Source organism: Peromyscus eremicus, chromosome 15, assembly GCF_949786415.1.
Source record: "Peromyscus eremicus chromosome 15, PerEre_H2_v1, whole genome shotgun sequence".
Classification (NCBI taxonomy): domain Eukaryota; kingdom Metazoa; phylum Chordata; class Mammalia; order Rodentia; family Cricetidae; genus Peromyscus; species Peromyscus eremicus.
Genome location: NC_081431.1, coordinates 33,324,671 through 33,396,759, shown reverse-complemented (window position 1 = coordinate 33,396,759; position 72,089 = coordinate 33,324,671). Strand labels below are relative to the sequence as shown.

General features: G+C 42.7%; 2 protein-coding genes and 1 long non-coding RNA gene across 3 annotated transcripts in view; 2 read left to right on the top strand and 1 right to left on the bottom strand.

Annotated features, from left to right (window-relative positions):
* The window catches only part of Slc9c2 (solute carrier family 9 member C2 (putative)), a 57,272-nt gene extending 42,467 nt beyond the window's left edge, over positions 1-14,805 (top strand). The window contains exons 22-28 of the mRNA XM_059280370.1: positions 624-722; positions 3,260-3,427; positions 4,683-4,814; positions 7,510-7,695; positions 8,565-8,649; positions 9,875-9,930; positions 14,251-14,805. Of these exons, the coding sequence (XP_059136353.1) occupies positions 624-722; positions 3,260-3,427; positions 4,683-4,814; positions 7,510-7,695; positions 8,565-8,649; positions 9,875-9,930; positions 14,251-14,286 (762 nt within the window). The 3' untranslated portion in view covers positions 14,287-14,805. The remainder of the gene's footprint in view (positions 1-623; positions 723-3,259; positions 3,428-4,682; positions 4,815-7,509; positions 7,696-8,564; positions 8,650-9,874; positions 9,931-14,250) is intronic.
* A 4,729-nt stretch (positions 14,806-19,534) lies between these two features.
* Prdx6 (peroxiredoxin 6) lies at positions 19,535-30,784 on the bottom strand. Its single transcript, XM_059280558.1, is given in 6 exon segments — positions 19,535-19,820; positions 21,947-21,961; positions 21,963-22,094; positions 23,627-23,773; positions 26,529-26,685; positions 30,574-30,784. Coding segments are annotated over 6 exon segments (675 nt in total). The 5' UTR covers positions 30,669-30,784; the 3' UTR covers positions 19,535-19,691.
* Positions 30,785-45,176: 14,392 nt separating this feature from the next.
* Positions 45,177-68,637, top strand: LOC131925570 (uncharacterized). Its single transcript, XR_009383291.1, has 3 exons — positions 45,177-46,081; positions 46,573-46,676; positions 68,342-68,637. It is a non-coding gene; the product is annotated as an uncharacterized LOC131925570 (long non-coding RNA).
* The last annotated feature ends 3,452 nt before the right edge of the window (positions 68,638-72,089 follow it).

Sequence of the window (72,089 nt, the reverse complement as noted above, 5' to 3'; positions counted from 1 at the left end):
CTGTCCCTACCTTAGATGAGCGGAATCTCTTGCAGCTATCTCAACTGTATACACTGTGTTTGCATCTAGGTCTTTTCATATCTATCTGCTATCTGCTGCTCTTCTTTCGGGACTCAGCTTAGCTATCCCTATCTTGCTAGTGAGGGTATCACAAACAACTGGGAAAAGACCCCGTGACCTTTCTTCACTGTCCCCAAGTGCCATGTTCCTGTCTGCTTTGCCACAACCATCATACTTTATTGACAACACCTTCCCCACCTAACTAAAAACCTTCTGTGGCCAAGAAGTTGATTTCCAGGCTTGACATTTATAGCCTAAGCCCCAGTGAGGGCTAAGCACTTCCTTAATTGTTTTTTTGCTCAATCATCCCCTAAACATTTACTGGGTGCTAGCATTCTTTGCTGTGTTAAGAACTGATCACAAAGTCTTTGCTTGTTTGCCTGTATTTTTATTTCTTAAAATTGATGTGGTATGTGTATATATTATAACAACCCCAGGGTATGTTTTCCATTTTTATGCTACTTGATAACTATTTTTAATTTTAAAACCTTATTTCTGTTTAGACAAGTGGTCTACAAAATTGTAGGATTGACTTCTCCAACCTATTTTATTTTTTCATTCAGGGAAGAACTAGACTCACCTATTTCGACTACGGTGATATCATCTGTAGAGAAGGTGAAATGTCACAAGGAATCTTCTTAATTATTTCAGGAATGGCTAGTGTAAGAACGACTAATTTTCTTTATTTAAAATGCATTTTGAATACACAGTTGCAACTTAGGGGTAAGTTCTGGAGCTGAAAAGTTTGAAATTGTTAGTCTCTTCCACATGAAACCGTTTCCGAGGGGAGTGAGTGTGACAATCGAGACAGAATCTTCACACTCAATACTCGAATGTGCTTCCCATTTTACCAAGTGCACTCAGAGCTGTCAATTTACTCTTCACAACAAAGCTGGAGGAATTAGTGGTTCGAGGATGTTCAGACATGGAAACTAGTAAGTACTCGGACTCATTCACCTAACTGAGAATTCGGGCATAAGCTTGGCTGCAGTCCAAAGTCTCACAGAGGTCAAGTTGGATGAAGATCAAAATAAAACTTTTCAGTTGATCAATGAGGAGACTTTTGTTTGAGGAGAGAGAGAGAGAGAGAGAGAGAGAGAGAGAGAGAGAGAGAGAGAATATGAGAACCCTGCCTCTCCCTTCATACTGACACCTTAGTAGCTGGCTACAGTGGTCAGCGTGGCTTATACACTGATCAATTCCTAGTTCCCAGTTGATGCTCTTATGTGACAAACCTTTGTCCTAGGGAAAAGAATATAGTTAGCTTCCTCATTTTAAAATGAATATTTCAGACCTTTCACTCTGATGAAAATAAACTGCTGTGACAAAAAAATAATATGAAGAAAATGTAATCCCAAGAATCTGATTCTAGGCAGTTTCATCCATTGATTAAACAGATATTTACTTTGTTACTATCATGAGCAAACTCTGGTCATTCTAGGTATAGGATTGAAAAAACTGACAAAAATCTCTGCTCTTTTGGAACTCATTTTCCAGTGGAAGGATAAAAGGAGAGGACAGAATGTATGAAATAAGTTAAATGTATACACATTCAGTATTGTAAAAGAGGGGTCCTAGAAATTAGGATTTCTCTAGGAAAATTTCACGCTGGGAATGAAGACATCCTACCTATAGGACCTCTGATGCAAAGAGTGAACAAATTCATCATTGCTTGCTGATGTTCAACCATCTTTTTTCACTCTTGTGTGGTTCAGGGTTCTGCCTAGGGAATGGTGTTACCCACAGTGGCTGGGTCAATAAACAATCAAAATAATCCCTCACAGACATGTTCACAGATGAGCCTGGTTTAGATAACTCCTCAACTGAGACTTGTATCAGGTGATTCTAGGTTATGAGAAGTTGACAGGCTGTGTTTGTGTGTGTGTGTGTGTGTGTGTGTGTGTGTGTGTGTGTGTGTGTTTCTGGTAACAAAACTAGCGGCCATTAAGGGACAGTATCTTGAGTCTTTTGGATATGGCACTCCCAGAATCTTACCAGTGGCTATCTGGTCTTGAGAAATTTGTTTGTTTTGTTTTTTTGAGATAGGGTTTCTATGTATAGAGCTGGTTGTCCTGGAACTCACTCTGTAGACCAGACTTGACTTGAACCCAGAGAGCCACTTGTTTTTGCCTCCCAAGTGCTGGGATTATAGGAATGTGCCGCCATTCTCTCTCCCTCATCTCCCTCTCTTGCCCTTCACAGTGTTAGTGTCTCTCACTGCCTATGAAGAAAACAACATAGCATAAAGAATGGGAACATTAATTTGTTTACAGCTTTGTCCATAACTGGGGAGGGGAAAATTCTTAATCTGTCTGGGCATTTCTCATAAAAAATTTACAGAATGTAAAGAAAAACCAGGAAATATACATGATGGTAGTTTTTTTTCCTGGGAAATGAGTCTTTCTTCTGACACCAGGGATTCTGTGGGTGGCACATCCTTATTCTCAGCATGAAAATCCCAATTTCTAGCTCCCTGTTACAGTCATCAGAGTGTCCTTCTGATGTTTGGAATCAGATTTTGGCATATTTATAATGAGATCTCTTTGGAGTAATATTCAAGTCCAAACATTAAATTCATTTTTGTTTCTTGTATGCCTTCTATATACCTTAAAGGCACTTTTATACAGTATTTTTATTGTGCCTACATTTTGACTGTGATCCATTATATAAGATCAAGTGTAGAATTTTCTATCAGTGGTGTTATTTCAGCCCTCAGAAATTTTCATATTTTGAAGCATTTTGCATTTCAGCTAACTTAGACTAGTGCTCTCCAACCAGTAGTATGTTAAAAAGTTATGCCTATAGGAAGAGGTTTATTTTAATTTTCATAAAAGTAGTCAAGAAAGGCAATATGTTTTTGTTATTTAATCCCTATAAGAATCTTTTTTTCTTTTTGTTTGTTTTTGTTTTGCTTTTCAGTGCTAAGGACTGAACTTGAGGTCTCAAGCATGGTAGGCAAGTGCTACATCCCTAGCCCAAAAACTTTCATCTTTGTTTGAGGAAAACCTTTGCCTTGAGATGTTGAAATACAAAATAAACCATGACTTTTGTGGAAGTCAATTCTTCCCTTTGTTCTTGGCACATCTCATTAAAGAATCTTTGACTTGCTCTAGAACAATTGTAAGAAAGAGTGGAAACCATTGGTACACTCCATGAACTTAACGTTTTTATTTCCCTTTTCATAACCTCGCCCCAACAGTTGCATAGCTCATCTCCCACCTTTGGGATAGAAGCAAGCCAGAGGACTGGCAGACAGTTCAAGACTATGTACACAGAGTACTGTACCAGTGGGGATGTACTTGGTGAACTAAGCTGTTTGCTTAAGCGCGAAGTTGATTATACTGCCATCTGTGAAACTACTTTGCAGGTACAAAATAGTTCGGTTGTAGGTTATTAATTAATCCTTGATAAGGAATCTTTTCTTTGGCTGGGGTCTGATATTTTATTTGATCACTTGATCAGTTAATGCCAGCAGTATAGAATAGCTCAGAGTAGACGGGCTAAATCTCTCACATATGAGGCTCTGCTGAGCTCTGCTGCATCTTGCCTGTGGATGAGTTATTTAACCTCATTGAGTCTTGATTTCTGTATTAGTCAAGTAGAGAGGATGCCTGTCCTCTGATGTTATGGAGATTAGAAACTTGTCTGTAGTGTTATGCTATGCAAATTGTCACTATTCTGAAAGCAGCATTCTGAAGGAATAGTCATTTGTTTTCAAACTCCCGTTCTTTTGTTTACACTTGCCAAGTAATAGGTAATTTGTTCAACCAATAAGTGACCTAAAATCCCATTTGATGTGGACAATCCCATTAAAAGAATCTAAAATCCCTGTTACAATTGTTATCAATTTTTGAGGCTGATAGAAGGAACAGAGTCTTAGAGGATGTAGAGCAGCAGAAAGAAATGGTGCTTCATCAGACTATACCGTGTTGTTTCCGGAAGAAGAGAGAAGGGATGTATTTAGTCATAGTCTGAATGAACTCATGGCAATTCATTTATCTCGAATCTGACAGAGTACAAGGAGTTTGCCTCTGGAAAGGGGCACTGTAAGTAGGGAGCACTGTGGATTAACTGCTGTGAGGGCTCAGGTCCTGAATCTCAGGCTCATGAACCAAAATTTCAACATAACTATTGAGTGATGAATATATATATATACATATATATATATGTATATATACATTTTAAAAAGATTTGTTTTTTATTTTTAGTTATGTGTAGGTGTGTACATGTGTGCATGTAGGTATGTATATGTGAGTACAGGCGCCAGTAGAGGCCAGAGGCATGGGATCCCCAGGAGCTGGAGTGCTGGAGTTACAGATGATTGTGAGCCACCTAACATGGGTACTGCGACCCAAACCTTCAGAAAAGCCAGTGCTCTTAACTGCTGAGCCATCTCTACAGCCCCTCTGGGCTACTTTTAAAGAGTATATCTTTCCCTGGACCACACATTTGATCATCTTATATACTTTTTCCACAATGCTAATTCTTTTAAATATTAGAGTATCATATTGGTGCTAGAGTCTCATAGAGTTGGTTGTTGGGTGTCTGAGAAGATGGTGACCATCTTGTTTAATGATCGATTATAATTTAGATGTCTGTGTCCTGGTACCTTGTTATTTTAGGCCTTCTTCATCCCCCTGGAGGATATATATGAAGGTTTTGATGTCTTCTGGCCATCTCTGGAATATAAAATATGGCTCAAGCTTGCTCTTAATATTGTGAATCAGTATTTTGAACAAAATGTTGCTGGTGAGGTAAGTTATATGAAAAAATAGAAATAAATTTGTAGGTACTAAATTTTTTTTAATAAAGTACATCCCATATTTTTCAGACAAAGATAGATAGGAAGGTGATATCTGATTCTTTAAAATGAGTTTTAGCTACTATCTCATCCTAAATCCCTGTGAGCCATTAATCCTCTTGTCATGGCAAATTTTCCAGGCTACCCGAAAGATCCTTTTAAAGAACAGAATTAGAAACTATTAAATAGGTGGATCCTCCCAAAGCTTAGCATATCATTAATCAGAAGAAGTTCATGAACAACCCTGGACACACATCTTTTAGGTTTTCAAAACCTTTGGTGAGATGACTAAGTCCTGTCTGTGAACGTTTCCTCCAAAGAGTAGTTGGTTCAAGTCTGTCCTGGACCAGCATAATTTGCAGTCTTATATTTGTGAGTTACTTAGTATTTATTCTCACCCCTACTGTGAATCAGAAGTTGAGGAGGTGACAGACCCAAAGCTCAACAATTTTCGCTGATTAACTGTAAACCTCGGGTTAAAAACAGTACATCCTGCAAGCCAGTCAGGTTTCATTTCCAATATGACAATAATAACTTTCAGAAAAATCTTGGTGGAAGAGTAAGGCAACTAAGATTCCTTTCCTTTTATATTGCCTCTCCATGAGGAATAAGAATAAGACAATTGCTCATCTAGAAAGAACCTCCAGAGAGGAATGTTAAGACCAGGGTGTTGGACTTTCTCAATAGCAGAGCAACTGTCCTTTATAATTATGTTTTGAATCACAAACCATACAAATTCATAATGAAAACGAGAATGTTCAAAGATAAAATGTCAAGGACAATAATGTTTATCCACAACCCACTTAATTATGTGATTGCTGTGCTAAAATACTCTTGACAAAACCAACCCATGGGTTTATTTGAGGTCACCGTTCAAGGGCACAGTCCATCAAGGCAGCGAAGTCAAGGTCGCAGGTGCTTGAAGCAGCTGTCACATCATAGTCACAGTCAGGAAGGAGAGAAGGATGAATGCAAATTAGTGTTCAGCCTTCCTTCCCTATCAGCACCAGTTCAGAATCCTCTGCCCAGAGAATGGTCCTGCCCACAATGAAGATGGATCTTTCTACATTAATTAACAAATCAAAATAATCCTCCATGGGCACGTCCAGAGGGCCACCTCCTGGGTGATTGCAGATTCTTTCAAATTGACAGTACTAACCATTATCTTTCCAGTGTTATTCCTCAGGGAATATCTATTAGATTCCCCCTATCCCACTAGATAAGTTCAGAATCTAATTTATTCTGCCTAGCAAAAACTCATTTCATTTTTTTCAATAACCCAATGACTTGAAGAAGGGGAAGAGAGACTGTTCTGGATCAAATAATGTAAATATGGAAAAACAAATTTAGTACTTTGGGTATTAAATCATATTTTACACAACTTGAGAAACTTGATTGTGTCCTGACTATTAGATGATACTAAGGAGTTCATAATTATTTATTATTAACTCTTTAATGACATCATGGCTATATAAGAAATGCTTTAAGAGTCTTATTTTTAGCTGAGGGTAGGGAGATAGAGGCCTGAGGACCAAGAGCAACAGGCCAACCTCAACTACAGACTGAGACTCTGTCTTAAAACAAAGCCCGAAATAAAACAAACAAATAGTTTTAGGTGTGAAAAACTAAAATGAGAGGAAAGCTAGGGTTTGTTTTAAAGCACCAACAGCAACAACAACAAAAAGAGAGAGCAATTATGGGAAGATTGTAGGAATTATTGCCTTCTGATAATTCCACAAAAGAGTTAATCAGTTAAGACTTTTTAGCACCCCAGACATTCGTTAGATAATGCTCTCTTCAGTTCTCGATGTCAAAATATACATGCATTTTCAAACCCTAATACCACACTTCTAGGTTTTTTCCCCCCTTGTTGCAAAATTTTAGATAAAATGTTTGCTAATTTTCTTGTGTTTTTCGTGCACTGGCTGTGCTGATGCCCCTAGAAAATAGGCACTTCACTTGCCTGTCGGTGACTGACAACCAAAGGCTACCCTGAAAGCAATGCCGTTTCTGCCAGCAGGGAACATCTGGTTCAGGCTTCCCTCCTTGGATTGTGCTTGGGCACCGTTATCTCCACACAGAATTTTCCCTGTGTTCAAATGTGTCTACAAAGTTCCCTGACTCCTACATAGACTCATCTTACCTAACTATAGAGGTCCTACTTCCAAATAAAGTTATATTCTGAGACACTGAGGGTTAGCACTTCATCTAAACCTTAGGGGAGTGGACTCACTTCCACCCACAACAGCTGCCATTCAGTTCCAAAGTCTACGGTTCTGAGCCTTCGGGTATGGCCCAGATGTGGTGCCTTGCTTGCCTCGATTTGGGGTTTTTGTTATTATTGCCTATTCAATTGTCAAGTGGGACATTTGCTTACTGCTAGAAGAAACCTGTAAGTCTTAAGCCTGATGAAGCCTAGAAATCCAGTAGCACATGGCTGATCATATGATGCAGCTGATGGCTCATTCATCAGACAGGGTAACCAAATTCAGGGTCATTTGTAGAAGCCATGCTAAACTCTAAATAGTCGATTCCAGCATGTACGTACATTCTGACCCCCTCAAGAAACTCAGACCAGCGTATCTGTTTTCTTCTTGATATCATGTATCTGTTTGTTTGATTTATAGAAAAATGTAATTTCCTTGTAGGATTTAAACTTTCAGAAGTGTGTGACGTCCAATCACGCATATGTGGAGACTCTGTCAAGCTATAATGAAATGACTCTTAATCATGTGACCACGAAACTCGTTATTCTTGTGTATGGCCATGTAATTGATAACAAAACGAAAGAATCACATGTTGCACCCAGCATTATTCCTAAGTCCTGTGAGCAGGTAAGGTGTACAATTTCTAAAGAGCCATTGCTGTTTGCTTGTTGTGGTGTTCCATAAGCAGCTTCAAAACTGAGATGACAACAGTTAATTGTGTGCTTAAAATAGCTAGTCACTAAGAGAGAAAAGTTTGGAGTTAGAATTTAACAGTGGATGCTGCCTACTGGACGCAGGAACCAAGCAGCTGCTCAACTGTTTTGACCATTGGTTTGCTACTTAATGTAATGAGGATGCTGGCAGCAGCCATGTTGTTAGGCTGGTGTGAGGACTAGTTGACATAACTCAGAATTTAGAGACCTTGGTTTAATCTCTGTTCTGCTCTGAGCATTCTGGGAAGCCAATGGGAAGGCTGGCCTTGAATCATTGATCTTCAGTGTAGATGTAAAAGCAATCCACAGCTTGCTGGCCATTCCCTTCTTTCTAAATGAAGTACTCTAGTCCAGTTACAAGTAAGGAGTAGACATTTTTGTTTTGGCTTCCATAAATATTCAAAAGACAATTTTTTTTTCTGGCTTAAGATTTCTTTGAAACAACACAAAAGGGAATTTCAAAGTAAAAGGATAAGTCTTGCCTGGGTTTGTGTGGTGAATGTCGGAGTCCCAGCAGTTTGGTGGGGAGAGACGCTAGTGAGTTGGAGGCCAGTCTGGGCTACATAATCAGACAGACAGACAGACAAGGAGGCAGGTAAAAGTAATACACACACACACACACACACACACACACACACACACACACACACACAGAGCTTAGGCTGGAGACCTAGTGCTAAGTTTCAGCTTGTGTCTTACATTCTTCACAAAGAAAATTGGGAAGCAGCCACTTGAGGACTGATGTGTGTTCTTTTGACTAATTTTTATTTCTTTTGCCTTTAGGTCCAGGGAATTTCAGATGTAAGCAAGCTTCTGCTCATCCCAACATCTGAGCCTGTCACAAGTGATGAGACCTCTCACGCCATGGGTAAGGGATGGATAGCCTTTTAGTGGTGAGAAAATTACTGTGAAGCATTTTGACAAATGTAAAATTCTTTTAATTCTGAAAAGTGATTGGATGTGGTCTTCACTCTAGGGCCCACACTGGCTTCCACTTTGCTTTTGGGAGGTTATCTAACACAGGCACTGAAATCCATGTGGTTCTTGCCTCTCCTATGTCCCTCCCTCCATATACCTTGTCAACAAACAACAAGCCCTGGTAGGGTGGACCAGCAAAGTGCTATTGGGGTGCTACTGAAATGGGGAGAGGAGAGACTCCCACAGTGGGGTCAAGGGAGGGGAATGGTCTGTTCCCTGAAACTGAAGGGAATATGAAACCCGACCCACCTTCTTTGAGTATTAAAAACTGTAGTCACAGCCACAAGTCCAATGGATTGCTCTAGTTACACTTAAGTAATTGAAGTCAATAGATGCAATTCTCAATCATGTTGCTGAGCACTGATTACACAGAGAAGAGTAGGTAGGAAGGCTTTGTTCTGGAGAAAATATACCCAAGGACTTCATTCTATGCTCATTGTCCTTGCCTTGCTGGGCTCCGTGTCAACACCATCCCACCTGGCCCAGCTTGAATACAGAGTCAGCCTTGAAATGTAACTGTGAGATCATGCAATTCTTAATGAATTGCTGTTTTGAGAGTAGACCTCTCCTACCTCAGGCCCTTTGGAAAGATACTAGACAGAGGAGAGCATAGCCATTAGTATTCTCCAGTGGGCTTGGGACACAGCTCACAAATGGTTAAGACCAGGTCTCGATCCAGTTCCTTGAGTTTGGACTGTGACACATATTTTGCTTTGAAAATTTTCAGTGAGTTGCCATGGAAAAACAAATAGAAGTTTCACATTTACAAATGTAGATTTTTGAGATTTTCATTTAAAAAAAAAGAGGTCTACCAGTATGTAGCCCTCATTCCCATATGTGGCAAGAGTCAGTGAGATAGTGATTGATTTGTACAATGGGAGCAGATGCCTGCCTATGCAGTCCACACTGTACCATTTTGCCTATATACAGTCTGCTTTGTTTGTGGGACCTGCTTGTCAGCCTGTATGTTAGACTTTTAGGAGCTCATTCCAAAGCTCCAAGGGACGAAAGTAAAGAGCCTGTTTGGAAATGGGAAGTGGAAGGGAAGACTTATGTGGAGAGAGCAGTCTGATACTCAAATATTCGTAATTCTTTTTTTTTTCTCTTCACCTCAGTCAACACTGGTCTTCGAACGACCAAGAAAGATTATAACTGGAAGAGGAAAGAAGAGGTAATAAATCGGGCCCTTGGAATAGATTTTTCTTATTGTGAATATTAATCTACATAGCTATGCACAAACCAGGCATGGTGGCACACACCGATTGAAAGGACAAGTATTGGCTCAGGACCCCTAAGACCAAGTTTTCTTCACAAAGGAGATTTATTTGCCCCAGAGCGACAGAGGGCAGGAATAAGGGACAAAGACAGGAGATAGAGGAGAGGGAGAAGGGGAAGGGAACAAGGGAGAGATGGGGGAGGGTATTTGTCCTGGAGGGACAAAGGATTGCCCCTGGATAGAGAGGAGACAGACATGGTCCATAGGCAAATGGCAGTTTATAAAGGTAAAAGAGAAACCCTATGTTAGGATGAGGTGTTTGATTTTAATTAAGCATGTTAATTAGGTGAGCCAAAGGGGGTTTTTGATTGCTAGACTTCAACACTTTGATAGGTGGACCTTGGTAATCAGCCTCAGGAGGAGGGAGTCACCAAATAAGGGAATGGACCTTGGTGGCTAGTGTTAGGGATGCAACCTGACAGTTGTTAGCAAGGCAAAGGGAACAGGGAGAAGATTAAGGCTGCCAGAGAAAGCTGTGTCAGCCATACTCCAGCTGGCCAGAGTCCCTTCATCTATAATCTCAGCGCTTGGGAGGGGGAAGCTGGAGGACCTGGAACTTAAGGTCATTCTTAGCTATCTAGTAAGATTGAGAGCAGCCCAAGCTGTATGATACCCTGTCTTTAAATAAATATCTAAATACATAGTGAGATGAAGGAGCGAAATGCAGGTAGTGAGAAAAGACACCTTGTTGCAGCTCACTAAGTTGGACTAGTTGAGACAAAGCTAATCTGTGTTACTTAAGAACTAAAATCACAAGCATCTATCATGAGATATGGTGCCCTCTTATGGCATGCAAGCATACATGCAGGCAGAACACTGTATACATAATAAATAAATAAATCTAAAAAAACAACAACAAAAAGCTAAAATCAGGGAACATTGTTTTGAATCGTATAATTTTAAAGACTGGAAAAATGGCTCAATGGCCAGTGTGCTTCGTCTACAAGGCTGAGGACCTAAGTTTGGATCCCCAGTCTTCACATACATGGCAGGTATGGCAGCACACCTGAGCTGTGGCTTGTGGGTAGGGAGGGTAGGTGGATTGTGGGGCTCATTGGCCAGCCAGCCTAAGAACTGTCCCAGGCTCTGCAACCTGCCGAGTCCATTAGTGTTGCTTATATGTGTATTTTTTTGAGGGGGATGACCACTTGGGATGACATAACCATTTAGGGTATTCATCTCCAGGGAAGACTAATTCTCCCTCAATTAGCAGTTTGTAATTGCCTATAGTCCTTCATCCCAGGGTGTTTTCTCCAACCCACACTGGTGTGTCAACGATGGTTCAGGTCTTGTTTAGACGGCCAGATTGTTGAGATTTCATGGATGGAGGACACAGTCTTGCAGCACACTTCCTATTCTTCTGGTTCTAACAATCTTTGTACACCATCTTCTTCGATGTTCCCTGAGCCTTAGCTATAAGGATTGCATTGTAGATGTATCCAATGGGGTTGCCTGCACCCCCCCGCCCCACATCAGTTGTTCTCTGCATTTTTGACTGGTGGCTTTCTGTAATGGTCTGCTGTAGAAGAAGCTTCTCTGGTGAAGGGAAGAAAGAGCTACTCTTATCTGTGGGGAGAAGGATAAGTCCTTAGAATGCAGTTAGCCATTATACTGGTTTAGGAAACTGGCAGAAGTAGCTTCTCCTCTGAGATCTCTGACCTCATTAGCCACATGGAGTTGACCAGTTTTGTTCCTAGTCATGCATCAGGCATGTGTTCCCTCCTGTCAAGTGGACCTTAAACACAATTGGATAGCTGCTAGTTGCAACCAACACATAAACGCCATTGTTACACTTTTAGGGATACCCTTCAGTGCTGATCACTGCTGCGGTTCACAGACATCACAGTAAAAACCCAGATATTTTGAAACATGATTTTAAAGCCTGGTGTAGTTTTGTTTTCACTTTTCTTGATCTCTTCAGCTGCAAGAGCTGATGTGGAGAAATCTGAGCAGTGCTAGAAGCCATGCCTAGATTTGTGGAGGCAAGGGACTTGTTACTCTGGATCAGAACAGAGTTAAGCCCAGGTGGTGGAGCTCTCTGCTTGCTCATGATGATAGGGTCTCTCTGTTCAGTCCTCCAATAGCTCTTTTGAAGCAAGGCCCACATCTGGGTGGGGTGCATGAGCAGATAGGTCTCACAGGGTGACTGGGTATAGGAGTGATAGGTGCAAAGGACAGGCCTCAGGGGTCTTCAGTAACCTCCCTTATTTTGATTTCTAATGGCTAGATACCAAGTCACCCTAAAAAAAGCCTGTCCTCTAAGCAAAAGTGATACACACACACACACACACACACACACACACACACTCCATCCTCAAGGAAATGTCCATGCTGAGGCTCTTCTAAGAGAAGATTTAGTCCTGCCACCTACATTTACTATCAAGGTGAGATGCAGTGCGCTTGTCAGAAGACATGGCAGCTGCCCCAATCAAGGTCATGGGTGATAGTTCTTTTAAAAAAGACCAACTCTGCTCTTTCTGGGTAGCTCTTCTAGGGTCATCCTTTCCTTACCTTTAAAGGAAGCTTATTTCATAGGTGGTGATCCTGAGAATCAAACAGCTGGGCTCCTCACTTATTACTCATTCTTCCCGGTATCATCATTATCACTATTATTTGTAGAGCCTCAAAGCATGCTAGTACCAGTGTACCAGCTAGGAGCAGAGTACCAGTGAGTCATATTCCCGGTCCATAGACCCCATTATTTTCTAAAAAGTTTTCACTTCCACAATTTATAGGAAAAGTTTCCAGTTACTCTGTAATCAGTCATAAAGTTAACTAGAAATTTCATGACACTTCTCTCTTTTCTTAAGCACATCTTTGGCAGTTGAATTAATGTAGTATCAATTGCTAACTAAATTAATGCAGCATCTCTTTACAGTATAGAAATATACATGTGGAGCCGGAGAGATGGCTCAGTGGTTACGAGCACTTGATGCTCTTGCAGAGGACCCAAGTTTGGTTCTCAGCACCCACATGGTGGCTCACAATCATCTGTAACTCCAATTCCAGGGGATCCAGGTTCTATAGGCACTAGGCATGCACATGGTGCACATATATACATTGTAGCTGAAATTTTCCTGTGTCCTGCGGGCCACAGAAGGTCAGGACAAATCTCTCTCACCCACCAGTCCCGCAGCTGCTCAGACCCAAGTAAACACACAGAGGCTTATATTAATTAAAACTACTCAGCCATTGGCTCAGGTTTACTACTGACTAGCTCTTACACTTAAACTCAGCCCATTTCTGTTAATCTATATGTCGCCACATTTTCCGTGGCTTTACCTGTGCATCATTACATGCTGCTCCCTGGATGGTGGGCTGGTGAATCCTGACTCTGCTCTTCCTCTTCCCAGCATTCCTTTAGTCTGCTCACCCCACCTATACTTCATGCTTGGCTACTGGCCAATCAGCATTTTATTAAACCAGTGTACAAAAGCACTATCCCACAGCAATACATGTTGTGGGGTATTCGATCACATTGTGAACCCTGAGTTTTCATTTGCATTAATTAAATAAAATCAACCTTGGGTCAGGAGGTTGAGTTAGCAACTAGTTGACAGAGAGTAATCATATATTGTCAGAGGGTATCTGGAAGATGAGAGAGAGACACACAGGAAGTAGTGGGGAGGGACCTTTTGTGGCATGGGTTTTTTTTTGGTTTGGCAGAGGGAAGGACACTCCCTTTAGGAGACACCTGCAAACAGAGGTCAGCTAGTTGCTATTCAACCTCTCTGAGCTAGCAGGTTTTCACCCCAGCCTCTGACTCCCAAGTCTTATTGATAAATAGGATGATAGAGATTTAATTAAAAGCTATATTTGGGGGCAGCAACAGAACTGGTGCCTGTGGGAACAGAATTCCTGTTAGGCCATGGCCTAAGTGGCTGAGCCGCTGCTAAAGAAGCAGGCCAGTAACAGCAGAGCTGCAATTACTGGCTGAAAAGCGGCAGATTAAAGCCAGGCTCTCTGCTGAAGGAAAAACAACACATACATAAAGGCAAGACACTCAGGCACGTTAAAGAAAAGTAAATGAATAAATAAAGATTATAAACACACATGTTAATTGCATATTGTAACTCAGAGCCTTTAGTATGTAAGTTCTTTTAAGGAAAAATAAACAATAAAATAGAAAGCTTCCAGTAATTTTTGACTTCATTTAATTGGCAAGAATCTTTCCTGAAGCATTCATAGTCTAATATTTTTGACTTTCTTTTGCAGGTGGAAGGTGGACATCTCTTTAGAAAGACATATTAGCAAGACAGCTATGATGTGTGGAGTCAGATAAAGGTGGAGCTGACACCTGGGCACAAATGTTGACTTAGAAACTGCTCAAACTGTTTGCTGCTGCATTTATTTTAGAAGCAATTAATGGATTGCCACCAACACTTCAGACTTTTAGTAGTTGCATTATACTTGAGATACTCAAAAGTCTCCAGGATACTATAAAATTCTTTAAAACTGAGGCAAGGAACGCTTCCCCTGGCTTAGCACAGGTGGTAACAGAGTAAGTTGGGAAATGAGATGTGCAATTAATGTGGAAGTCCGAAGCAGAATACTTGTGAAATTGCTGTAATTAATGCATCTCTGACACTTTGTATCTTCCTTCTCTAATTTAGTATGTGCTGAAAAATGGGAAAATGTTCCACAATCTTGGTTACTGAAAGCAAAGTCTAGGAGAAATCAACATTCTTACATTTCATAGTTCTATTTGACATAACTTTCTATTTTATTTTTAAAAGCCAAATAAAGTTGAATGTTATGGTCAATGAATAACTTTTTAGAATCCATTATTCTTTATCATTTCAACCAGACTGAGAATAGGATAGTTTTGGGAAAATCTTAATAGAGGTAACAACAACAACAAAAAATGTATGGTAGAAAAAGTTGACCTTTCAAACCTCAGGGCAGGTCCTGGGTGGCCTTCACTATGTCAGGAAATGCCAGGTATGACTACGGAAACCTGAGTGCACTTGACCACAGAGGTTCGTTTTTCTGATGTAACATGTCTGCAAATAGGTGAAGCAGGCTGGTGTTGCCACTCGAGAGTGTCATGGGTCAAGTCCCTTCCAGTGTCCCACTCCTTCACCCTTGGCTTTGTCCTCTCTTGTCAGGAACACCTGTGAAGACCTTCCGTTCTAGATGGAAGGCTGCTTAGTTTTAATCGTCAGTTTGCCTCAACATATCTGAGGAGCTTCAGTTGAGGAATTACCTAGATCAGGTGGGCCTATGGGCATGCTTGTGGTGGGGATTGTCTTGACTATTAATTGATGTCAGAAGATCACTGGCCTGTTGGGGGTGGTACCATTTCATGGGGTGGGCCCTGAACTGTTTATGAGTGAAAAAATATAAGCATCAACCAAAGATGAATTTATTCTTTTTGCTCTTGATTGTGGATGCAACGTGACCAGTTCTTGCCTGGACTTCCCCCACATGATGGACTATGTCCTAGAACTGTAAGTGAAATATACCCTTCTCTCTCTGTTACTTTTGGCCAGGATGTTTTATCACTACAGTATCAAAATGAGAACAGATGGCTTTGCCTTTCTTTAGTGAAGGGACCTCTTCCTGGGCCAGAACTGTCTTGTGGCCATACACTTGTCACCCTGAGATGAGCTGGCACGCCCCCCCCCCCCCCCCATGCGACCAGTCAGGATGTCCATCGGTCCATCGGGCCCGAGAGGGAAACACTGATGAGCAACAACAGTATTGCTTTGCCTGTCACTGGTACCTGGACTGTAAACGGCTCTATGTTCTCAATCTCTGGGCTCTTCATTTTAACATACTGCTAGTATATTTAGTGCATATTTAAGCTCACAGTCAAGTGTAGGTGGTACAGGTGCACTAGAAAAGGTGTAAGCTTTACAGTCTTGCTTAGGAGGTATATTAGCCTGTATTTGAAACCTGTATATTGAAGTACCAACTAGAAGATGGTACTTCATTCTGTGTATACAGAATACTTTGTGCTTCAGGTGATTAGAAACAACTCAAATGTGTAAACACTAAAGAAATTTATTATCATCACATAAACCAAGAGTAGGACAGGTTTTTCAGAAAGTAGAAATGATCAGACTAGTTTATTTTTTTCTTTCTACTGTTACCTGTTCAGCCTTATTCTGTGGCTGCATGTTTTCTTGATCATATCTAGTAGGAGACAAAAACAAAAACCCAAACCCCTTCAAATTACTCTTTAGCCAAAGAATTATTTTAGAAGCCTGGCATGGTGGTGCACACTGAGAATCCTAGCCCTTGGGAGGTGAAAGCAGAAAGACCAAGAATTCAAGGCCAGCCTTACCTATACAATACTGTCTGAGAGAGAGAGAGAGAGAGAGAGAGAGAGAGAGAGAGAGAGAGAGAGAGAGAGAGAGAGAGAGAGAGAGATTGATTCTACAAGCCCCTAGGAACCATCTATTTGTGTCTCACGGAACTGGGGCTTGCATATTAGCTTAGGTTGGTTGGACAAGGAGCCTAAGATACACCTGTCTCTGCCTCCTCAGTGCTGGGATTACAAGCATGCCCTACCATACCTGGCACAGCATTTTACCAATTAAATATCTCCCCAGGTCCCTGGTAATAATTTTTTTTTAAACCAGTTAACATGCCCTCAAAGTAGTCAAAATTCTATTTCCTCAGCTTGCATGTAGGAACAATGAGGGAGACCGTGCCAGGATGCTGCATGTAGGAACTAACAGCTTGACTTGGCCATTTAGACATAGTCATTTGCTGTGGGATGGTCTTTCTGTATGCTGGGAATACATGTTGCTACCATTGGCTAATAAAGAAGCTGCTCTGGCCTATGGCAAGACAGGTTATAGCCAGGCAGGAAATCCAAGAGAGATAGAGGGAGAAGAATAGTGGAGTTGGGGAGACACCATCCAGCCACCCAAGGAACAAGATGCCAGCAGACCAGTAACGCCACGGCCATGTGGCAAAATACAGATGAATAGAAATGGGTTAATTTAAAATATAAGAGCTAGTGGCACTGAGAAACTTCAGTCTACATTCATTCTCTCCCTTCACTTGACCTCTTTATGAGGGGGGAGGATGAAACCAGCTTTGGTAAGACGAGAGTTCAGTTTATCACTGTGCTCATCTTTCTGCTCTAACTAAAACATTGCTTAGTTCTGGAAGTCATATGAACTGCCTCTTCATTCCTTGTTTCCTGGGCTGGGGGCGGTAGCATATACCTTTAATCCTGGCAGTTGGGAGTCTGGGCTACACAGCGAGTTCCTGTTATAAGTCAAACAGAAAAGAAATTTCCTACAGCCATTATTCAGTTTCAAGAAACAAATCTTCCCATGGATAATGAAATTCATTCTAAAAGAAATTCAGGCCAAAATTGACCCTCCTCATCCAACAACAAATTTAAAATCGTGTTCAGGATCACTCCTGCCCTGGAAATGTCCATCCAATATAGAGTATTTTGTATTCAGTATAAGATATTTGAACCAAGGCTCAGTCTCAAAATTGTCCAGTGAAAAGTACCAGGATTCAGTTTTTTAAAAGCATTTTTATACTGACATTAACGTGGGCAGAAGAGTCAAAACACCAAGATTTAGAAGCCTAAGTGAGGAGGGGTAACAAGTTGATGAGGATGAGGTAAAGACGATGAACTTGCTAAGTCAGTGGTAAACATGCCATTGGTCAGTAAACACAAGACTCAGAGTCTGAGGCATCCACAATGGCAATTGAGTTTCTGAACTCTGTCATCAAAGCCGATACTACAGGGCACGGTGGCATTCCCTTGCAAATCCTGGCACCTGGAAAGCTATGGCAGTAGGATTTTAAGTCCAGCCTGGGCTCCAAAGCAAGATCGTATCACAAACAAAAAGCGACAACCTCAACAGGAAATTGCAGCCAGACTTCCCGTGGAAAGAAAGGACTAAAACAAATGTTTAAGGGGGAAGAGAGCCAGCAGTGAGGTACCTGATAGGTAGGCCAATGACAGGAGACAGAGGCAAGGAAGTCAGGAGATGATCTCTCTCTCAGTCACATCTACAGCACAGGAAGTGGCCCCTTACCAGACCCAGGATCCACCACTGCCTCAATCTTAAGACTCCCCAGCTTGACACCTAGAAATAAAACCCTACTGCTCAAGCCACCCACTCCATGGCATTTTTGTTACAATAACCCAGACTGAGACCCACAAATGCCTTTCTGCCCTGACCTAGCAGCATTGTGTAAGCCTGCGAGGAACCATTCAGCTTGGAGTAGAAAAAATAAAATATACCACCATCTCAAAGCTTTTTTTTTTAATTAAATTTTTTTTCTTAAGATTTACTTATTTTAGCTGGGCGGTGGTGGCGGTCGCCTTTAATCCCAGCACTTGGGAGGCAGAGCCAGGCGGATCTTTTTGAGTTCGAGGCCAGCCTGGTCTACAGAGCGAGATCCAGGAAAGGCACAAAGCTACACAGAGAAACCCTGTCTCGAAAAAGAAAACAAAAAACAAACAAACAAACAAAAAAATTACTTATTTTATGTATGAGTGCCCTATCTGCATGATGCATGCCTTTATGCCAGAAGGGGGCATCGGATCCCATAAGAGGTAGTTGTGAGACACCATGTGGGTGCTGGGAATTGAATTCAGACTCTCTGGAAGAACAGCCAGTGTGCTTAACAGCTGAGCCATCTCTCCAGCTCCTCAAAGCTCTTTCTTTAGTCTTTCTATACTGCTAAGACATTAGGTTAAGGTTATAATCTACATACCCACTCCCAAGACTCTAGGAAAACAGGAAACAGCAAAATGGGCCCAATACATGTGTGGGAATCCTATCCTTCACTGGCTCCTGCTTATCTGTCCTTGGAGAAAAATATTCATGTAAGTCCTAGCAAGAAAGAAGCCTGCTTCTGCCCCATAGGGTGTGAGTTGTCTAAATTAGTACTTCAAAATGTGACAACACAATTTTCTGATCCAGTTTCAACAAAGGATTTTATTTGTTGAGCCCCAAAAAGCAGAACTCAGAAAACGGCAACCTACTGTTAGGACAGTTTAGTGGCAAAGCATTCTGTTACCGTCTGTCTTTACAAGGTGTGTTCACATGCACGTATCAGGGCGGACTGACAGGAAACGCCAGGAGGGACATGCGCTGTCTTGCTCACACCCTTGGGTGCACCTCCTTCCTTTGCCTCTGAGCCCTCTTTTGATAGAAACTCACCAGATTGCTTATCTCAAAACAGAACTTGCCCTGTGCTGTCCCAAGTTTGTTATTTCCCAAAAGTACAGAATTGAAAGTTTTCCCTTATTTTACTATTCTCCAAAACGGGTAACAGAAAATTCAACTAGGAAAGCTACAGGAGGTGAATTTAATCATTCTGTGAGGAGGCCGAGTGAGCTTCCTCTAACCACTCTACACGCTAGCTTGCTGATCACAAACCCTGCAGAGACCTGACCAGATCTGAGTCTCCAACACAGAATGTATTTCAGAGAAAGCCAGTCAGCGGAGCCCTGAGATGGACAGAGGGACAGAATGCTGGTGAAGGCACAGAGTAAAGAATCCCAAGAAAGTTTTGGTGCCATTTTCATTTAATGAGCCAGTAGTATAGTGACTTTGGCTGTGATCACGCCAGGATGTTTACTGAACGGTGCATGGACACGCGACTGTCAGCGGGTATCCTCGGGTCCACCAGGCCGGAGCAGCTGCAGCCCCAATTCCCACAAGGACTTAAGGCTGAGGGGTATAACGGAGGTATTTCTTGCCAGACGGGAGCTCTTTGGTGAAGACTCCTTTGGGGAAAAGCTGCTTGGCTTCCTCTTCGGGGATAGTGGGAAGGACCATGACGCTGTCGCCTTCCTGTTGGGAGATGGTGCAATTCAATCTTAGGAATTAACTACGGGAGAGCAGTCTGTGAAGGTGGCAAGGAGGTAAGCTAGAACTCTTTACTCTCTCCTCTTTTGAGGAACTTACTGTTTTGCAAATTGATTTCTGACATGTTTATCAGGAGTACTTCTCCATCTTAAGTAGAAACAGTCCAGTTTTAAATGCCATCCTAGCTGGCCATTGAAGGGACTCTAGCTAGTCTGGGCCTGGCAAACAGGGCTGTGGCAGGCCCTGACCTTCTCCTGCATTCCCTCTGCCTTGCTAGCAACTGTTAGGTCACATTCCTAAAGCTAATCATCAAGGTCTAGTCCCTTATTTGGCCACGTCCTCCTCCTGAGGCCGACTACCCAGGTTCAGCTACCAAAGTATTCAAGCCCAGCAATCAGAAGCCCCCTTTGGCTGACCTAATCAACATGGCCGATTAAAATGAAACACCTCACCTGACATGGGGTTTTCCCCTTTCCCTTTATAAACTGCCGTTTTCCTATGGGCCATGCCTGTGTCCTCTCTATCCAGACGCAGTCTTCTGTCTCCAACTATCCCTTCCTCTTCCCCTTGTTCCCTTCCCCTTCTCCCTCACCCTCCTGTTTTTGCCTCTTATTCCCTGCCCTTTGCCCCTCTGGGGGAAATCTCCTTTGTGCTGAGAACTTGGTTTTGGGGGTCCTGAGCCAATACTGTTCCTAGCAGCCATCACACCTTAAAATTCTTTAATTCTAAACCTACCCCTTGGTTTACAGGATTTCATTGGGCTAGACTCCCTCTCACCTCCCATGCCCCACTCTACATCCTGAAAATGTAGATGATTGGCCTGTCAGAAAAATCAAAACCCCGTACTCAGGTTAGCACACAAATCATGAAGCAACACTAAGATACTCTTGGTGTATTCTCTTGTCCTATTTACCTGCAGAGATCTTCTTAGGTATTAAAAGTTTATGAACAATTTGGGTGTGGTGGTGCACGCCTGAAACCTCAGCACATGGAAGCCTGAGGCAGGAGATTAAGAGTCCAAGGCCAGCCGGGGCGGTGCTGGCGCACGCCTTTAATCCCAACACTCAGAGGCAGAGCCAGGCGGATCTCTGTGAGTTCAAGGCCAGCCTGGGCTACAGAGTAAGTTCCAGGAAAAAAAAAAAGAGTCCAAGGCCAGCCTATGATAAACACCGAGATCCAATGTTATACGGGGCGGGGGCAGGGACTCATTCACTTGCAGAGTGCTTGCCTGGCATGCATGATGCCTTGGGCATGGGGGCACAGGCTTAAAATCCTAGCACTTGAGAGGCAGAAGCAAGAAACTCAAGGTCATTCTTGGCAACATGATGAGCTTTAAAGCCCTTGGGCTACAGGAGACCATGAGACTTTATCTTAAATGCTCACACACACACTTTCTGAGCACACGCTCTCTCAGACTATGTATGTTTAAAAGGTTGGAGCTTAAGAGAAAAGAAACGCTATAACATCGGTACACCAACAGTTATGGAGCAACCATGACAGATGTGAACTAGTCCTTCCTGATGAGACAGGACCTTGCTATGTAGACTAGGGTGAACTTGAACTTGTTGTGGTCCTCCAGTCCCTGCCTCTGGATCACAACAAGTTTCACCGGGTCTAGCTCCAACAAGGTTCTGCTTATCAGCTAATGGTTAAATGACTGGATTTTTTTTTTCTTTTAAAGTTTTATACATGTTGAGTATCCTGTATTTAAAGAGGAAGTGTTTCATATTGGGACATTTTTGGATATGGAATATGTGCACGTTCCAGTTGAACATCCCTAACCTCCAAAAGTTGAAATGTGATGAAATGCATCCAGAAATTTTGGATTTCGGAGCATTGTGGGTCTGGGATTTTTGGATCGGTCATGTTTAACTTCTAGACAAAAAAAAAAAGAGGCCACTGTGACCAATGACGTGGACTTATACAACAGAAAAACCCATAAAGTTTTGTGTTTTATGCACACAGTGCACACAATCTTTTAAACAAATCCTCCTGGTATACCAGAGCGGGACCACAGACACACCCCAGGAAACCCAGATCCTGAAGGTGGCCACTAGACCGCCCTTCCGACCATTCAGGCAAGCTGGGCATCGCTTCTTGAACAGCTTTACCTTCCAGTCAACCGGGGGTAGCGACGCGTTTGGTTGCTGTCAGCTGGAGAGACTTAATTACTCTGAGAATCTCATCAAAATTCCTGCCGGTGGTGGCCGGGTAGAGGATAGACAGCTTCAGTTTCTTGTCAGGCCCGAAAACAAACACCTGCAAGGCACAGATGCACGGGAAGTGCTTCAGTATATCTGACGGTAAAGCCATTGCTGGGCACTCAGGGTCATGAGCTCCCTGCCTCAGTGGCCCCGGTTCCAAAGGAGTTAGCAAACAGAATTAGCAAAGGAAAATAGATTTCATTACAGGGCAGCCAAATCAGGGAGATAAAGACTCCTAGTCTGTCCACCCTTCCTCTGACACAGTGGTTCTCAACCTTCCCAAGGCTGTGTGTGACCTTTTAATACAGTTCCTCATGTTATGGTGAACCCCCAACCATAACTTTCTTTAGTTGCTATTATTTATTATAGTGACAATTATTTAGTTACTTAATCACATAGCTATAATTTTGCTACTGTTGTGAACTATAATGTAAATACCTGATATTCGGGATATCTGATATTCGACCCCCGTGAGAGGGTCACTTGACTCCCCAGTGGGGTTGAGACCCATAGGTTGAGAACTGCTTCTCTAGCAGTTCTATAATTTAAAAAGAATTTTATTTATGTTGTGCGTGGGAGGGTGTGGGTGTACACACATGCCAGTGTGACAGTGGAGGCCAGAGGTCAGCTTGCAGGAGTTGGTTCTCTCTGGTGCCGCATGGGTTCCAGGAATCCAATCAGATCCTCAGGTTTAGCACCCTTACCTGCCTAAGCTCCCCTGCTTGACCCAGGGTAACACTGCTATAGAAAAGATAATGCAGAAGCCAGAAACACATACATGTCCATTTACTCAGTCGTCAGAGCGGTGGGAATGTCTTCCTGTGAGGAAGAAAGTTCCTATTTTGCTGTGAATGCCTTCGCCTTTCCCTTCCAGCATGGGATTCCTGGAGAAATTTTAATTCTTTGGGGTTCACTGTTTTAAGGTCCCTGCTCCAAAGCCCCCAGAAAGCTCTGCAGTCATTAAGTGTTCAAAGATGCAAAAACATAAACAGAGATAGAACAAAGGCGTGGAAGAGTAGACAGAGCTCTGTACGGGACACAGGTCACTCTCTTTCCTCTGTTACTCTTCAAAGTTTGCTGTCCCAGAAAGAAAAAAACTGTAATATAAATCTTCAGGGAAGAGCCTCGGGTAGATGTGCTAGGTCACCTAGGGATGGCTATCACGAATGTATTGCTAAATGTGAACTGATATGGGCCTCAATCAGCTGTGCATAAGCTGTGAACAAGAGAGTTCAGGACTGTCCTGTCAGAACTGTTTAAAAGATGGCTAGTAGGAGGTAATACAGGTAGGATTTCTTAACTCTAGAGAACAGTTTTGATGAACTACTTATTTATGTGTAGATATATCCAACAGCTACAGATTAAACAGAAATTTTAGCTGAATAGTCTATCCACTTTGCACCAGCATACAGATACTAAAGGACAGTCACTAGCACACAGATGTTTCATGATGGTGGATATTCCTCCTCTATTTCCTTGAGTTGGCTCAAACATTTACATGGGGTTGTTAGGACTCATGATGGTGGATATTCCTCCTCTATTTCCTTGAGTTGGCTCAAACATTTACATGGGGTTGTTAGGACTCACCACACGGGCCGTCACAGGCATGCCCTTTTCATCCTTCTCTGCTGGATCCAACATGCCCAAAAGGATGGCAAGGTCCCTCTCCTTGTCATCGATGATGGGAAACGGTAACTTATCTGTGGGTTCATCACCATTGTAAGCATTGATGTCCTGAAACGGAGGAGAAAGGGGAAAGAGAATTTTAAACCTGACACAGTTTTCACTGCATTTCATCAGCTAAGAATCATCACTCTGCAAGCCGAGGAACCAACATAATAATGCTCCCTAAGGAATTTTAGTAAGATGCATGAATAGACACTTCTTATCACCATTATTCACGAACAGAAATATATTAGCAGAGTATGGCATACATAGGCCAAAGCCCTTTCCACACTGAACTCTTTAAATTTATAGGACCCAGGGGGTGAGGGAAGGCTGCAAGATCTGGGCTTTGAAAGACAGGTAAGGCACTGGGAAAAGCAAGGCATTTTGGGGAAAGCAATATTAAGGAGACATGTAGGCAAGTAGTCCAAGCATTAACCGCCGTAGGAAAGTGAGGAAGTTAACTAGGAGATTTTAGGAAGTGACAAAAAAGTGGATTTAAAAGTAGAAAAGGGTGTTTATTATTCATGTGAAGCCCATGGGCAGATCTGAAACCTTTTTGCACTTCTTCAGAGATGAGAGGAGATAAAAGTGACATTAAAACTCTGGAACAGGTAGCAACAGACTTGAACATAGCCATTCATTTCATTGCCTGAAGTTGCCTTTGGCCGTTGGTCACGTGCTGCCCACTGTTTAGGCGCCAGCTAAACAATAACAATATGTTTTCCCGCCTGCACACCTAGAGCTTCCCTGTGTAATCTGTTACGTGCCAAGGCTGGCACTGCTTTTGGAGTTTGGATTTATTTTCTATTCCAGACAATCACAATTTTGGAAACGTCTAAGGCAGATTAAATGAACCAGGATCTGTTCCTGTACATCAGAGGTGTTGTGTAATGATGATGAGCTCTGAACTCTCCTTTTGGCAATCTGTGATTTAATATTCATATTCACTAATTCTTGGCCCTGTCACTTGCTTAACCGATGGCACATTACACTCACAGACACCAAAGACTCACGTTATTTTGTCAGGACAATTTCACTCTTTACCGTCTGGCACTGAAGGAACGTTGGTTGAGGTTCAGATCACACTGGTGTCCCCCTTTTCAACTGGGTGAGCTTGAGCAAGTCACTCTAATACGCATTTACAAAAATGGCTTATGGCAAAGGGTTTTGCTGTGGAAATGCCAGTTACCATTCATTGCCAAGGTGTGTGCAATGAAAAAAAATCTACCTCAGAGAAGATGACAACCCTCTTTATCCTTCCTACCCATCACCCTTTTGATCCTAGACATTTGGGATAATTGGTGTGAAATGGTCATGGGATGTAGCCTAACTCACACACCAAAATACCGTCTTTTATTCAGTTGCATATGATTGGCAGTGCCCAGTACACACACACACACACACACACACACACACACACACACACACACACACACACAAATGGTAGGTATTACATGGTATACCGTAGCAAAGTCAGTTAAAACATCCTGTCCAAATACAACTTCAATTCATCCATTCAGCAAATACTGACTGTCCCCTATACCGGACACTTTTGTAGCAGTGAACTAGAGTCTACCCCAGCCGGGCCCTACACTCACAAGTAGGAAAAACAGAGTGACTCTAGATAAGCAACATACAGAGAGTTAGACAATGACATGGGCTTAGTAGGTGATACAGAGTGTCATCGGCCATCATAATTTTCGATAAGGACAAAAAGAGGGTTTTAATGAGGTGCATTCGAGGTGAAACACCAAAGCAGTACAGGCAAGGCAGACGGGTGTACTTAGTACCTGTGAGTGCCTGTGAGTTGTGGATAAACCAGGCATGGGGTGTGAAAACACAAGGGGTTAAGAATGGCTCTGGATTTCTACTTAGCAACACCAAAAATGCAGCTGCTGTTAGTGGAGGTGAAAATGATCTCGGAATGAATAATGAGGTCCAATTTCAGTTATGCTAAGTTCAGAGTGTCTAGACATCCAAGGGAGATGCCGAAAAGTCTGGTTTTCCTGACCTGGAGGCCAGGAGAGTCCTGACTGAGATGGGACTCTGAGAACAGTTCATGGATGTTATCTGAAGGTGTGAGTGTTAAGAGGTCACTAAGGGCGAAAGCACAGAGAGAAGAGAAGCGGTCCATGAGATAAGCTGGGCCAGCTTCAACACAAAGTAGGAACTGGGAGACAATGGAGACTAACTCTAAGCATGGACAGCTAGAGGCAGCATCCTGAACGCCAGGAAAGCAGGGGTAGGGTTTAGAGAGATCAGTTGAGCTGAATGCTACTAGTAAATCAGGGAAGAAGGTGACTGAGAATCCACCATTGGACATAACAACACAGAGATCACTATGAAGTTGAAGTCTGACTTTCAGTTAACCAGTGAACTCTGAACCCCAGAGGTTTATGTACACTTTTATCTCAGAAACCAAGTTACACTCTATGTAACTAAGATATAATAACCTCAGAATCAAAGCGCATGCCAATCGATACTTCCGATGGAGACGGGGAGAAAGCAAAGTGTCTACCCTCTTACTAAGGAACACAAACACTTCAGTGACATGGCTAGTCACCAAAAGTGTACAGGTATTTCTTCCCAGAGATTGGGTGGGGATTAAAGCCTCAGTCCCTAATCCTGCCTGGTTCTGTTCAGAGCTGTGGAGGGGGCTGTGGCCATCAGTCAACTCATTAGCACATAAAAAGACACTGCCTTTTGGAAGATATTAAGGCTATTAGGAACTGTGTGGGAGGCAGCAGGACAGGAGGAATATATATCTTTCTATATATCTATATTCATATATATATACCTTAAATTACAGATAGAACTATACCTTGCTCCAGGCAAGATGGTCCTCAACACTGTCTATCGAAAGAGCAATCAACTTAACATTCCTCTTGGCAAACTCTGGCGCCAGTTTCACAGCTCTGCCAAGCTCTGTGGTGCACACTGGGGTAAAGTCCCGTGGGTGGGAAAAGAGAATGCCCCATCTGGAATGAAGAAGAAGGTCACAACTCAATTGAGGTTACCATCGTCAGGCAGAATGAAAACACTCAGTGTCTGCAGTTAAAACAGGCTTGCTTTCTTCAAACGTCTGCTTAAAGAAGACATTTAAACTTGTTAGTTCCGACCTGCCTCCAGAGAAGCCCAAGCTGACAGCCAGTATCTATCAATATATACAATTTTATATATCAAATATATAAAAATCAAGATAAATGGCTCAGAACAATCATTTTACGGTGTTACTTTTCCTTTTTTGAGACAGTGCTTCTGTGTAGCCCTGGCTGTCCTGGAACTTGATCTATGGACCAGGTTGGCCTTGAACTCAGAGAGTGGGCCTGCCTCTGAGTGGGATTAAAGGCATATGCTACCACATCCAGCCATCACTCCTTTCCTAACTGTGGAGTTACCATGACTCCTTTTCAGTCAATAAAATGTGTGCTCTTCAAGCCAAGTACCCCATTGAAATATTTCTTAGGCCTTTTGTTTGTTTTCTAGCACAAACTTTGATATTCAGCATCTACCATGCCCCAAATCCAAACAGATGCCTGGCTACAATAATAAACAGATTATATAATCCAGAACAGATAGGGCTCTATCCTCTATTTGTAGGTAAAATTTAGGTTGGCATTTGGCTTTCTGGAAGCATCTAGATGTAAAATCTTTCCTAAAGCCACTTGACTGATCTAACCTGTTAAACAAGGTGCCCATATTTGTACCACACCAAAAGAATACTTTAACAGGTGCAGTTTTTTACTTTAGACCAAGCAGGCAGAAAATACACAGATACCCTACAGTGTAGATTTCCACACCTACAATTCTTAGGTAAAGATTATAATCAAATCAATGTCTCAGGTTAAAGTTGTACAGATCCCGAGGATGACTCAAGCTCCCGAGGAACTTGCGAGTAAGTACTATTTCCTTCTCCTTGGCAACAAAACCCATTCTTTCAAGCGAAAAGGAAAACACAGCGCTCGGTTCTGTACACTCCCACTGCTTGAGCCATCCAGGGGCAAGGTCTCAAAGCAGCAGATTACTCAATCTGGCCTAGATGCTGAGGGTTTGGCAAGTTTCCCTGAGCACGAAGAACAAGGCGGACAGAGCTACTGCCTTCCCCGGACACCTGTCACTCAGCTCCCAGGGGAAGGCAAGGCCTTCTTCTTAAAAGGATGGAAGGCCCTAAGGATGAGTGAGGTGATACCTGGAAGACTGTGGAGGTCTTCGGTGTTCAGTTCTTAATATGAGGCAGTAAGATTTCAAGACTGCAGCTAGCTGCTGACATTTAGGCCTTAGATTCTATGGAAAAGGACAGATGTAAGGTTCAGATGTGACTTAGTGAAAGGCTCTAGAAGATGCAGGAAAAAAAGGAACAGAGCAATTTCTTTATGTATTGTTTAGGTGTGATGAATTAGAAGTCTTTTTGTGTGTGTGTGTGTGTGTGTGTGTGTGTGTGTGTGTGTGTGTGACACAAATGTGTTTTGCTGAGCCATGCTGGGGTACTGGTTTTATGACACTTGACAGGCTCCAGTATATCTCAGGGTATTCCAAGAATGTCTCGCCTGGCCTGCCTGCCCTACTCTTTGGAGAAATTCAACTACGCTATCCCATTTTTTTCTCATTTTCAAAAGACAAAAGGTTTCCTCCTTCTAAGAGAAGGGTCTCTACTTCTACCAGAAAACCTCTGGTACAGGTGTTTTGATTAGTGAGGAACCCTGAGACATACTAGAGATGCCAGACAAAGCTAAGCAAACCCACACAGCAGCCAAATCCTTGTTTCTAACCGTCAGAGGTAAAGTACACACCTGTAATGTTTAAAGTCTTTTTCCCCCCTCTTTTCTCCAAAGGATATCTGAGTCCATAATTGGCAGTCTGATTTGGGATTATCTACAGAATGGAATTTGGAAAAAATAGGCAAATTCCATGTATTGTATTGATACATAGAGTGGAAAAGTCTTTCTTGGGTATGACAGGAATGTCATGCTTCGCTCTAAGCCCACTTTATGCTTACTTATAAGTTTACCTCATCTTTTTATCTTTAGAAGATGGCATTTCATTTACTTATTTAGTTTGTTTGTTTGTTTGGAGACAGGGTTTCTTGTGTAACAGTCCTGGCTGTCCTGGAACTTGCTTTTTAGACCAGGCTGCCCTGGAACTCACAGAAATCTGCCTGCCTCTGCCTCCTAAGTGCTGGGATTAAAGGCATGCCAGACCACCACCGGCCCAGCTACTTACCGAGTTTTTATTTAGAAACAGAGCCTCAGTGAGTAGCCCAGGTTGGTCTTGAATTTAGGACCTTCCTGCCAAGCAGCTGGAATAACAGGCCTACACATCTGGATGTAGCTGGGAAACCTAACATTATTAATCAAATCTAGATAAGATTTAGGTCAATAAACAATCACAAAGACTCCCTCCCACCGCGTGGTTATTTGTGCTTTAGAATCATATTTATCTGTAATCCATACAGATGAAGAGTTCCAGCGCGATCTAGCAGTTCATGGGGGTGTGGGTTGCAGGCAGGAACGGGAAGGAACACTGTGTAAATCCTCTGCAGCCTTGGATAAATATTAACACCTAGGTTCTTAGAATAAGACTGGCAGTCTTGCTTATCTCTGGTCTTCTCCTGCAGGGTCTGAGAGTTCCATTTGCTACTTTTTCTTTGAAAAGCTCTGCTTTCCCACACAGTCAGCAGGTGGACAACGGAGGCCAGCCAAGAATCCTCACCTGGTTCTCTAATGCTTCCCCGCCTGATCACCGATTAGTTTCATAAACTGCTCTGTCTTCCCACATCATACACCTGAATAGTGGATATAAGAAGGACACAAACCCAGGAGTCTGTTCATACAACGTAGTAGGGGCACTAAAACCCCAGAACTACAATGTAATCTGACACGTATGCAAAATGCCGACTGAAACTAAGCATCTTGCAATCTGTGCATTTAGGAGCCGTAAAACTAAGGCAACACTGGTGTACTCTTCACCATTAATGGCCACCACTGTGGCTATCAGCAGCAAGGCCAGGCGCTGGATGCAAGGCAGAGGGGGAGGGGACCCCTGGGAAACAAAAGAGTCTCAAAGTGGTGAGGTACACGTGTCCTAGCCTTGGAATGGCCCATGGTGGCAAAATGGTCGCAGGCGCTGAACAACCCCTCCATCAAACTGTTGCTTATTCTGGAATGACGGCCACACCCACACAAAAAGTGTTCCTGGTTCCTCCCAAAGCTGTTACACAAAATCTTATTTTGAACACTGACGTAGGCTCTGGACAAAAAGTCTTCTGGTTAATTACTTGGCACACGGTAGTTTTAAAATTTTTCAGAAGTTCGAAACTACCTACCACTCCCCAAAGTTAAGCTGGACTTCAGATAACGCCGGGCCACCCCACCTAATTTGTGGCTGTGTACTCTGACTGTGGCCTAGAATTTGCACCCACCTTCCGCCGGGTGCAAATTCTAGAGCGGCCGGAGGGCGGGCAGTGAGTGCGACCCTGGGCAAGTGTCCCGGGAAGTGACCTCCAACACGGCACATCCCTGCCCCACCTCCCGTGGGCTTTCGGTCCGACCGCGTTACAACTGAGCACTGTTTACAAAGCCGGGTTAAATGGACAACAAACCGTCCAAGGCAAGGACGCCCTCCCCCATGCCAGCCCAGACACGTAGGGTCAGGGAAGGATCCGGTGATCAGCGCAGGGCGGGCCAGAGGTCGTAGGTCCCCAGCAACGCCCGGTGATGCTCGGCGGGACCCCGGCAGCGGGCACGTGCGGGAACCGGTGAGGGGCTCAGCCAGCGGCGCGCCGGGGCCGAGCGCAGCGCGGAAAAGAGAAGCGGGGAGGGCAGTTCTGGGGACCCGCCATCTGCCAGGGAGACGCAGTTGCCACTTACGAGTCTCCCAGGAAATCGTGGAAGCGGATGCGGCCGATGGTGGTATTGGCCTCAAAGTTGGGGGCTTCGTCCCCGAGAAGCAGCCCTCCGGGCATGGCGGCAGCGGTGACGCGGGGAAGCAGGAGGCGCAGCCGCAGCAGCGAGCAGCCGGCGGGTTCCCGGGAAGCTAGATCAGCGCTGGCCGAGTGGGCGGGCCCGGGGGCGGGGCGGGGCGGGGTGGGGCGGGGCGATCGCGAGTCTGGCGGCTGCGATCCTTCACGTGGAGCCTGCAGGGCGAGTGGGATTCCGGGGCGAAAGCAGGCCACGTGCAATAGGAAGGAAGCATAAGGCTGAGAATTGCGGGGGGACTATAGGGTCTGGCGGCTCTGCAAAGATGCTCTGGGCGATCAGCGCAGACCCTCCCGTACCCCACACCCATCAGACTTCCAACTGAGGGGTCTGGTGGTACACCCCATTTCCACTGTGTCAACCTAGGCTTCAGAGGTTTCTCAGGATGTGGCAAGACCCAGATGTGTGTGGGGATGAAAGTCAGAGGAAGTGGCTTTCTTATTGCAACAAAAATTCTGTACCAACGTCAGTAAGAGGACACTGGAAACAACCTTTTTATTTTGCCTCCCCACCCCTGGAGTTCCTCGTGAACTATACAAATATTCAACACATTGATCCTAAAGTTTAAATACAAGTTTCACGATGTACTTCCTGAGACTTCACCTGGGGAAGTGGGAGGTTTTGATCCACTTACTTCCTGTTTCTCAAGCCCAAAGTAGAAAAGATGTCTGTTTTGTTAGAGACAGATGGCAGATATTGTGCGTAGAAACCAGAATCTGTTAGAATCTCGTCCTGGTTATGTAAGCCTGAAACCTGGGTTTTCTGGAGAAAGGAGGATAGTTAAGTTCCTAGGTACAAAGGAAGTTCAAGGCCAACCTGGGAAACTTAAGAATCTGTCTCAAAAAAAAAAAAAAAAAAAAAAAAAAAAAAAAGTGAAGAAGGGGTTGGGGAAGCAACTCTGTGGTAGAATGCTTTCCTAGAATATGGGAGGGCCCAGGCCAGTGGTTCTCAATCTGTGGGTTGTGACCCCCCTGGATCGTGTATCAGATAATTTACATTATGATTCATAACAGTAGCAAAATTGCAGTTGTGAAATAGCAATGGAATACTTTTATGGCTCGGGACCACCACAACATGAGGAACTGTTGAGGGGTTGAAGGAACCTAGGAAGGTTGAGAACCTTGCCCGAGATTCACTTTGCACTAGGTGGGTTGGGGAGGAATATATTAGAAAGTCCCAAGCCCTAGTTGGAGAAACAAAGTAAGGTTGCATAAGTTAAGTAAGGATGACTGGAGGTTGGCTTCAGACAGTGTGCTCCTGTCTGGGAAAGCCTGTAGGATGATATATAATGGGTAATCTGCTCAGCACATGGCAAGGGCTCTGGAAGTGGTAGCTATAATTTAGATGATGATAATGATTCATGCAATAACTCTTTCCTTATTGCTAGCTAGATACTTCGCTAGGCCTGATGTGAGAAATTGTCTCAGCTCTTACAGGAAAAGTGAATTACATGCAATTATGATATAAAGTAAAGTAACATTGATAGGGAAGCTGCAAATGGTTGGGATTCAGTTTGAGGAATCCTCCGGAACAGACTTAGCAGATCTGAAGGCACTCTGTAGCCGTGCTGGGTGTAGTGACTCACTGTGACCTGCCCTCTCATCATAGTGAAGTGCTGTCTTTGTGTCTACACTTGTGCTGAACAGACTTACCTACTTCGTTGTACCCAGACTCACATCGAGGTTACCGGCAAAAACTTTAAAGCTAAGATAATTTAATCTCTGCCTTGACTCTACCCTTCTGTTTTGAAAGCAACATATCTTAACATTTTTTTAATTTTCGTAGTAGGGGAAGCAAAGTAGCTTGACTTTAGGGCACTATGAGCAAAGTGTTGTGAAGGTGACCTGAGAACCAGATACACCATAATACAGAGAGTGGATTCAATTTAAGGCACTATGAGCAACATGTCGCAAAGATGTGCTAAAAATCAGATACACCAATATAGTGAACGGGTGCAGAAACAAATGACTGATCGTTATCAAAGGCACATTTACACAGCCAGCAGTTGTAAATTAAGCAAATACAATAAGATAAACATCTACTCCAATTTACAGTACCAGAAGTAGCATGCTGGTGATGATCCAGCAAACTGCTTTAGTCTTAGCAAAAATTGAAATTCTTTAAAGGTAGAGATTAACATTTTTAACAACACACTTTTCCCACCCACAAAACACTGGAATTTCCATCTTCTAAAAAGTCAGAAGATCTAGCAATAATGGGCTATGGTCTACTTGGAGACTGGCTAGAGAGTAGCTTTCTTTTCTTTTCATGCTTGACTTTTTCTTTTCTTCTTTATTATTTTTCTCCTTTCTGTTTGTCATATTGTGAACATGAAAGATGAAGGCTATTTTACCCAAGGCAAAAACTTGATATTGTAGATGTTTTTGTAAAACAAAGAATGTTCCCATGTATTTAGTATGTGAATAAAGTTGGAAGAACATGGTGTTATTTGCCCCTTGTAGGTAAGTGAGTTTCACCTTGACTTATAGCTATGGAACAAGGGAATCCCAGGAGGACATTTAAGACCGTTTTCTCAAGGGCTAATGAGAAGTTCAGTGGGAAAGGAAGTGCTGTGGGAGGGGCGTTCCAGGGAGAGGCCAGAATGTGGAAAAGGAAGAACCAGGTTGGGGGAAGCATTTGAAGGACAGAAGGCTCCGGTATAGGGGGGAGGGATGTTTTCAAGCAACCTAATGGTTGGTGGGAACGTTGAAGTCCTTAGAATTATCTCAAGAAGGGTAACAAGGAAGTGTAGGGCTTTCCAGTGGGCTACTGTCTGATCCACATGGTCTATCCTATTTCACTGCTTCTAAAAGATTCAAGAAAGGGTAAAGGGGTTGATAATGGTTGTATTCTCTCCCTCGCTCCTTCCTTCCCTTCCTCCCTCCCTCCCTCTATCTCTCTCCCCCATTCCTCTCTCCCGTCTATACACATGAAAGCAGAAGGGGCCTATTTGGAAGAGGAAAGGGGCCATCTGGATAGGAGATGGGGAATGGGAAAGGTGGGTAGGGGAGAAGAGGAACAAAAGCAAAGTATATAATGAAACCCAACACTTGGTATGTTAAGAAAAAAAAACTCAAAAAATGTTGGTTTAATGTGTATGTTCGTTTATCGAAAGATTATACTAGAATATTCCTAAGAGCAATGTCATAGGAACAAAATAACCATTCACATCACCCATTCACGTTACAAAGAAAATAAGTTGTGGTTAGCCATGCTTACTGAACAGCAAGTAGAATGGAGCCCCCGCAACTCCACACAGCGATGTGGTTGAATCTCACAGACTTGAAAAAGAGGACACATGTTTGTCCTCTGTTACCTGAGGTAAAAAGGGAGCCAGAAAGAGAGTGGTCAGAAGTCAGTGTGTGAATGTGTGGGCTGGCGCTGGGTACAAAGAGAAGGGCAGAAGGGAGCGAATGCGGGAAAGGAGTGTTTTGCATTCTGAGGGTTCAACAGTCACTTGTAAACAACTAATTTTTTTTATCTTTTATAAAGTTCTTCTTGCCAGGCAGTGGTGGCATGTGCCTTTAATCCCAGCACTCGGGAGGCAGAGCCAGGAGGATCTCTGTGAGTTCGAGGCCAGCCTGGTCTACAGAGTGAGATCCAGGACAGGCACCAAAACTACACAGAGAAACCCTATCTCAAAAAAACAAAAACAAAACAAAACAAAAAGTTCTTCCTGATTTTAACATTTCTTCTTGCTCCCACCTTTCTGTTCTTCTCTCTTTCTCTTTCCTGTCTTGAAATATATCTTGTTAAATCCAATGGGTGCTTTTTCTTCACTTTCTATATATTGGATGGAGTTAATAACTACTTTATTATTGGTATTATATTTGGAACTGCTTCTTGCTAGCTTCCACAACACCAAAACCTCCGGCTTTCCCATCTTCCTTAAGGGCAGTTCTTTCTCCTTTCTCTTCCTCCCAAGTATTGATTCTTCCCAGAGCACATTCTTTTTAAAAAAAGTTTGTATAGTTTTCTGTAGGTGATCTATCTAGTCCTGTGGCTTGAAAACATCTATAGCTGAAAATGCCCATTTTTATCTTGAGAAAAGCTCAGAATTGGTATATACATCTGCTCATTTGACATATGCCCAATATGTAACTCTTAATCTTCGCTGGCCCCTGCCACAAACTTATTTGACACATTCTGTGTCAGCGGTGACTCCTTTTTATGAGTGACTTTTGCTGTAAAGCATATCTCAGAACACTTGACCTTTGTCTTGTCCTTAGCCTCTTTACTGAAGTATACTCTTTAGTCACCCCCTCTTAGCTGCACACATGCCTTTCATTGTCCTAGTTGTGGGATTGGAACCATGCAAATCACATCCCCTCTCTGATAGACAGCCGTTTGTTAGGGTCTGTCCATTGGAGCACAGGGTGTGCTCAAAGGGATTATCAAGACTGGAGAGAGAAGGGCCTTATCTTTTTCCTGTTATGTTTTCCCCCTTCACATGACAGAGAGCAAGCAGATCAGCGCACAGCCGGCCTTGGAGAGACAGATCACGAGGACTCAGCTTTCCCCAGGGGTTATTTGGGAGTTAAACACTGTTAAATATTGTTCAGAGCGTTAATGTCATGGTAGGTCTTCATTGCCAGTAGTTTTTGAATATGCTGTCAAGAGTGAGTCCTTTGACTTTTTGGTTGGCAGTTGTCAAATCTTTTCCTTGTGCCCAGTCGCCTTAAGTGGTAGTCTGTCAATCAAGAAGACCTTTTTATTTGACAACCATCCATATGGTCCTCATGGTTGTTTAGAACCCCTCATGGATGCTCTGAGAAAAATCCACACCAGCGATGAAAAACAGTGCCATAAGAAGCCACCACATCTGCTTGAGGGGGCTTGCTCCAGTCATAGCTGCTCTAGACAACACCTAACAACCCCTAGAGATTCTCTTTGACCATGTTCTTATTGTGCTTGCTCTGAATAGTCCCACCCATCTTTCAGCTATTCTTATTCAGGCCGGTGGAAGAGGACACTTCCCTGAGGACTCAACACAAAGGCTGCAATTGGCAGACTGGAAACTGTATATGAAAAACTTGGAGTTGGTAGAACTGGAAGCTGGATACAAGCATATTGTGCCCCTTTTCTGGCCAAATAAGCTCCCTGCTTCTCTCCTCAGATCAGTCTTGGAGGCTTCCCGTTTGTATGCTAACTTGTAACAGAAGGTCCCAACAAATGCCTTCGGAATAGCTCTTTATTGCTGGCTTGTCTTTATGACAGGTGGAGCAGCTGAGCCGGTTGCACTTAGAGCAGACAGAACCCCGGGACTTCCAGACACTTAGTAGGCACTTAGTAATGTCACAAGGTGGTGGGAGAGTGATTTCCGAGTCTACAGGCCCTGGAAAACTCCTGAGGCTGTATGTTCTCGGCTTCCTCAGTTGTTCCAGCAAACACTTGGGGACTGAGACTGTGAATGACTGTAGAAGTGTGCTGGGGATGTCTTTCTGTATGCTGTGAATGTGTGTGTTGCTTTGATTGATTGACAAATAAAATGCTGATTGGCCAGTAGCTAGGCAGGAAGTATAGTATAGGTGAGATAAGCAGAGAGGAGGATGCTGGGAAGTGGAAGGCTGAGTCAGGAGACACTGCTAGCTGCTGCCGCCGCATGAGAAGCAAGATGTAAAATACCGGTAAGCCACAAGCCATGTGGCAACTTATAGATTAATAGAAATGGGTTAATTTAAGATATAAGAACTAGATAGCAAGAAGCCTGCTATGGCCATACAGTTTATAAGTAATATAAGTCTCTGTGTGTTTACTTGGGTCTGAGCGGCTGCGGGCCCAAGCAGGACTGGAGAAAACTCCAACTGCAGAAGTGCTGAAAGGGAAAAGTTCGAGAAGAGCTGAGAAGGCAGAAGACAAAAGACTGCAAAGAGCCAAGTGGAGGGATAGCAGACCCCGTCCCCTCCCCCAGGAAAGTTCTAGAGAGCCATAGAAGTTTGAGTGCTAAGGGCCCTGACAGAGAAAGCTTGGAGTCAGAACACTAACTTTTGGGTACAAGGCCACTTCGCTTAAAGCCCAGAGAATTAAGCCTCTGACTTGAAAGCCCAGGGCCCTAAGCTTCTGGTTCTCAAGACTTACTGCCAAAGCTTCAGTCTTGGAAAACTCAGAGCAATCAACCTCAGGCCTTCAAAGCCTAGGGCCACAAGTCTCTGATTCTCAAGGCCCAGAGCTACACGCCTCTGAGTTGAAAAGCCCTGGAACATTGCACTCCCAACATTAAAGGAGTTACTTCTTGCCTATTTGTAATTTCCACCAGAACAGAGAAAAAGAACACTCGGGTGGGTGCGACCCTGTTAATGTTCTCTAGGCAGTAGATTGCTTCCATGGCTCCAGCAAGGGAGGTGGAGGTGATGACTTCACCCCAGTGGTCAGTAACATTTTAAAGTGATTGAGCCACCTCCTGAGAGGCCTGAATCTTATTTGTTGTAGTCCTTTTCTACATTCCTAAGTATACCTCTGTTTACTGCTTCTTTAGTCTAAGAAGTGATGTCCATAGTTTGTGATGACCGCTACCTTTCTATCATACTTAAAAAAAAATCCTTTCTTAGCAGTGAACTAAGGTTAACAGTTCCTTATAGTTGCAGTTTTGTTATTTTAATGACTGTGTGGTTTCTGTCTCTTGCCTGGATCCTGACTGACAAAGTTCGTACTAGGAATAGTCCTGGGAGAGACACTCTAATACATACACATTTATTGGTTAAGCCTGAGCCCATTGTTAATGGAAAACATACGACTAGTAATCCATGGCACTCAGCGGCAGGCATCAAAATCAAATGATCACAGTGGGTTGCTTGTGATGAAATGCCAACAGAGGCATGTGCTTGGGAGCCCAAGAAGCTGCTGCACTTGACTCTGAAGGCAGCAATGGTCATGGTAAGGACCGTGGTGGGAGATGGGACATTTCTGATTGGAATGGAATGTTTACAGACAAAATGAAAAGCTAAGATCCTTAACCTCTTGGCTCAGTTCTAGACCTAATGATGAGAGAGCTTCCACAGTAGCCTTAACATAGTCCTCACGTGCTTTACTTTTTTTTTTTTTTACTCCCACAGATTTGATACTATTAAAAGTCAAAGTTTAATTGTCTAGCTGCCAGATTACAACATCCTTGGAAATCACAGCTTGGCCAGCTTTCTCATATGAAAGTTAAGCCTTTGATCCTGAAAAGAGGAACCTCAAACTTAAAATAGGGACATATAGTTGGACTGAAATTGAACTGACAACCTTGAATCCCCGAGTCTTCCCTGATAGTGGAAGAAGCTTGTCTTTCTCTGAGGAGCCTGGAGCAGGTACCTCACAAAAAAATGAGATTGCATGCTTTTCTCCAAAGCAATCCCCAAGCCTTCCTGTTTTCACTGAACACACCATGAGGCTCAAGTCCCACCAAGTGTTGCTCTGATGCTGAGTTCAGATGCCCAGTTTGTCTTCTCCAAGGAGTTACGTGCCAGCCCTGCAGGGGAGTGTGGGCCAAGAAAACCTGACCAGACAGCAGGTCCCAGATTCTTAAACACAGTGGTTTTTGTTTAAGAATGTACTTAAGTTTGTCCTGTACTTAATTTTGACAGGAGATGTTAAGCCTCTTAAATGGAAGAATTCATTTTCAATGACACATATCCATGGTGACTGTTGTCCAACACAATGCCAGCATCGTGTCCTTGTATTGCCAATAGCAAGTTAAACACTTGTAGCTTTCTGGCTGCATCACTGGTACTTCAGCGTCCTGAAAGTCCTGGGCAGAAGAAACAGGGCATTTGGCACAGGCAGTCTCTTTATCTCTGAGATTTGCTCTCAGTGTTCTGAGTGCTGAGGCATCCTTCGCAAATGCCTGGGATCAAGCTACTGTTCTGAGTCAGAGTGTGGGTTTGTCCTAGGTCTTGACTACTGAACTTAAGCACTGCGAGCACAAATTTTCTTGTTTTTAAAGAGGGATAAACAATTAGAATTGTGTAAACAGAGTATTTACATTTGCTATCCATCAGCCGCACTCCATCCCAAGAGTCCCCTGAACAGGTAGAATTATTTCACAATTAACAATACAAATCCTTTGCAAAAATTTGACTGGTGGATGGAAAGCTCAGAATTTAATCTTTTTCTTGTTAGGTTCTACTTTTGTGTACCTAAGTGTGCAGTCAGTTCTCATCAGCAAGCACCCAGTCTTCATCTGCATCTCATCTTAGTTGAGAGAAAAAAAAAAACCCTGGGTTCTGAAAACCAAACCAAAGGTGCAGGCCTCATGCACACTTGTGAATTTTGCCCTGTTGGATGACAGGCTCATCTCTGTGATCAGCATCCTTGCAGAAAGGTAACTGGGTAGGGTAGGTGTCTGGTTCATTGACAAGCATTTCTAGTGGAGGATAGACAACGGGAAGTACATGCTTCTATTTAAGGGTCTAAGAGGGAATGTCAGTAGTATTGACTTCTTATATACAGCTAGATTTACTTACTATTTCATCAGAGTTGCTGAATTATTTGATATTAAAACTATATACAAAGCTAAATTATTCATATACTTTATTTACCAATTCATCTATCCATCCATCCAATAACCAGCTTGCCCAAGTATATGAAATACTGGTATGAGGTTTCACCAAACTTTTAGCTAAATGCTCATTTCTTTTTCACTCTTTTCTATCTTTCCATTCTTTTGCCTTTCCTTCCCTTCTAAACCTTCCTTCCTTCCTCCCTCCCTCCCTCCCTTCCTTCCTTCCTTCCTTCCTTCCTTCCTTCCTTCCTTCCTTCCTTCCTTCCATTCTTCCTTTCCTTCCCATATCCAAGTATTTGTCTATTAAGTTTAGATGACGCAAATCAGGAAGGTTCGGATTTTGAGTGGTCTTTGTGGCAAAGATAGGGTATGTGTCTGCACTTTACTTTCACCGCTAACAAAACCTGCTAGGCTGGGTGTGTCAGCGGTAAGGTGGACAGTTGGAGGGGTGGGGATAACACGAGCGATGCTAGGCTTCCTACTTAGACTCATTCCATAGTGTTGGACTCAAAGTCCTCACAGTCTGCTCTTCCAAAGTCTGCTTTTATTCCCCTGAAACAACCTTAGTTTTAGGGATTATCTCTGTCCAGTTACCATTCCCACGGAGTGCCTGAGAAGTCTAGTTACATGGAATTGTGTCATCAACAGAAAATAGCTTGGATCTTCTCCAGTAAGGCCAATCTGTGAAAATGCAAAGCTGTGTGCTCATTGTTAAGTTAGAACAGACTGTTGAGCGCTAGAGGACCCAGGCTTTGTAGTTCTCATAGCTTCTTATCACGTGATCTCTTTTCTTTGTTCCACATGATCTGTTGTGCTCTCCTAATATTTACTGATACTAATGAGGGAAACTCAAGAAACTAGGCTGGGTATTTAAGTGGTCAGGTGGGCATACTCTGCAGGAACAAATAATATTGACTTTTCTAGTTTTCTTTCCAAGCTAGAGCTTTTGTATTTCAGCCTTTGGTACTGAGTCAGAGCCAGGAACTGTGGATCCAAGGAGAAAGCAACCATGGAGAAGGACACAGGTGAGACATTAGGTACACCTCAGACTGCTTCATAGGAGGAACTTGGGAAAGATGAAAAGTGTTGGCATAAAGCAGTGGAGGGAATGAGGCAGAAATGAAGAATGGGAAGGATGAGAGAGGGGAGAGGAAAAAGGATGAGAAAGAGGAAAAGGATTAGAAATAAGGGAAATACCCAAGGAAAAAAAGATCTGCAGTGTGGAATGAGCAGTAAGGAGCCTGTTGGGTACAGGGGTGATACGGCAGCTGGAATTCCTCTAGGTTTTCTTGGACAAAGGGCAGGAGAGGGGGGTCACCTCTGCTCCAGTCAGCACTCCAGGTAATTGGCAGTTCTGAATAGTTCCTTTCAGTTTTTTATTTTTCATTTTTGCTGTTTGTTTTTGGTAAGCAGTGAATTTTCTCATGGGATTGTGAACATCTTCACCTTTGACACAATTACTTATACTTGAAGATTTAGTAATTTGTATTAGATTATAGAAATAGAGCCCGTATCTTGATATGCAGCCAAGGGTGACTTTGGATGTGTGATCCTCCTGTCTCTACCTTCTGACTGCTGGGATTACTGTCATGTGAAACAAGTCATTTTTTTGCAGCATTGGGGATCGAACCCAGGGCATTGTTCATGTAAGGCAAACACTCTACCAACTAAGCTATCTTCCTAGCCTGTGTTAGCTGTTTCAGAAACCCATTTGAGATTGCTACATTTCACAATGTTTGTAGGCTTCACTTGAAGACAATGTATTAAAAAAGATAAGTTTGTTTTCAGTCTTCTTGGGACTTGATATGAGAAGCACAAGCTGTAAACAGATTAAGAGAGAAGTTTCATTTCAGCAGGAAATATGTGTGTATTGTTTATTAAAGAGCTCTGAACAAAATGCTTGGCTCTTACTTACAGGAGGAAGGGAACAGGGCCCGGTGGTCTATGAGGAAGACAATTGTATTCTGTTGGAAGATTTTGCTGTTGGACAGTGTTGTCTCATGTGGTTCTGAAGGACAACATCATCTTCAAGCAAGATGGAATCAAGGACAGACATACTGTGTTCCTTACCAGGGGGAGGGCTAAGTTCATGGTTTACAAGTTACACCTTTGATGGGCTGGGGCAGGATCAAGTTGTTTTGTGGGTATACTTGTCTGTGTTAGGTCAAGGAGTATGTTTTATATTTCCTTTGAAACCCGTATTTGTTTGCACAAAAACACATGCTAAGTGGGTTGTTTGTGATGGGCTTTATGTTCTTACAGCACTGAGAACAGACCCAGACGGAGGCCTGGCACATGTTTACATACTAAATGGAATCGCACAGTGCAAAGAACTGTGAACTTGGAGGTGGGTGATGGAGACTTTAATTCAGTTATACACTTGTGAAGCCCATGAACTTGAACAAAGGTCTGACCTTTCAGCTTCCTCATATCCACCTAGACAAAAGGGAGCAATCTCTTCTCTTTATTGGGTCAGTTTAAGAGTTCACAGAGAATGTAAACCATCTTCTGTGAGCTGTAACTGCTATAGAAATGTAATAATACACCCCCAAGGTGTTTATGCCCTTGTCACTTGTACAATGAACTTCCCCATTCTTTGGCTGGGTCAGACTTGGGGTCAGGAGAGAGCCCAGTGTGACTAGGGACCAAGCCTGGACTGGCCTCTGCTTGTGTCGCCATTCTGTTCTGTATAGGAGCTACTTGCAGAGTCTTGCCTGTTTTCCTCAGATTTTTATGACAGGTCTTTAGAGATCAGTACTGCTGAGGCCATGGGGTTCTAATCCCTGCTAGCTACTTTTTTGCATATTTATTTTTTCCAGAGAACTATGTTAGATGAGAGGGAATCAGAGATTATTGTTATTTTTTAAAAAGTTTCGACTGGTTAAAGAGATAGACCACAAAGGAAGGAGACTGATTGTGAGTTGTGATAAGGGATAGGATGGACGCAGATCAGATGTAGGAGAAGATGAAGTAGGTGGGAGACTTGCTTTGGGCGGTTTGAGGCTTCCAGTAGCACGCACCTGAGGGAGAAAAGCCAGCCATGCAGAGATCTGAGATAAGAGCTTTTTAGGCAGAGGGAACGTTGTGTGGGAAGGCCCTGGGGCTCAAGGAGTCTTCTAGTAGAGAACTGAAAGGTGCCTACCCTGGAGAGAACAGTGGTTCCGGTGAGCTGGGAGGGGTGGACCGAGCCAAGACTGAAAGCTGTGGAGTGTGGAATTTCATGATCACCTCATTGTCTCAGTCTCAAAGTCAAAATATTACCTCCAAACATTTGATTTTCTCACCAAAACTCGGGAGATAGCCTTATCTCTCCCATCTACCTAAATACTGGACTTCATACCCAGTCAACAGAACCTACCAGTACCATTTTCAAATATCTTTGTAAATCCATTCACTCATCTTAACCTCATAGTTGTCAGCCTCGATCAAGCCATTGTCCCCCTTGCCCCAGACACTGGAGAAACTATGCAACAATGTGCTGGCACAAACCTCATGGTAATGGTGTTGGGGAAGGCCTAACTTGTAGCACTTGCAAGTTTCCTTGGTATCAATATGCACACCTTGGCCAACTCAATGTTCCTAAACATGGCATCAGGAAGATTTACAAGTTGACCTTCTGATACTCTGGCAAGCTGGTGACAATATGCCACTGTCTAAGTGTATCTGCTTCTTCTTCCAGCACACTTCCAGCAACCAGAATAATCTTTTTAAGAGCTGCATTCTGACCATTTATCCTCACTGCCATCTATACACTGTGTTTTGACTTTTGACTTTATCATGAACTGGGTAGAGACACCAGGAAATGTCAGGTTAGCTTTGGTCTTAGGTACTTATTGAGAATTTTGGACTAAAGCCTGAATCAACAACCACATCTTAGCCTCAAGTCTTTGAGAACGTCTTAGGAGGGTAAATTAGTCCCTTTGCAACACTGGGAGTGTATACTAGCTTTCTGCTACAGTAACACATACCTGACGCAATCAACTTGTAGAGAAAAATGGTATATATTTTGGCTCACAGTTTTGGAGGTTTAACTTCGTGATCAGGCAGGTCTACTAGTAAGTATCAGGCCTCTTGGAAATGACAGATGGCAATGCCAAAAAGCTCCTGGCACAACAAAACGACTCACTTCATGGTTGGGAAGCAAGAGCCAAAGAGACAAGAGAAACTGGTTCCCATAATTCTCTTTGACAACATACTCCCAATAACCCAAAAAGCTTCCCCAGCTCCACTCTGAAAGGAACCATCAGCTTCAAGGAGCACCTAAATGGGGCTCAAGCCTTTAACAAGTGGGCATTTGGAGGATACTTAAGATCCAAACTATAGCAACCAGTGTAAGGATGATGAAGCATCCTTAGCTGTTGCTATTTACATTTTTGTACTAAATTAGGAAAAAGTGTGTTTTGTTAATTATTGGTGAAGTTTAAAAATTTTGATTTTAATCATATTGAGTTGTGATTTTTTAACTTAAAATGCTTCCAAGTATTTTATTTTACACACAGTTTTAATTTGAAATATATACAAATGTTTACTTTATAGATGATGATTAAGTTTAAGGTTATCTGGGGGGCATATTCATCTTCTACTTTTGTTTTTTATTTATTTTATGTTTAAGATTCTTTTTTTAGGTAGGCATACAAAGTATTGGGTTTTTCATGGTATCTCTATGCATGTGTTTACTGGGTTTTGTTCTCTATTTCCACTCCCATAATCCATTGCTCTATTTCCTATCTTCCTGAGACCTCTTTTTGCCTTCCCATGATATGTTCTATTTTTATGTTTTTTCTTATGCTTACTTATTTGTGTGTGTGTGCATGCGTGTATGTCATAGTATGCATATAGAGGTCAGAGAATAACTTGGAAGAGTCAGTGATCTTCCACCATGTGGGTCCTGGGGGTTGAACTAAGGTCATCAGTTTGGTCAGCAAGTATCTTTACCTGCAAAGTTATGTTGTGGCCCTAATTTCTAGATTTTTCAGCAGTTGCTCATGTTCATTGATAGTTCCCTGTTTCTTAGGATGCCCTATCTGGAATTAGAAGGGGCTGAAAGTTCTCAACACAAATACTAAATGTTTAAAAATATTGAAATGCTAATGACCCCAATTATTATCACACTATACCCTGAAAATATGTACAATTATTACACATCAGTAATAATTATCACACTATACCCTGAAAATATGTACAATTATTACACATCAGTTTAAAAAATGATCTGTGGAGATGTCTGGATTTAAAGGTTAGAAGGATAAAACCTGACAAAAATGAAGGAGAGATGAAAAGGCATCCCAGGAGAACAAAAAGAGACGAATGCATTTTTTGTTGTTGTTGTCTAAGGAGTGGGAACATCTGATAGATTGCACAAACAGGTCTTTGAGTCAGTGAAACCTTTGAATCATTGTGCAAGGCTCCCATTGACTCCACTCAATTACATGCAATATCCTCCCCCACCCCCTGGCTCAACTCTGCCCAAGGGTAGAAATGTAGTTAACACTTGTACACTTTGCTGGTCTCTGCTGAAAGCTGGTTTATTACAGACTTCATGATGATAGTATAAGCGGAAGATTATGATAAAAAAGTGACAGGGCCCATCCTTACTCACCTCTCTTAAGTATCGTAACTCTTCAGCATATGACACATGGTGGCTCAAATAGTGCCTTTCCTTTTCCCTCCTCGAGTCAATGCTCAATTCTTCCTTTTTAAAAATGGATTTAATTGAGAGAGAGAGAGAGAGAGAGAGAGAGAGAGAGAGAGAGAGAGAGAGAGAGAGAGAGAGAGAGAGAGAGAGAGTCCTGATAGTGTTTTTCTAGGCAAGGACAGCTGGTACCAAGTCTCCTTCTGAGCAAGGGAAGTAGAATATTATGTTACACACACACACACACACACACACACACACACACACACGCATGCACACACACACACACACGCACAGAAAGAGAGAAAGAGAGAGAGAAAGAGTGTGTGTGTGTGTATGTGTGTGTGAGTAGAATATTATGTTAGAGAAAGAGAGAGAGAGAGAGAGAGAGAGAGAGACTGTGTGTATGAGAGTAGATTATGTTACACACACACACAAATACCTAATTGCTACCAATATTTGAATAGTGCTTCATAGCTTCCATAGTATATTTATACAGATTTCCTCTCTTACTTCTTACAACAGTCTTATTAAATTACTCACTGTGTAAGAAAGGTAACTAAAACTCATAAAATGATTTAGTCAAAGTCAGACCATTGGTGACGGAACAAGGATATCAGTGTGCTTTATACCACAGGCAATTCTGGAAGCCGTTTCTCCTGCTCCTTAGACATGGCCAGCATGGGGCTAGAAATCTTGCATCAGTATGCCAAACACTTTGGAATTATCAGAGTTTCATATTTCTCTCAGCTTGAGCAACTTTCTGGTAAGAATATGAAACCTGTGACTTTGTACTTTTGGGGAACTGATCCATCTACGTGGATAGTAACAACACACTTTTACAATGGCGCTGGGTAAAAGAACATGTTTAATTCTCCTTAGGCTTTTGCAGACTCACAAACATCATTAGCAGATTGAGGTATTTATTATTTTTTAAACTAAGATGTGTTTTGTCCAATATACTAGTGTGCTAACTTATAAAAAGAACAGTTTTAGTCTTGGAGATTTCAGCCCATAACCAACTGACTGACCATGTAGCTTTGGGTGTGTGGTGAGGCAGCATATCATGGCAGGTATGTGTGGAATAAACAAATCATTCACCTATCTGGGCACAAAAGAGAGGGGAAGAGCGCAGCATCCTTTGAGAGCACATTTTCATGGGCCTAAAATTTCTTGTTAGATCTTACCTGTTAAAGATTTTACTTCTCCCGATAGTGCCAAGCTGGTGAACAAGCCTTATCACATGAGCCTTTAAAGGACATTCCAGATCTGAACTATAGCAACTGGTAAGAGATCTTCAACTGTAATTACTTAAAGTTCTTTCAGAATGAGAACATTCTGTGACTCTACTGAACAGTTTGTGCCAAGAAGTTGCTTAGTAAACCAAATGGTCTTGGCATAGAAACAACTCCAAATGGGTGGCCAGGGTTCAACAGAGAGACAAATCAGACAACCTTTAACATCAGAAACAAACCCAACTCTTTAGACAATAAACCAATACAAATCCCACAGGGACTAGGGAATTAAGATTAAATGTGAGATATAAAACAAATAGAAGAACACAAATCAGTAGAAGGAAGTACATTCAAATATTATATGATATTTGAATTGGTAGCCTGCCTAAGTATAAAGTTCATTAAAGAAACCACAATGATCAATTTGAAAGTACGGAAAAAATTAAAATCTGCATATCAGAAAACAAATAAAATTAAGATACAAATAATATATGAAGCAAACTATGTCTATAGTAAAATATTACTCTTTTTGTTTTGGACAGAATCTCACTGTGAAGCCCTAGGTGACCTGGAAATTCCACCAGACTGGCCTCAGACTCACAGAGATCCATCCACCTGTCTCTGCTCCCAAGTGCCAGGATTAAAGGTGTGTGCTACCATACCAAAACTGTATGATTATTTTCCAATATTTATTGTATTTATTTATGTGTGCATGTCTACGTGAGTATATGTGCACCCGTGGGTATTCATGCATGCGTGCACACATGTGAGTGTGCACACAGAAGCCAGAAAAGGGTGTCTGAATCCTTGGAGCTGAGTTATATGTTTGTGGAATAGCTGGGTTGCTATGTGGGTGCTGGAATCCAAACTCTGGTCCTTAAGATTGTGCAGCAAGCACTCTTAATCACTCATCCTCAGCTGTGATGGGATACTCTTAACAAAGAAAATATGCAAAAGGTACATTCACAAGGAAAGGAACGCAAGTGTCTGGGTAAACACGCTTGGCAGTATTCATTACCCAATGTCAAAGAAGAGCATCTAAAAGTCACAGAGATATTTTGTACCTGCTCAGATTAGTTGGGGGGTATACTCAGTGTTACAGGATGCTGGCAGAAATCAAAGTTTTCTGGAGGTAAAAAATTGTTTATTTCCTTGAGCTTAGCTGGACCTATATGAAGACTATGAACTTTCAAAATGTTTGTTTTTCTTTAGGCTGGGGGATATACCATGCTCCTATGTTGGAAATTTGGTTTTAAACAAATCTAATTTAAGCAAAATTTCCCCAAATCAATTTTTGTTTAATGTATTTCCAAGTACACTGACAAAGTGATTTAAACTTTCCTTTTTATATTCTGAGTTAAGTGTTTTCTTGGGTTGCATGAAATTTCATGATGGGAGAGATAGGAACTAAAGTCAAGAAGATTGAAATAGAAGCAACAGGTAGGAAAGCTGTATACAGTGGGATGTTAATTTGTATTATAAAGCCACACATGAGCAAGGAGTATGCAGATGGGAGAGACAGAGTGAAACTTAGTATATGTGAGAATCTAGCATGTGATTGAATTGAAGAAAACATGATTCAAAAGATGATATTGAATTGATTGGCAACCTGGGAAATAGTGAGAAGAGATTACAAAAAACAAAAACAAAAACAAAAACAAACAAACCTAAGTAGCATTCAACAAAACAAATCTCAAATGGAATAAATTATATGTGGAGAAATGACACATTAAAAGAACCAGTTATATATTTACTTAATATTGCTACAAAATGTATCTATCTATCTATCTATCTATCTATCTATCTATCTATCTATCTATCTATCTATCTATCTATCTATCAATCATCTATCTATATCTAAAGCTATATATTTAGGACCCTCAAAGCAATCTCCTTCCTTTCAGTCATCAGGGCAAAACCGGGGCTGAGTAGGCAATTCCAAATAGGAGGCCAACTCTTCTTGGCAGATGAATGTACTCTTTTAGCTGAGGCCCAGAGAAGACACAAGAAGCATTGTTTCTTCCCTGGGCAGGAGCTCCCCTTTCAAGCAATGCTCCTAAAAGCTGCCCCAGAGAGCTCACAGCACAGGCCACTGCCCAGCAACTTATTAAAGAATGGGTAGCAAAGGCTTTTAAGATCTTCTTTTTGAAAGAAACTTCAGTACTTTCAAATTTCAAACCCAACCTGATGGTTATTATTTAAGGAAAAGGACACATTTTCTTAAAGATATGATTGTCTTGGAGGATATTCACAAGGTAAGAGTATTTTCCAGAGAGAACAGGAAACTTAACTACATTGATTCACTCATTATATGTTTGTAAAAACAAAATGTTAATTTAGAAATAGGAATAATGTACTCATTTGAAAGGTGGATATGGGGAAAACTGAAAAAAACAAAAACAAAAACAAAAACAACTCAACCTAGTAATTAGTGGCTGAACCATGTTCTAAGAAATGCTAACACATTAAGAACATTCAAAATTCAAATTTGCCTCTTTGAAATTACGTTTATACTATAAATTGATTCTTTATTTTACAAAAAACTTTTGGACAAGGCTAGAATTGAATACCAATTATCATGATCCCAGAAGTGTGTAGAGAACTGAGAAGTAGGGGGTGCTTCAGGGACCTTTAGGAGCTGAGCAAGTGTCTTAACTTAGTTTTTTTTTTCTAGGATTAAAATGTAGTTTCTGAGTTTCATTGGACATACATAACACAAATTATATAATTGTTGGAGTTGTGCACATCACGTAAGGTAACCAGGAGTTCTACAGTCGTGATTGCCTTTAAGCATCCTGGAGAGTCTCGCTCTTTACTAAAATGTCCCACTGGCTGAGGTACAGGTCCTAGTAGTTAGGTCAGGACCCTCACAGCACTCTCCTTCAATCACATACAGGGAAAATCGGGCCTGAGTAGGCAAATCCAAAGCAGGGGCCTAAGTGAGCAGCTCCTTGAGTTGTTGGGAAGAGTGACAGGAGTTGGGTACCCATACCAGAGAAGGCAAAGAGCATAACCGAGTTTCTCTGAGGAGCTTTGCAATGGTTAGCTAGCTTTGCAAATCCATGAGCACAAATCCTACAGAAGCCTGTTACCCTGAGAAGGGCCCTCAATTGCTTGATAGTCTGAGAAAAAGAGAGAGAGTAGGTCAGAATAGGTTGGGCACATTTAACACTCAGGCTGTGTTTTCCTTGGTCTAGTACCATCTCTAGACATGTGACTTGAGGTTGGCACAACTGCTTTTTTCAAAAGAGACCTTATATCCCCTTACAGTTAGATGTTAAGAAGGGGTTTGGTTCCCTGGAAGACTTCCTTTTCTATTCACCCACAAAGTAATAAATCTACATATTGGAGGATAGTGGTGTGTAAGCTTCACCAGTCAATGAGATCCTGGGCCATGGCCAGTCCAATTAAATGGGGGCTATCTCTAAATCCTTGGGACAAAACAGTCCAAGTGACTTGTCTGGCCTCATAAGTTGGATCTTCAAAGGCAAAGAGGGGTTGATTATTGGGGGATAATGGCTACAAAAGAAGGCATCTTTTATGTCTGGGATGGGATAGAAAGTTGTCTCAGAAGATTGTATAAATTTTGGATGCCAAGGGGTGAAGGGGAACCATAGCTTCATTGATTAGTTGGAGGTATTGTACTAGGTCCTTTCTGAACTCCCAGGATAAATGAGTTATAGGAGCTGGAACATTTTCTCAAGAGTCCCTGTCTTTGAAGGGCCAGAATAATGGGCTTGGGTCTCTCTATTGCTTTAGGATCAAACAAGCATGGTTTCTGGTGGGGAAAAGAGGTAAGGTCATTCAAGTATTATAACCAGTGCCACAGTTTAGCCCAGTCCACCATTTCCCCATCCATCTAAATCACAGGGTCTGTATTAGTCTCTATTATAGGTAAACAGGCTTTCCCCAGAGGGTAGGATAAACTCTACCTAGCAACAGGAAAGGATATCCCTTCCCAATAGAAGGTTTGGTGTCTCTGGTACTGTAAGGAAAGAGTGATAGAAGAGAGGGTCCCCCATAAGCACACAAGAGGCTTAGTGAAATATCTTCTTAGTAGCTGCTCTGATAAGACCCTAAAGACAGCTACGTGATTTGTTCTAGGACCTAGAGAGATGGGAAGCCTGGAGAATTAAGAATGCAAGGTTGTGTCACCTGCAAGGTTATCTGGAGCTTCTCAAGTTGGGCTGGTATCATGGGAGCCTTTAGGGATGGCCTCAAGACCCATCAATATTCTGCAGGAGGAGATGGACTGGGGTCTTTTGGACCTATAGGGCATCTTGCTTTCCAATGGTTGCCTTGGTAGTTAGGGTATGGTCCACATGGGGTTCCAGGCATGGCTTTCTCTAAATTGGGGCATTCCTTCTTGAAATGTCCCTTTTGTCCACAGGGAAAGCATGTCCTGAAAGGACCCGATGGGATGGCTCCTCCCTAAATCACTCCATTAGAGCTAGGATTTCATGGTGTCTCTTATCTTTTTTCCTTTTCTCTTTCATGTCTTGACTGTAGTAGACTGGCCAAGTGCTCTAAATTCTTGCCTAAGTCATTAAGCAGCTTCTGTAATGTTCTACAGATGTCTGATGCCAATTGGGTGGTAAAATTGTCCTTCAGAAGTACTTTCTCCTCCATGGAGTTTGGAGTTACTTAGTATGTATTCATATTGCCTCCCTCAGTCTCTAAGAAAAGTAATGGGAAGCTCATGGTCTCTCTGAATTACATAGCTAGTTGAGCCTGATTGGGGGACTTTATTTTGACCCTCTAAAAATACAGTATGTGAAATGTTTGCATTCTCATGTCCTTCTCTGTTCCCTATTGTCCCAGTTGAGTTCTCAGTTTGAGAGGGACCATTGCTTATTGTCATATAGGGGCAGAAAAAGTGAGGGACCTGTAAGTATGTTATGAAATAATCATTGCTAGTGTTGACCTCCTGTTCATTTACCCTCTGTTTTGCTATGGAGGTCAAGGCTTGGTCCAGAATAAACACAATATTCCACTGAGACCCGTACTTATTGGTCATGGTTTTTAGTGAAACTGTCTAACTTCCTTTTAATACCTTTGAATTCAATAAGGGAAAAAGGCTGGTGGAAAGAGATGGCCACAAATTCCCCCATCATTTCTTTGAGAGGAGACACCCTAAAGGTGGAGGCAATGGAGTACCTTGGGAACCTGGAGTGGGAGACCTCCTGGTTCTCCAGGGTAAGGTTGGAGTACAAGACTTCAGGAACATTAATTTGGAGGCTCAGAATTGAGTGCAGGTACTGGAGTGTGTGGTCTCATGGTTCAAGTAGTGGAATTTATGTACATTCATTCATTCATGGCTTGGCAATGGTTTCCCTTCCTTTCATTTTCTCCCCTGTCTAAACGGATCAAGAAGACCATATTTCTCTTCCTTCAAGCCTGCAGGAGGTTGGGTGAGTGTAGATGCTCTGTAATCCATCCCCCTGCCTCCACTGATACCTTGGGTTTCTGTGAAATTGTCATTCTTCAAAAGAGTGTATTTGCTCCTTGGTTTCCTGCATTCAGGGTTTGAGACGGAGGCAAAAAACTGTGAAAGGAAAAGGGGAATCTCAAGGGAGTGAGTAAACACTCACCAAGTGTTGTGTGTTCATACAAGAAAAGAAATAACCCAAGTCCCATGGTCCTTCTTGGGAGTCAAACATGCCCAGATAGATTTGATGGGTATCTACCAGGACTTGGTCACCATGACATTTAAGTCCTCCCTAAGTCTCAGTTCCTGTGGACACATTTGCTAAATAATACATGCAGCAATGTCTGTGGGTGGTCTCCCAAGTGGTAGCTTTATGCCACGAAAAGCAAGGCCTGATAAAAGGGACTCAATGAGTCAAAACCATGTCCAAAAAGGGACTGAAATGTAAGATTCAGGGGTTAGCTAACAGATGAGTAGTAGGAAGGCCTGACTCAGAGTTCTATCCCAGGCAGGGGTGAAGATGTGTTCTCATTCTGTTCAGGGACAGAGGGTATGTCCAGACATGATGAGTGAAGAGCTCTGTCCATTGACCTCAGGCCATGACTAGTCCTCGAGATTTGGCCACACCAAGTCTCCCTTAGAATCTCAGAGTCCTATCTCTTGGCTTAGCAGTATAAACTCCTGCCCTGGTTCCCCACATTATGGCGGCTAGGGTGGGGGGAATCTCTCTGTTTAGCTGTATGAGCTTGGGTTGCCTTGTCTTTTGGGTCCCTTTCCTATACTTCCTGACTCATAATATAGAAAAGAGGGCTGGCTGGGGACTCACCCATGCTAAATGTGATTGAGGATTTCCCTTGGCTGGCAAGGAGTTTCTGGACATGGGGGAACAAATAGTTCCTGATTACTGCCTCCTGATTCTCAGCCAGGTATAGCAGCCATGAGTGTGTTCAAATCCCAGATCAGCTTCCACAGATGTAATGAGGGCCTGAGTGAAGGGTTGGCTGTCTAGAGGTTTGGGTTCTTTCCTACGGCAAACAAAGAATTGGACACCTAGAATACCTGGACAAGTGAGGACTCATAAGTGAAAGTAGGTATTCATTGAAGCCACCAGAAAGCACCCCTCAGGATGGATGGGGTCTTCAGATCGGGTTGACTGCCAGGTGGTCTCTTAGCTGGATGTATTAAGTTCCTGTGCTCTCCTCTCTTTGATCTCCGTTTGTTCTTCCTTAGTCCCCTCCTCCCCACCCTCACTACTTCATCTTCTCTGCCCTGATGATCTTTGATCTTTGGCAGAGATAACAAAGCAGATGTGTGTGGTTTGGCCACATTCTGTAGATGGCTGCATTTGGCATGTGGGGACATGATCTTTTCCCCCTCCTACCTCTTGTCTCACTGCCTATCCCTGGCAAACTCCTCACACTAACACAGTTATGTGTACATGCAGTGTAGGCCTGATTCCTGCAGTGAACAACTCCATAGTCTCTTCACTCTATTTCAATAGGCTCTTGCTTTCCATGTGCATGTGTTTTCAAAGGATTTGTTAGGGAATGGAAACACCAAGTTGATTCTTCTAACAAGCATCAGGAGGACAGCAAGAGGAAGAAATGAAGACACAGCCAAACCCAAGGCTTTCCTCCCTGTACTGCTTTCTCATCTTTGCTGACATTCTCTGTCATGACCCCTCTTAGCCTATAAGGCTATTTCACATTCCTCACAATTAGGTTAGCAAGTATAGTATCCACATTTGCTACAGAGAAATTGAAAGACTTTATCAAAGTTATTTACATTCAACACCAAAATTTAAGAAAAAAAATCCATGAGCCACCAGATTCACCTAACAAGCAGCCTTGAATTCTGCAACTCAACTTTGCAAAGCTACACACACACACACACACACACACACACACACACGGGCACATTAGTGCCTGTTGGGGTAAATATAGATCACTGAAACGTTGCATGGCTGTTTTTTCTCTATGCTGCATGTTAGGTTCCCTGGCAACAACCTTCTTAAATGAGAAGGTTTCTTCTTTGGGAAAAAATACAAGGAGGATTAGAGATTATTAGAAAAATTCTACAAAATATTTCATGTATGGCAATAAAAAAATGAAAGCCCACAGAGTTTACTCCCTCCTTCCTTTCTCAGATATTTATGTTGTACTAAGTGCCAGACACAGTGTGAGGTGCTGTGATGCCCAGGGGAAGGCATGGTTGATCTTTCCCACAGCTGCTGGATGTGGTATCTGTGCTCGGTAGTGGATGTGAATCTTTTGAGGATGTTTCTCCTTGGGGTCTTGTTCCCAAGAGTCAGGGGGATGGAGCAGAGCATTCATAAGTTGCAGGGTTAGGATGTGAGTGTCTTGTCTTTCAAGTATTCTGCTTACCATACTCTAATAAGTAAAAGTCAAAGAGTGTGGAAACTGAAGTGATTCACAAACTGATTTAACAGCAGGGTGTAGTGTGGGACTAGCTCCTGATTTCATCAGCCACAGCAGGAATAGATGCTACAAGCCGCTGCAGCCTGAAGTATTCCATTCCTCTTTGGGAGTCTCCATTCAGGCAAAATCAGGATCTTGGCTTCACCATTAAAATAAATAAGCAAACAAACAAACAAATAAATAAAAGGATTTCAGATTTGAGCCAGTATGAAGCGGTATAGGAGTTTGTTAAAGGACATACCCAAGTGATATGGATTTATAAGGGGTGTGTTTTAGGTGTAGGGGTGAGAGAGAAATGCCAAATTCAGGGTTATAAATCATTTGCTCCCAAGTGAGCACAGTTCATTTATTGTCTTTAACGTTTCTCCTGGAGGTGTCTTTAGGAACACACATACTGTCTCTGTAGGCAATTTTGACTTTATTAGTGGTGTCTGAAGTTTCCCGACTGTCAGCCTGACAGGCAGACCGGATCCCTGGATAATCCCGGGCCTCTTTTCCTTCCCAGTCCTCTCACTTTTCTGTCTTTCAACTGTACTTCAGTTTGTTCACAGTGCCCAGACTTGGCCTCCTGAAGACCAGTTCATAGAGTCACTGGGGACACCAAGGCTTCATGTGTATTCACTTCTCTCTTGAATAGATTGAAGTTATAACCACCTGGTGTCTTTTTCTGCCTAGTTGCACTGTTACTGGCCCTTCAAACCAAATGTGACCCAGATGGAACCACCGGCTTCCCTTTCAAACCTGCTCCTCTCCTCTTCACCAGTTAGTGTGTTAATGGCCTTATCACCTTCCTAGAGGCTGAGTCCAGTCCCTCTGTTCCTTCTTGCATAGACCGGGGATCCTATTTCCATGCACACTTTAAGAATCTATCCTTTCTTCCCTGTTCCCAGAGCCATTCTTTTATCTTAGAACCTTAGACTCTTTGCTTGGATTATGAAATAGTCTTCCCAAATTACCACTACTCAGCCTCCATGGCTCCAGTGTCAATGGTAATTTTAACAGGATGGTCTGCACACGTAATCCTTGTAACCATTCTATGCTAAGCTAATTCAAGGGGCGGGCCAGAAGCCAGAAATTCAGTGTCATAGCATACAAATGAAACAAGACACGATTAGTAATGAAATTTAACAAGTCCATGTTGAAGGGTCTGTGCCAAGTACAAAGAAAGGGATACACTCAGATTACTAGATTAACTACAGGATAAGGTTCAGTTGGATGGATACTGACCTTTCTTGAAATGGTATAAGAAAGCCTGGGAATTGCTACCTGAGGGAGTGCTCATTTTTTTCCTTCTTTCAAAACTGTTGAATAAATACTTGGGCATGTGACTGAAGGGACACCACTTTCTGTGTACCCGATGATCGACTTGTGTGATCTTACGTTTTGGCAGAGACAGCTGGGGCTCATGGTTAATTAAATTATCCAAAGTACCATAGGAAGTCAGTGGTGGAATCAAACTTCTAGAACCCAAAGTTCTATAGTCTTTCCACAGGATGATTTATCATCATCCATGTTACAAATTCATTTTCAACCCTTTTCCTTATATCTCAGTGTTTTAATAAAACCTAACTCCCTACTCTTTGCTGGATCTTGAACTTTCCCAAAACAAGTCTTTTTATCTTTGGTTCTTACTGCCTGGAATGGCCTGGAATCCATCTTGGTCCTTGAAAATCTCATCCTGGGAAGCCCGGAAACAACACTATAGCTTCCAGAAAGCCATCAAGGATTCTCACTGTTTGCATTTGTGTACTAGCTGCCAGGAGCACTGTATCCACTGTTCATGGATGTTTCCACTTCATCCCTTTCATTCTTGACACTTGTGTATGCTCATCCTCTCCTAGTGAGTATATGAACTTCAGCCCATTCATGTTGTGCCTCCCAAATAGCCTTGTTAATGGCAGACATCGAAAACACATGTGTAGCACAAAATAGAAGTAAGCCAGGGTCAGAATCTGTTTCCTCAAATTCATATGTTTAGATTTAGTCACCAGTGTGAAACTATTAAGAAGTAGGAACATTTATTACCACACCACCTTGAGTGTGTCTAATCTCACTTCATTATGTGAGATAAACCTTCTTAGTATTAGGTGGGAGAGGGGATCATGCCATGAGTTTGGAGTTCTTACAAATCGGACTAGAGCCCCTAGACCAGGACTTGTGGGAGTGAATTTATTCTGTTCTTCTCTTCTTCCTTGTGAGGATAGCAGCCATCACATCTGCTAGTGTCTGGATCTTGGGTCTTTGTAAGTCCCCCAAAAGGTAAGAAATCAATTTCTATTGTATGTAAATTACCTAGTCTTCGATATTTTTGCCTTAGTGGCACAAATGGACTAAACACTGTATAAATGATGTTTGCCATAATGGTGTTGCCATATACCATGTATCAATGTTTTGGTCAATGATGGACCACATATACCACAATTGTCCCATAAGATTATAGTGGTGCTGAAAATATCCTTTAATAGTAGCTATCATAATGTCAGAGCTGAAGTACATTGGTCATGTGTCTGTGATAACTGTAGTTTAAGTAACCCATTGTGCTGACAGGTAAAAGTATTGCAATATAATTATGTATAGTACATAATACTCCACAATGATGCCAAATCTTGTTACTGGATTATATATTTACTATGCTATACTTTTATTATAATTTTAGAGTGTATGCCTACCTATAAAGAAAGGTTTATTAGGAAACAATGTACATGTTAAAATGGCAGCAGCGTTGTATATCCCATGTTTATCACTTCTCTTGACTGCTGTGTCAAGAGGCTGTGTCAGTGGGTGCTCCATATCATCAAGATTTAAGAAAGTACAATGTGTGATGTTTGCACAAGAGAATTGCCCAATAATAAAGTTCTCAGAGCATATCCTGTCATTCAGTGACACGTAAAGCTGAAGGCATGGGAGAAAGGTGACCAGGCCTGTCTACAAATTGTTTTGTCTCCACAATGCATGAAATAGTTTTCTTTCCTAATCCACGTTTCCATCAGTTAAAGACTGCCGATTTTTTCAAGACCTGGATCAATGTCCAGTCTTTCCTAGAGGTCTTCCTTATGGGTCTAGATGACTGTGACTCCTTTATGCTGTGGATGCAGGTGTCCACTCAGGTTGATAACTGATTGCCATTACCTATTGTCAAGGGGCCACTGAGTGCCTTGTAGATCAAAGACTCCATAACTTGTGCTCTGGGGGAGGCTTGGAAAAGCTTTGCAGAAGTATGGAATTCAGGGTATTGATTTAATTAAAAAAATGAAATAAAAGGTTTGTTTTGATTAAAGAGGCAGGAAGGAAGGGAGGATAAAACAACTCATGACAAAAATGTTGATTCTTATGTTTATTGTTGCTAGATATGGCATCTTGAGAAAAATCATTCATTTGCTTTGTAATCAGTTTCCTCGTACATAACACGGATAATGAGACCTGTGTGATAGGGCAGTTATAAAGACCATGTGAAAGTCCATATATCGGCTAGAACTCTTCATTGCAACAATGCTATTGAAGTTAATTAGAATGTAACATGAAACAGCATCTTCAGTGGTCAGCATACGAAGATCTCTTTTCTCTGAGTTACCAAGTCCCTTGTGGTGCCACCTTCTTGTCTGCTGGAGATGGAAGAGCTTTTTCCTTTGCTCTTCCTTCTGCAGGGTGCCACAGATGGTGCTCCATTATGACTGGAATTGTAGCTCGCTCAGCCTTGGGTTTCCAAGAGAGGGCTAATGAGTCCTTTCCACTTCCTGCACACACTCTGTGGTGTCTTATACCTGTACTTTTGTGTTTAAGCATCTCTTCTACCTGGGAGGTACCATCTTAGCCTGGTCAAAAACGACCAGCCCAGTGAGCATCAGTGGGAATAGTTTTGGCTTCCTACACTGGCTTAGGTTCACTTATTTCCCTGTGTAGTAGGTATTCTCTTTCCATCATCGAATTATCACATCACATTAGACTCCCCAGACCTTCAAAACTGGTAGATAATACTTCCTCATGGTGTGAATCCTGAATGAACAAGTAGACTCTCTCCATCGTCTCCCAGTCTTATCTTTTTATATTTGGGCCCCAACTCTCCATTCTGCACTGTTTATGGGTTGTCAGGTAGGAAGACCCTTCCAGACATTACAGCATGGTCCCAGGTGTTAGTAAAAATGGTAGCAGTAACTCACATCTACAGACACTGTTCGGAATGCCTTACTTGTGTACAATGCTTTCAATGTTCCTTCATTGTCTTTTTTTTTCCTGCTATGGCACTAGTTCTCAACCTTCCTAATGTCGCAACCCTTTAATACAGTTCCTCATGTTGTGGTGACCCCCCCCATAAAATTATTTCATTGCTACTTCATAACTATAATTTTGTTACTGTTATGAATCATAATATAAATATTTTATATGCAGGATATTTGATATGTGACCTCTGTAACTGTATAACCCACAGGTTGAGAACCTCCACCCTGGGGACTAACTTTAACCTAGGGAGAAGGGCAGACTACCCTCCTACAGTCCCTCCTTAGTGCACTAAATCCTTTAACAAAATCCGTGTTGGCTGCTACAACTATAAAGTCTGCTATGTATCCAACATCCTTACAGCACTGGCACACAACAGTTTTATTTTGTTTTCTCTTTAAGTTCTCTTTAAATTACTTTATTGAGCCTCACATCATTTAAGCCACAGGACCAAGTCATTAAGGACTATTGTATTTAAATCTCAGTTTACTAGAGTTAGCCTGAAGTGAAGTTATAGAAACATGAATTATCAGTGTGGAAAATAAAAATGAATGTTGAAGGAGGTGTTCATTGTGTTTCTGAATACACAGAAGCCAGCAAGGAGGAAAGCGTTATGGGAGTGTACTACTCGGTGAGTCCTCGGCAAGGAAGAATCATTTTTCTAGTAAGCTGGGAACTGTGGCAAGGGTTATTTTACCTGCCATGGGAACAGCTGACTGACGGGAACTCCCAGGGCAGCCAGGAGCTGGCGGCACCGTCCAGAGGGAGGGAGTTTCCAGGCATCTGGGGTTTGGAGTTCAGGAAGCTGCTTCCCAGATGCCACTAAGGTCAAGTTACTCGTTTTTTTCCCCCAGAGGATCAGTTTCCTTCTACAGAAAATACTGATCCGCTTGTCCAATTTAGCCCGGCTAAATTTGAGTTGTGGTGAAACAGTTTTTTAGTATAAATTTATTTAAGTTCTATGTAGTGTGTTCCAAGTGTTACATAAGTTATACATTAAACTATTATCTGTTGTGTATTTGAAATTCAAATTTAACCAGCCACTCTGCTTTCCCCAGAACTCCTAAATGGAGTGTTGATGATAAGTTGAATTATCTTGTTAGGAGTGTTGTGGTAATAAAATAGTGTCATATTTAGTACCACTAATAAAGTTTTTAACTTGTATTTAGAAAAACCAATGGATTTTATTACAACAATACTAATAATTAGTCTGAGTAAATTAATACTAGAATATTACTACACATTAGCGTTGTGGCGATCAGGCTACAGCCTGCTCCATTCCCCATATTGCGTGAAACAGTGGCTCTCAGCTGTGCCTTGCCCTGGGTGACTCCATTTGCAGAGCAGTATCTGGTTCCATCTTGAGTTCAGATGCAGAATGATACTGCACCTCATGCACATAGACACAAGCCCTTGTCCACCACAACCCTGAGGCACAGACCAAAAATTTATCCCCAAAGTAAAAAACTACCACCCATAAACTTGTAAAAGTAGATCAGGACATATGGGCACCTGGGACCATTAAAACCATGTCAGAAAAGACATTATCAAAAACACCAGGCCAATGAAGGGTGCAACACCCTCACCTGGAGCCCACAAAGAAGACGCAGCACGTTGACGGTGACCCCACTAAGTCTGACCACCCAGTGTGTGTATGCAGGAGGGACAAGCGGATAACTCTCAGCTCTCTCAGAGACTTCAGCTCAGATCAGCCCCCACTGCTTGCTGTCACCCACTCTGACTCTGTCAATCCGTCTGTCTGTCTCTGGTTCTGCACTTACTTAGACTATTCTGTGCCTTTGCAACTGAGTCAACACTGAGGCTGGGTTCAGCCTTGAGATCCTGCTGCCTGGCTTTCTAAGCCTCCAGAAGCTCTGCAACCGGGTTCATAAACACCTTCTACCCTTGCAGAGATTCTCTGTACCCATGCCAATCCTTTGCCTCTGCCTCCAGCAAGGCCACTGAATGCCTTGTACTCTGGACTCTTTAACCTTTTTGTAGTCATCCTGTAAAACACACACACACACACACACACACACACACACACACACACACACACGCTGAATTGTGTAATGTGTGATCTGAGAGTTAATATTAGAAATGAAGATCAGAATAAAAGAGCACGGATTTGCCAACAGCCAGCTGTCAAGGGACAACTCAGCAAATTGCAATTGACATAACTTATAATTTATTTTATTCAATACATTCTTATATTTTGGAAAGACACAAGCATGCCTATCTGTTTCTGGCTTGGCATAATCCACGACAGTATAATATTAATGAAGGCCTTTAAATGGCAATTTGCTATACAAGAAGCCATTGGAGAAAAGTGTCTGAGTGTAGGCTACGGAGGAGATGGATTTTAACTAAAGTTGACATGTTTGTGGCTTAGGTGCTTATTTTCTTCGTTTTGTTTTGAAGTGAGGGAAAGTGTATTTTACTATAGCCTAAGGAAATGTGGTCACGTTAAACAGCTAGTAGAGTCTTCTGGCAAAGAAACGAGCCTTTGCTGCCCTCTGGTGTCCATGAACTCTATCTGCAACATAAGTTAGAGCAAGCCTAGAGGACAGTCAAGGTGAAGACAGAAAGGTCCAGGAGCATCATGTCTTTGCTCAGATTTCTTCTCTCTCAAGCTTGAGGCTTGTGGACTTGCAGCTGGCTAAGGAAATGTAGCAGGGAGAATGGTGACATCGTCTATGCCCTCCTCCTTGGGACTGAATATGAGAAGTGTAGAGGTAACCAGGTAGAGTGCTTGGTATTGAGTTGGCGGCCTGTTAAAGGCCAAGACAAAGATCTTTTTGTTTAATGGCTGAGTGGCTAGAATATCTATGGTGTTGCTTGTATTTTATCCAATGTGCTGGGCCAGGGCAAATTCGAGAATGGAACTAAAGGGACAAATGGAAGATGTAAAATAAAAAGCTTTGTATTTGTACCGTATTGTATGCCGCTTGTTCAACAGACATGTTTAAAATACACAAATATTCTATGAAACAAAAATCAGGGGAGAAAGCAGTACAGAGACATTGACAAAGAGCAAACACTCTCTGCACTCTTTGCACTGTGTTTGAATCCTGGCATCTCTTTTTACACTGACACCAGGGAGGCAGAGGGCTAGGGATGTGACTCATTAGCAGAACTTCTGTCTAGTCTGTGTAAGGCTCTGGGTTCTAAACCAGCCCTGAAGAATCAGGGTGAGTCCTGGGTAAATGCATCAGCTGAGTCAGCTCCAGAGTTTATAATCAATCTCCATTAAAAAAAATAATAAACTTGGTACAAAGCCCTGAGTATATTGCTACATCATTGCAGTCTGGTTCTGGCCTGGTTGCCCTGACCCCAAAAGTCTTTTACTGTGTCTTCTGTTTTCTGGGTTTTTCTAAACCCGCAGGGATGGGGTAAGGGCACTGGTTCCGTCAGTGCCTCTTCCCTAGCTTCTCACTCTTCTCTTCTGTAGCTCAGGCACGACTAGCCTTTTAAAAAAAGATTTATTTTCATTATCTTTAAATATATGTAGGTGTGTGAGTACATGTGCATGTGGTTCCGTAAACATGAGTGCGGTGCCCTTAGAGGCCAGAGGAGTCAGATCCCTTGGATCTGGTGATATAGGAACTTGTGAGCCGCCTGATGTGGGGTGCTGGGAACTGAACTCCAGTCCTTGCGGGGAGCAGCAAGATCTCTTAATCACTGAGCCTTCTCTACAGCTCTGTAACATGCTGGACCTTTGAGTACTGCTTAGCAGTCTGCCCAGACTTCCCTCCCACTTCCTCAGGATCTCTTTAACAGGTGAGAGAGGGGCTGACTTGCAAGCTGGGAGGGAAGGAGTTTGTTTGGCTTTCATTTCCATATCACTGCTTATCTTGGAAGGAAGTCAGAGCAGGAATTCAAACAGGGCAGGATCCTGGAGGCAGGAGTTGATGCAGAAGTCATGGAAGGGTGCTGCTTACCAGCTTGCTCCTCATGGCTTGCTCAGCTTGCTTTCTTATAGAACCTAGGACCATCATCCTCAGTTGACACCACCCACAATGGGCTGGGCTCTCCCTCATTAATCACTAATTAAGAAAATGCTCAACAAGCTTGCCTACAGCCCAATCTCATGGAGGCATTTTCTTAATTGAGGTTCCCTCCTTTCAGATGACTTTAGCATATATCAAGCTGCTGGAAGAAAACTATCCAGCACATCAACTTTCTGTTACTGTAACAAATACCCAAGATAATCAATGTGACAAAGTGAAAAGGTTTATTTTCATTCACATTTGTGTAGGTTTCTGTCCTGGTTGGGAAGACCCACTGCTTTTGGACCTGTGGTAGGGCAGCAAATCCTGTGAGGAGCGCATGGATGAGTAAGGAAGGTGGTCAGGAAGGAGAAACAGAAGGAAAAGAAAGGAGCAGTCTCAGAGCACGACCTCAATGACCTAAGACCTCACTTAATGTTTACCCCATCTCCAGAGCACATAGATCTTTGTGGGGACATTGAAGAGCTAAGCTAGAGCAGTGCTGTTACCTGCCAGAGTGTCTAGTTCAAGCACACAAATGAACTCTGGTTAATTTAGGCTCAAACAGAACACTGAAACTATATAGAATAAGGAACAGGATCGTCAGGAAATGAAGATTCAGACTGAGGACTCCACAGCTGCACAAAAGGGTCAAATATCACAGAACGGTGCATGAGGCCTGCAGACCACACCGATGGTCACCTTTCTGTCCTTCTCTGATACTGGGAGCTGGTGGGTATCAGCACCGTTGGACTGGATTATCCCACACAGTTACTCCTGTGGTCCTCAAGACTCTGGAGCATTGCCAGCTCCTTGGCAGAGCCTGGGTGCCCATCTGTATCCACACTGCAGAGCAGGCAGGGAAGGGGTAAGCAATCAGTATTTTCAGCCCTGAGAGTGGGAACTGATTCTGCCTCCCAGGGGACTTCCAGGACAGCTGACAGTCAGCTCAAAGATAAGTTCCTGATAGATTCAGGGAAATCTTTCAGAGTCTGAAAAAGGAAGTGCAGCCTCAGCTACAGGTGGACCCGAAATGAAAGCCAGCAACGATGCGCTGCATCTTTCTGTCTCTCTTTTTGCTTCTCGTGTTTCCCATCCTTCTCTGGTTTTCACTGTATTCCTGACCATCGGTGTGTCAGTCGTTTATCTGCTCTAGACCATCTGTCTCCTCTTCCTCCAGAAACACCTCCTAACCCTCCCTGAGGGCCTAACCTGGGCCTTGTTTCTGACTCAATGCATAGTCCTGCTTGGCCTAGAACTTGTTGTGTAGACCAGGCTGGGCTTGAACTCAGAGATCTGACTGCCTCTTCCTCCTGAGTGCTGAGATGGAAGGTGTGTGTCATCACACATAGTCTTAGGTAACATTTGTAAGTGGTTCTATTTTCAAAATCTTTGGTCACTCAGATCATAAGCCAGTTAATGACTTTTGAGAGAGGGACAGATGGCTCCTTCTTTCTGTTGCTTTAGAGGTTTTTGAGGTGGTGAGATTGAGTCAGAAATGGAGGCAGAGGACCAGCAAGATGGACCAGCAGGTTAAAAAGGTGCATACTGCCAAGCCTGAGGACCTGAGTTCAATCCCTGGGTCCCCTGTGGTAGAAGGAGAGAACTGACTCTGGAAAGTTGTCCTCTGACTTCTACACTTGCACTGTGAGTTGCATGTGTGTGCATGCATACACTAAAGAAATAATGAAAACGTAATAGAGAAAAGAAATAGAGTCATAAAGCAGAAAGATTTACAGGTCTAGCTTTGAGGTGGGCCATGGCCATAGCAAGGCAAGTGAGAGCTTCCTGGGTACTCACCGATCAGAGGCTGCCTAAGAGGATGTGTCATTAGGCAGTTAACTTCTGGGAAGATTCATTTCTGTGTCCTTTGGTCGGGTACTTACTGGATGCTCATTCTTATGACTCAATTTTACAGGAGTTTGGAAATAATTTTAAAAGACCCTTTAGTAGTGCACCAAGTAGAAATCAAAGTGAGATAATGTTACAGACGATGCTCAGTCATTAAGAACACTTGCTGCTCTTGGAGAGAACCCAACTTTGGTTCTCAACACCTAAGTGTGGTCAGGCGGCTCACAACCACACTCTAGCTCACACTCCAGGGGATCCAAACCCCTTATGGCCTCTGAGACCACCTCACACACGTGTCATACACACGGATACACACACACACACACACACACACACACACATACACACACACGTAAATGAAATAAAAGAAATCTTTCAAAAAGGAAACCAAAGTGATCAATAATTTGCTTGTCAGCGCACGGCTGGTATACCCAACAGCTTAACCGTGGGTACAGGTAAACCCGGGTCTTCTGGAGAGAACTCCACTCCTCTAACTACCAGGGAAGGGAACAGATGAGACCGAGGGGAAGTGGTGAGGGATGACACTTGTCTCTCCTCAGGCTGTAGGCAGACTATGCTTGCCTCAGGTAGGTGGAGGTTTTTGTCTCTTCTTTTGACTCTGGGCAAAGTGAAATATCCTGGTCTGTGGTGGCAGAGGGTTCAGAAAGGCCACATTGGCCAAGGGGCAAACCAGCCCAATGTCAGCAGGGGAAAATCAGAGGGATGTCTCCAGTCCTTCCTGTTAAAAGAAGCATAAGAGATCTTCATGAAGGACAAACAAAAATCAAAACAAAAAAAAATATCCCCCCCCCCCCCCAACTAAACATCACCTCAAGAACTATTCAGGTCTGGATGAATTATTCCCTAGTGGACTGTTACTCCTAGGTTCCACACCAAAACTCAGAGTCACTTCGGGGAAGCTGGCATTTAAAACTAGATACACACTACCAAGTCCCAGACCTAGGCTCAGATCAAGGAGCATCTGGGTGTTCTCATTGGCAGCAGGTGGGAAGTGGCAGCCATTTGGGAGGACCTACAGATCAGTGACAGGGGGAGTCTGTGGGGACCAGCTCCACGTAGATGTCTGTAATTCATCCTCAGGTCTCCATAGTGACCAATTCTTTATACGCAGCCTATATCTTTGAAAGTCCCTTCACTGTAAGAGGGAGACAGCACATTTTGGCAGTGGTTACTAAATTCGGGTGGGTGGTGATTCTAGGCTGGGTAAGAATTGCTCTCGTAGCTTTTGGCACAAGGCTGGGAATCTGCCGTTCATCAAGCCTGAAGAGTGATTGCAAGCAACAGTCTGCAAACTTGTCTTGCTGTTTAGAGCCTACTGATTGCAAGCAACAGTCTGTGAACTTGTCTTGCTGTTTAGAGCCGGCACTCTGACAGATCTGGGCTTAACTTTGACTCTGCTTTGCCACTTAACACTCCTATTCTCTTGCTCTTACAGTTTGCCTTTTGAGCCCTTGGTTTTCTTGTCTGTAAAATGGGATGGTAGTTAGTATGTCCTTCACAGTGTATACAGAGTGAGCAAAACAGCACAGAGTTGAGAGTGTAAAGCCAAAGCCACGGATCACCCAGTGGATCATAACGATACTAACTGCTATCACCATCATCATCTTCATAGGGCTTTTCCATTGTTCTAGCTCCTTTTGTGTCTCATCTATTAACACATTATATGTAATATTACATATTAACATTGCTCAGTTGTATAAAACCTCCTAGTTAGGACACATGAAAAAAGGTACTTCCCCATCCCCCATCTTTCAAGTTTTGCTGCAAGTTTTATTTTTTTTTCCTTGTAAAATATGCCAGAGGCTGGGACAGGAGACACATTCACTTTGCAAGACAAGGATTTTTCCACCACCAAAGGAAGGTATGAGGTGGGAATCCGGGGTTCATGTCCGTTTTCCCACCGTCTGTCCTGCTCACATTTTGTTTTTCTCTCTGCCAAGTCCCAGGGAACATGAACACAGAGACAAGGGATAAAAACAGACCACCTTCCAAGGGACCATACCAATCCCTTATTCACCTCTGTTAGGTCTGGGACAGCTCATTTTATAACCCCAAGAAATACCAGAGGGCTAGGTGAGCCAAAGTGAATAAATTAAGATACATTGTGGGGGATGGTGGATATAGTTTTGTGTTGGTAGAGACCCTTCTCTCCAACATGAAAGAGAGAGGAGTTTATGCCTTTAAAGGCCATTGAGAATAGAGTAAGAGCAGTTGGGGCAGAAGGCAGCTTTTCCTCCCTGTCCTTCCAACACAGAATTCAGAGTGGGGGTTGGGGAGACCCATGGGAGAGGAATGGAGATGAGGAAGGGTGGAGAAGAGGGCATTCTCCACTCTTTTCCCCAACCGTTCCTAAGGATAAGGATTTGGTCAATGAGTCAAATGAAGTGGACGGTGAGAATGTGGTAAGGGAGGCAGCAGATGCTGGAGGCAGAGGAGCCCATCAGGACCACCAGCCTCCTCAGCTTTAGAGAATAGACAGATCAGGCAGAGGGCAGCAGGGGCTGGAGGAGCGAGCACTCACTCACCACCTTCAAAGACATCATTCTATTTGGGTGTCATGTTCTCAAAACCAAAGGCTAAGTCAGCCACGAATCTGCAAACCCCTTTGATGTCATTGCAGGTGTCTGCAAGTGTGTGCTGGCATCACAGGGCCAGTAAAGGAAACATGCATCTTAGAACCATTATCAGTGTGCTCAGACAACTTACAGACAGTCACAAACTTCTAGTCCATGGGTCCAGACCACTTCAATGGACTGGAGAATTCCAGTTCTCCAATCTCTACCATGATGCTCCTGATAGGATGGCAGTGTGCCTTGTGTGGCCATATTGTGTGCATAGGATGTCACACACACACAGATGTCTGGCTTCCTGTTGACCTTGTTCTGAGGGTGATGAGTTAGCTGAATATCACCTGTGTTCTTGATGGATGGCTGAAAACACAGATGACACGAATAACCTGGTTAGCCTTCTACACATGGTGTGGGGGTATATCTGGGATTACAGACGAGCCGTTTGCAGTAGGTCACTTCTTTCTTTATATCATTACCATTCTTCATGATTACATCATTCATATGTTTGTTCAGCATATATGTATGCCCATCTTATAGATGGCACTCAATCTTGTACATCTCTGGGGCAGTTCACTCAGATGATAGAGCAGGTATAAATATGGGCTCTTGCCTTTACAAGACAAGAGGCTTGATATAGAATTTGATGGAATTAATAGACAAGGCTGATCCAGGTAGTTATCAGTGCAGAAGAGCAGCTAGATGTGGCCAGTGAAGTCAATGACATCCTGTGCCAGGTTAGTCTCTGATACCCATCACACAAGCTGTTAATAGGGGGACAGTTGACTTCCATGAAGGTGTTGGGGTCACTCTCATCAAATTTTGCCACAAATACTAGGAGCTTGCAGAAATGCCATTTTCCTACATGCCTGTCAGATTAGAAACCAAAGCTTTGGTTCCAGTGAATGGCACATGGTTAATCTTGCCCTCTTGTAGACAGCGCTGCCATCCACCACTTTTAAGTCACAGTATCGATCACTTCTGTATTTAGTAGCCCCTTTGTCAACTGACTTTTGGCCTTGAGGAATTTGGGGACCATCTCAGTGTTCTGGTCTCAGCCAGGCCCATCCACTCAGGGGGCCCCTCTGGCAAGAGAAAACACTTAACTAGTTCCTCCAGGGATGTGATAGAGGAGCTCTCATCTTCACAGCAGGGGGTCCAGTCCTAGGTAGAATGAATCAGACCAGCCAAAATCCCAGCATAGGTGGGGGGAAGGGGTTCATGAAGTTCCAACCGTATCTTAAGAGGTATTGGAAACTGATGGTTCTCAGGGAGGGAAAGTCAGATTTCTTCAGGGATGCTGGCCATGAGAGACTACTCATACTTCAGTAGATGGTCCTGCACCCATGCATATATAGGCAGCACTAAATGGACTCAATAGGTATTGGGGAGAGAGAGAGAGAGAGAGAGAGAGAGAGAGAGAGAGAGAGAGAGAGAGAGAGAGAGAGAGAGAGAGGAGAGCACGTGAAGTTGGGAGGGGAAAAGTAGTGGTGAATAAGATACGAGAGGAACCGGAGGGAGAAAATGAGGGTGGGTTTGATCCCAACCCTTCTCTACAGAGGAAAATGGGTGGGCCAATGCTGGGCTTTAATGTCCGACTTATGTAGTGAATCCATTGTGAGCGCTGACACAACCAGTAAGACAGAATCTCCTCCAAGTCCCATCTGAGCCCATGCCGCAATATGGCTGCCAAGTTCAAGGGTGAAAAGCACTGAGAGGAGGTGGTGAAGAGTTCCACCTAGGGAGCAGGAGTCCACACGCCTGCAGATTCATTCAGTGTTTTTTTTTTTTTTTTATGACAGAAAAGGTTGGAATTTCTCAGTGAAGATTACCCTTGTCGAGGAGGAAAATGATTGACTACTCTTAGACTGGAGATATCGTAGGAAGGACATTCCTGCTATTTCATCCAGCAGAGCAGATGTGTTTAGTTTTCACCTGTATCCTTTGAAGTACTGGCAACCAACATCACTTAGGTACCAGACCACAGGAGCTCTTATAGACATGGTCAGAACTATTAAAGCATTATTGGAATTGTTATAATAACCAAATCTCCCCACGACATACATCTTTTGAATGTTTTCCCACACTTTTGAAGGAAGACTAATAATGAGATGGTACACTTATGTCTCGATAGTCACTTACCATTTTTGCATGACAAAATTACATGGAGCACTGTTTTTTTTTTTTTTTTTTTTTTTTTTACTGTTCTGGTCTCTGTGAACTTCTCCTTTGAATTCCTGTTGAACCACAGTTTCTCTGTAGGTTAACTTGATGATTCACTGTTGATCTGCGGGTGTTAGAGATTAGGACATCAAAACACTATCATCTTCTTACGTTTCCAGTGGATTTTAAAAGACAAAATACTGCTTTTAAATTAAATTAAATTTTTTTAACTGAAGTATAAGGTGCCCATAGAAAAGGGTATAAATGTTAAACATCCAGCTTGAAGGTTTACATGTATATAAAGAACATGCACCTGTTAACTTTGCCCTGAGATCAGGAAGCAGATAAAGCCAGAACTATAGAAGCTCCCAGACCAATTTCTTACTTACCGTTCCCCCTCTGCCTCCCACCAGAATAACTAATGTTTTCATTTCTCATGCTGCATGGGGGAAGCCATATTCTAATGTAAAAAAAAACTTTAATTTACAAAAATATTTTAAATCATCAAAAGAAAGCAAGTGTCCTTCAGGGCATATTCACCAAGGAGTTCAATGAAAATGTCAGTTTTTGAATGTTGCTGAAAAGTTTGAAGATTTTGCAGTTGAATTTTGTCTTTACTTTTAAATACTTTCCAAAGTGAAGAAAACTTGCGAAGATGGTGGAGTATTGCTTTTCTCGCCACCCCACACCCCCGCAAGCCATTGCAGTAGAAGTTGTCAAAATTTCAAAACTGACTATTGCTAATGCTATCCAATAGGAAGAGAGGAAAGACCTGGGGGCAGTCAGGATGTGGGATTACAGTGTTCTTAAACCCTGATGCTGGAATCACCTCACTTTCCCAAATCCAACAAAAAACAATCCTGTATTCCTATCGGCAGGAGTCTTTCCTGGGCCTTAAGAGTAGCCTCAATATAATAAGAGTCCCAGAGTACATAAGTCCACAAAGCAGAATTTCTGTGTTGTTAAGCATATTTACAAGGCAGAATACACAAATATATGATATCCATTGTTTTCAGAGGAAGTGTGTGACATCAAATTTGTTAGTATTTATAGGACACATAAACAGTATGCAAGTCAGGAGTATATTTATGTGTAAAGCTGATGTTTTATGCATGTTAGTATATTACAATACATAGTATATTTGATGAATCACATCCTGACAAAGCTTGGAGGTTCCCTGCGAAACATCAGTGAGATCATATCTCAAATGGTTATTTCATTAGGAGGAAAATGTATGTTTAAATAGAACAAGTAATTATCTTTTAACTTGTTTGGTAATTAAATTAGTGAAGAGGAATTAAGCATATCAACACACTGAAAACAATGAAAATTTCTTGCTCATTTGACACAAAAGATTAGCAGATAGAAATAAACTAAAACTGACAATGTGCCACACAGTATGGCAGTTTGTCAGAAAATTGGGAATCAGTCTTCCTCAAGACCCAGCTATACTACTGTTGGGCATACCCAAGGAACGCTCAATCATACCACAAGGACACATGCTCAACCATTTTCATAGCAGCATTATTCACAATAGCCAGAACCTGGAAACAACCTAGATGCCCCTCAACTGAAGAATGGATAAAGAAAATGTGGTACATATACACAATGGAGTACTACTCAGCAGTAAAAAACAATGACATCATGAAATTTGCAGGCAAATAGATAGAACTAGAAAATATCATCATGAGTGAAGTAACCCAGACTCAGAAAGACAAACATGTTATGTACTCACTCATAAGTGGATACTAGATGCAAAGCAAAGGATAACCAGACTACAACCCACAGCTCCAGAGAAGCTAGCTAACAAGGAGGACCTAAAGAGGGACACATGGATTGCCCTGGGAAGGGGAAATAGATGAGATCTCCATGAGTAAACTGGGGATGAGGTGGGCAATGGAGGGTTGGAGATGAGGGATGAGAACATGAGGGAAAGGGATGGTCAAGCTGGAACAGGGATGGAGTGGGAGAGCAATGAAAGAGATGCCATGATAGAGGGAGACATCATGGGGATAGGGAGAAACCTGGTGCTAGGGAAGTTCCCAGGAATCCACAAGGATGACCCCACCTTAGACTACTGGCAGTAGTGGAGAGAGTACCTGAACTGGCTTACCCCAGTAATCACATCGGTGAATACCCTGTCATCATAGAGCCTTTCTCCAGTAATCGATGGAAGCAGATGCAGAGATTCACAGCCAAACACTAGGCAGAGCTCCAGGAGTCCAGTTGAAGAGAGAAAAGAGGGATTCTATGAATGAGGGGGCATCAAGATCATGGAAACCTACAGAGACAACCAAACCAAACTAGTGGGCACTCATGAACTTTAGACCAACAGTTGTGGAGCCTCCATGGGACTCGACTAGGCCCTCTGCATAAGCGAGACAATTGTGTAGCTTGATATGCTTAAGGGACCCCTGGAAGTAGGATCAGGCTTCATCCCTGGTGAATGAGCTGGCTTTTTGGAGCCCACTAACCTATGGTGGGACACCTCGCACAGCCTTATGACAGGGGGAGGGGCTTGGGCCTGCCTCTACTGAATGTACCAGGCTCTGCTGACTCCCCATGGGAGGCCTTACCTTGTTGTAGGAGGGAATGGGGGGTGGTTTGTGGGGGGAAGCCTGGAGGGGCAGAAGGAGGGAAAAGGGGGATCTGTGATTGGCATGTAAAATGAATAAATATATTTAAAAAAATGGAGTACAGATCTACACAGAGAATTCTCTATGAAGGAATCTCAGTTGACTGAGAAACACTTAAAAAATGTTCAACATTCTTAGCCATCAGGGATATATAATCAAAACAACTTTGAGATTCTTTCTGAATGGCTAAGATCAAAAACACAAGTGACATGCTCACCTCATGCTGTCAAGGATGTGGAGCAAGGGGAACACTCCTCCACTGTGGATGGGAGTACAAACTTGTACAACCACTTTGGAAATCAATATTGTGGTTTTTCAGAAAATTGGAAATCGATCTACCTCAAGACACAGTTATACCACTCATGGGCATATACCCAAAGGACACTTTATCATACCACAAAGACACTTGCTCAACTATGTTCGTAGTAGCTTTATTCATAATAACCAGAACCTGGAAACAACCTAGATGTCCCTCAACCAGAGAAGGGGTAAAGAAAATGTACGTTTACACAATGGAGTATTACTCAGTGGTTAAAAACAATGACATTATGAAATTTGCAGGCAAATGGATGGCGCTAGAAAAAAAATCATCCTGAGTGAGGTAACCCACACTCAGAAAGACAAAGATGTTATGTATTCACTTGTAAGTGGATATTAGCTGTAAAGGATAACTATGCTGCAATCCATAGACCTAAAGAAGCTAAGTAACAAGGAGGGCCCAAGGGGTGACTATGAATCTCCCTGGGAAGGA